The 72,089-nt window shown below is 31.1% G+C and overlaps 5 protein-coding genes and 1 pseudogene across 12 annotated transcripts in view; 2 read left to right on the top strand and 4 right to left on the bottom strand.

Annotated features, from left to right (window-relative positions):
* The first annotated feature begins 19,873 nt into the window (after positions 1 to 19,873).
* On the top strand, positions 19,874 to 22,692 carry LOC111290449 (rust resistance kinase Lr10-like). The gene is made up of 2 exons (XM_022881757.2): positions 19,874 to 20,747; positions 21,372 to 22,692. Exons 1-2 carry the CDS (start codon positions 19,991 to 19,993, stop codon positions 22,511 to 22,513), a joined length of 1,899 nt encoding a protein of 632 aa, XP_022737492.2. The 5' UTR covers positions 19,874 to 19,990; the 3' UTR covers positions 22,514 to 22,692.
* A 200-nt stretch (positions 22,693 to 22,892) lies between these two features.
* LOC111290450 (putative RING-H2 finger protein ATL21B) lies at positions 22,893 to 24,951 on the bottom strand (annotated as a pseudogene). Its single transcript, XR_016346299.1, has 2 exons — positions 24,108 to 24,951; positions 22,893 to 23,447 (listed from the first exon to the last, which is right to left on the bottom strand). The product of XR_016346299.1 is annotated as a putative RING-H2 finger protein ATL21B (transcript).
* Positions 24,952 to 25,762: 811 nt separating this feature from the next.
* On the bottom strand, positions 25,763 to 26,552 carry LOC111290140 (succinate dehydrogenase assembly factor). The gene has a single exon (XM_022881507.2). It carries the CDS (start codon positions 26,235 to 26,237, stop codon positions 25,887 to 25,889), a length of 351 nt encoding a protein of 116 aa, XP_022737242.2. The 5' UTR covers positions 26,238 to 26,552; the 3' UTR covers positions 25,763 to 25,886.
* A 225-nt stretch (positions 26,553 to 26,777) lies between these two features.
* On the top strand, positions 26,778 to 34,070 carry LOC149516031 (uncharacterized). The gene is made up of 3 exons (XM_089767940.1): positions 26,778 to 26,936; positions 33,399 to 33,571; positions 33,778 to 34,070. The coding sequence occupies exons 1-3, from the start codon at positions 26,861 to 26,863 to the stop codon at positions 33,793 to 33,795; spliced, it is 267 nt and encodes an 88-aa protein (XP_089624066.1). The 5' UTR covers positions 26,778 to 26,860; the 3' UTR covers positions 33,796 to 34,070.
* A 70-nt stretch (positions 34,071 to 34,140) lies between these two features.
* On the bottom strand, positions 34,141 to 47,226 carry GLT1 (NADH-dependent glutamate synthase 1). Of its 4 annotated transcripts, XM_022880206.2 has the most exons (22): positions 46,303 to 47,226; positions 46,073 to 46,192; positions 45,653 to 45,766; positions 45,043 to 45,195; positions 44,735 to 44,835; positions 44,541 to 44,637; positions 43,946 to 44,055; positions 43,161 to 43,264; positions 42,848 to 43,027; positions 42,429 to 42,772; positions 42,253 to 42,323; positions 41,692 to 42,161; positions 40,666 to 41,535; positions 40,175 to 40,329; positions 39,722 to 39,883; positions 37,825 to 39,426; positions 37,255 to 37,470; positions 36,890 to 37,158; positions 36,346 to 36,651; positions 35,880 to 36,147; positions 35,349 to 35,606; positions 34,141 to 34,871 (listed from the first exon to the last, which is right to left on the bottom strand). In XM_022880206.2, exons 1-22 carry the CDS (start codon positions 46,696 to 46,698, stop codon positions 34,581 to 34,583), a joined length of 6,657 nt encoding a protein of 2,218 aa, XP_022735941.2. In that variant the 5' UTR covers positions 46,699 to 47,226; the 3' UTR covers positions 34,141 to 34,580. The 4 variants fall into 4 exon arrangements, with proteins under 4 accessions (XP_022735941.2, XP_089624064.1, XP_022735942.2 ...); XM_089767938.1 differs by lacking the exon at positions 43,946 to 44,055; XM_022880207.2 differs by lacking the exons at positions 44,541 to 44,637; positions 44,735 to 44,835; positions 45,043 to 45,195; ... (1 more) ...; positions 46,073 to 46,192; positions 46,303 to 47,226 and adding an exon at positions 44,338 to 44,479.
* Positions 47,227 to 71,380: 24,154 nt separating this feature from the next.
* LOC111289341 (uncharacterized) overlaps positions 71,381 to 72,089 on the bottom strand; it is a 2,072-nt gene continuing 1,363 nt past the window's right edge. For all 4 annotated transcript variants that reach the window (XM_089767944.1, XM_089767943.1, XM_089767942.1 and 1 more), the window contains 2 exons: positions 71,866 to 71,924; positions 71,381 to 71,634 (listed from right to left, as the gene is read on the bottom strand). In XM_089767944.1, the coding sequence (XP_089624070.1) occupies positions 71,556 to 71,634; positions 71,866 to 71,924 (138 nt within the window). In that variant the 3' untranslated portion in view covers positions 71,381 to 71,555. The remainder of the gene's footprint in view (positions 71,635 to 71,865; positions 71,925 to 72,089) is intronic.

A 72,089-nucleotide genomic window follows, 5' to 3' on the forward strand; every position in this document is an offset into this window, starting at 1 on the left:
TCTGGTTAAGGATGGAAAACCCTAACATGATAACAAAAATTTCTAATCTTTTTCATTTTCTTTTGCTATTTTCATCACAGAAATCATGTCGAAACAAACAGAATATAATACTAATAGAGACAAAATCAAAAGTAATCAATGATTTACCAATCATTGTTGGTGGTTTATTACTAAATTATTGATAATTTATTAATGATTTACTTAAAAGTTATTGATGATTAACTAATTTATTACTAAATTATCATATTTACAACTAAGTTATCAATTTACAACTAAATTATCATTTACTATTATATTTTTATATATTTATTATTATGTTATAATTGATTTACTATTTAATTTTTAATCATTTATAACAAAATTATCACTGATTTATTACTAAATTATCTATGATTCACTATCAAGTTATTACTATTTTATATTAAATTATGCATGATTTACTATTAAGTTATAATTGATTTTTTTTTAAGTTTTTAATAAATAACTAGTATCAATTAATTACTATTAAATTGAAATGGATGTACCATTAAATTATCACTAATTTATTATTAAGTTATCATCGATTTATATCACTTATTTTTTTGTTAAGTTATCCTTGATTTAGTATTATGATATTATGCATTTATAATTATATTATAATTAATTTACTATTAAAGTAGTACACATTTTTTATTATTATATTATTACTAATTCTCTAAAAAGTTATCAACTATTGACTAAAAATTATCATTCATTCACCATTAAACTATTACTAATTTATTACTAAATTATCTATGATTACTACTAAGTTATACTAATTACATTTAAGTTTTCAATGATTTATTATTAAGTTATTAATTATCCATTACTATGTTATCATTAATTTATGTATATCCAAAAAGAAAACAATATGTATATCCAAAAAGAAAACAATCACAATGTATGCTAGATGATATAATTTGTAAGATAAAGAAAGAAAGAAGAAAAGTTCAAGTGTAAAAATAACTTGAAAAATATGAAGAAATACTTTTAATTTACTATCAGTTGTTTAACACGTAAAAATAAATTAAAATCAAATTTTTTGTACTAATGTAAGTATTGAAACTAAATTAAATAAATATATGCAATATATATTAAGTCAATATTTCTTAGATATTCTTCAAATTTTTTAGTTCATGATAAAATAGTACATATTAAAATAAGTTTTATTAATAATTTAATTGAATTATTAGTATATATATTTCCATAACTATTAGTGAAGTACAATTGTATATAAAAGACTAAAAATTTTGAAGCATTTTGTTACCAATGATAGTAATAAACTTTACCTTATGTTTCTATCTTTAAGCATATAATTTTTGGTAAAAATTTTGTTATATATGTGATAAAAGTAATGAGAACAAATTTACTAAATAAAATTTATAAAAATTAAAAAAACCACAATTTTAAAAATTTTAAATTCACAATAATTACCTTCGTATTTTCTATAAAAAAATTTTTACTAAACAAAAAAAATTTATTTTTTTAATTATTGCTTTATTGTTATTAATATCGTTGAAAATGACTTTTTTGATATTTTGATACCAATCAACTTCTCCATTTAAAAAGAGTAAAAATTATTGTGAGGGGTTATATCAACTCAAATAATGTTTAACTCCATGATGTCTTCCTAAATAAGTATGAACTATTATATTTCTTTCTAATAAATGCTTAAATTGTTTTCCTTGACCTATATAACAGGAACTTGATCAATAAATGAATGATTATAAATTTGTTGATTTAGATTAATATTTCTACAATACGAATGTCAAAATTCTTAAAAGAAGATTTATCATTTCATCTCTGCAAAACTTAAACATAAAGATTTTCCTCTTGAACTATTATTAGTATCTTCATATTTTTGTACTTAAATTTTTATTATATTCTGTTTTCATTCTAATGTGAAATTTATTATTGGTATCATAAAACTATTGCTAAAATGATATGAATTAATTAACTCAAACTTGAAATAATTCAAAACTCAAATTGAGTATAAATAAAATTTTTACTCATTTTAAATTTTAATTTAATTAAAAATAATATAATACATATAATTATAGAAATAAACTAATTTGATTCAATTTCAATTGATTTTAAAAGTTAACAACTTAGTAGTGATTTAAAACCCAAAATGATTTAACATAACCAAAATACGAATTAAAATAGTAATTTCTTATTTATCTTTCTAACAATTTAAAGGTTCCTTATTCAAGCTTTTTTCCTTAATATTTAATGTTTTATTTTTATTGTCTATGTGGTTGAGTTAGTTAATTAATTTTAAAAGTTTTTCTAAAATGAAATTGTAATTATGAGTAATTGAGTATATTTTTTTTATTTGGATTTAGGATGATTTGAATCCAACTTTTTAAATAAAGAGCAACATACACCAATTATTAAATCAAATTTGCTTAATTAAATAAGTGAATAATTGAGTAAACTATGAATAGAAGTAGATGATAAAATTTAATTCAACCTAATTAGTCGTTGATCCTAAGTTTAAAATCTAACTTAAAATTATGAAAAGTCAAATTTCAAAATGATTGCAATACTAAATATATCATTAAATAAAGATTTATCAAATGAATTTTGCTGATGAATGTCTTTTTATCATTTTCAAGTTTAGTTAAATTATAATTTATAATAATATCTTGATATTAAATGTAATAGTGATAATTAATTCGATGAATTTTAATTTTTTTGAACAAATATTATTTAATATGGCAACCTTAAAATTTTTTATACATCAGTGAATATTATTCAACTGCCATAAAGGAGAAAATGAAGAAGTATACAATATTTTTTTCAAAAAAAAAAAAGATTTCATATTACATTAAATATAAAAATATTATTATAAATTATAATTTAACTAAATTTAAAAGTGAGTTAAAGACATTCATCAGCAATTTTTTTTTATAAATCTTTATTTAATTATGTATTTAGTATTTCAATCATTTATATATTTGTATATCTTTCATTAAACATCATATAACACTAACTTTTTTTGTCATATGTAAAAAATAGAGTTATGCATTACTAATCAATTTTTCATCTCATTTATTTACTTCAGATAATCCTCCATCGATGCTTCCATTAATTAAACGTAATTGTACGTTCTACCAACATAAAGCTTAATTTTTTTATTTAAAAAATTTTTATACATAAATTTTTATTATATAAAAATATTAAAATAAATAATTTAAAAAAATTATTATATAAAAATATTAAAATACATAATTGTTATTCTTGGTACTTGTCATGTTTTATTAAGAAAATTTTAATTCTAAAAATAACAAACTTGTTATGTAATACATATGTAATTTATAATGATTTTATTTTCAACATTAGCAATATAAATTTTTATGAATAAATGTAACTTTGGCAATAAATACATTAAAAGATAGTTCCAATGAATTTTGTCACATCTTAAAAGAATTCACCAAAAACAATTAATTTTACTTCACTTGATAATTTTTCACTTAAAATAATTCACGTTAGGATGTTCAATTGCCTGAATGACGAAAAAAAGAGCAATTTAATATTTTTGAAAAAGATTAAATAATCTTGAGATATAAATTAATAATATATAAGCATATTAAGACAAAAGTTTAGAAAAACTTAAATCAATTATTGTTTGAATCAAGGTGAATAATTCTTATGGCAATTTGACAAGATCCAATCTTAAACTACTAATAGCTGCATCATCTATTAAATTTTCTAATTGTACAGGTAAAAAGTCTAATTAAAATGTTTAATAAATCACATAATGCAGATTGTTGGTAAATGGGGTAGAATATATTTGTATTTGATTTATATTCGTTTTGTTTATAGAAATAACAATTATAAAATTCTAAAGGAAAAACATACAAAATAGAAATTAATTATAAAGGTTATAATAAAGTATAAGAATAATATATTAAAAAATTATTTTAAAGGATTAAAAAGATTTAATTATGTTATCAATAATCAAATGATCAATTCATAAAACATATAAATAATAAAATCATTATCATATATATATATATATATAGTTAATATATTAAAATAAAAAATTGAAAGATAAAAAAATAGGAAAAAAAACAAAAATGCTTAAATAATTTAATTATGATTATTTTTAATGAATTTATTTATCAACATAAACTACATATATAATTGTTTTTATAACAACAAAAGATACAAACTTCATACAATTGTTTTATTTCTATGGACATCAAGCTTTTATATCATTTTATTTTATTTTTATTTGATATGAAAAATTATTCTACTTATAAAAAAGAGTTTAATAATAATAATAAAATCATTTAAATGAAACTTTATATAAAAAAAAAAGTTATTAATGGTATTTTAATCAATCACTTTTAATATTTTTAGAATTAAATTTTTATTAAGGTTTAGTTAGTCACTTTTAGCATTTTTTAAATCTAATTATAAAAAATAGTCTAATAATAAAAAATTTCATTTAAATTAAAATCTATAAAAATTTACTAAAAATATTTTAGCCAATCACTTTTAACATTTTTAAAATTAAAATTTTAAAATTTTAAATAGTTTAATTTCTCATAAACTTTATTTTTAATTCTGGTTGATTTCAATTAAACCTAAATAAATTAATAAAAATTTATATATTTAAAGATAAATTTGTTAATTTAAAAATTTATACAATATTTAATAGACCTGATAATTTCAAACACTATACAGTGACACGACATGAAAAAGATACAAATTAAAAATATAAAGATAACACGGTTTAAAATTTTAGTAAAAATCATAAATAAGTTTAAGAAAACAAAAATATATATATTTTATATTTTCGTGTTGACATGAATTATGACATATAATTTTTATGTAAAACATGATATAAATACATAAATTTTTAATGTTTTATATAATATGAATACACGAATTACTAAATCTAATATTTAAATCGATTCTTATTACCGGTCTTGAAATTCATACTTTTATATATGAATGATATTTGATTTAGAGCTTTTAATTTCTTTAATAATTTAAAATATAATTGTTTAAGCATTTTTATGAAATCCAAGAATTAGCAATTATATCAGAAACAGAGTGATGATTATCATACGTCAATTTATTAATTCCATTGTGAATTATGTGAAGACGAGGATTCCCGGAGCAAGTTAGAAATCCCACCCATATGATATGAAGCTAAAGAAAAAGTGTATATTTAATCTGAGAATGAATTTATACATGTGATGTTTTCAGTGAAAAAGGTAGATGACCAAAATTGATTTTCAATAGTGGTGCAATAAAACAAGTTCAACTGCACTATACTTTCCAAATACCGTGTAACTTCCAGCAAAAGGCAAGATCTGCGCTTGAAAACTTTTTCCACCAACGATACAAGCTGGAGCTGTAATCGGTGGTTTTTTCCAAACAACTTACAAGCTTTTTCAAATCCCGTAATTAATGAATAATGATTGAGGAGTTGCATGGTGTAGTCATAATCAGATTGTGTTTGGGCAATCAACTGCTCAAGTGAGCTTGAGAACACAATTTAAGCTTGGTCCGTTTGATTTTAAAACAGATACTAGTGTCGGGTCCAGTTTCACCCGCTATATTAAATTAACTTTGAGTATTTTATTTTATTAATATTTGATTGAATTAGAATTTAAAATAATTTAATATAATATTGGTATTGTTAAATGTAAAAAGATTTGTTAAAATAATAGATAATAGAAAGTTAATATAAAAATAAATAGAAAATATTAGGTGTGCATTTTAAAGTTACAAAATGCCTAAAGAATATGCGATTTTATTTTTTTTATAATAATCTTTTATTGGATATTTTATATAATTTTATATTTTTTTAGAAAAATATTGTTTTTTATAGAAATAGTTGTTATAATAATTTGGAGATTATTTTTAAGCTTTTATGTTATTTTTGTGTAGTAATAAAATATTTTATTTTATAAATAATTAAAACAATTTGAAAAAAAGTAAAATTTTATTCATTTATTATAGAGTGAATACATTTTTGGTAAAAGAAGTTGCAATTATAATGTCAATAACTGCTAATGAAACAAATAACAAAAAAGAATCTCATAACCAAACCTCAACTCAAATAAAGAATAGACGAAGAAAAAAAGGAAAAGGTGGTAGGAAATTTGATGAAAGAGATGTTTGTATGAGGTTTATTTCTAAGCAAGATTGGATTCAACTTAAAACCATAAATACATGAATTTCCATACCATAGCACTATTTGTAGGCACACTTTCCACAACTATCTTGCCACTAAAGAAACCACAATCGAAATGGCCCAATGGTACTATCCCAATCCCAAGTTCCTTGCATTATTGGAATACATTTAATTAAGCATTTCTCATATCTTGGTTTTAAGAAGTAAAAGATACAATTTCTTAAACAACATATATGAGGTAACATAAGATACCTTACCTTCATTATAATAAAAAATAAAAATATGCCATAAAATATAAAATTCAAATTCCAGGTAATCCTTATTTTTAATTATTCAATATATTATTTTTCATCAAGATAATTGTGGGGTTTTAAGGAAACCTGCAAAAGGGGATTATTTCCTCCTCAATATTGCGAACCCATAAACACCACTACATTTGTATAGCAGTGATGGGATGAACAACATATGCTCTCCTTATAGTTTCAAGGCTAGCTTTAGATAAACCAATGTACTTTATTTTCCTCTTTTCCACTAATTTATTGAGTTCTAATAAACACAAATAGTTTAGTTCTAAGTTCAAGTAGCTACACATTATAGTACCACAATGAGCATTTAAACCAAGAAAAATATAAAATACTTTCCACTACAGCACTTACAGTATCCTCTATTGCTATTATGGTGTCAACCCTCTGCTGATAGTAGATATCAACATATTCAACATTAAGGTGCTTCAAGCTAGCCTTTATAAAGGCATGAACATATTCAGGTATACCATTTATTACTAAACCAATAAAATCCATTTTTGTAATACCAAATTTTATGGCTAACTATACTTTCTCTTGTGCTAACTGCTTTAATACTTGAAAACGTTAGTTTTTTTAATCATGAATTGCTTTAACAAAAAGCTATATGCTTAAACTCATTTAAAAGCAAAACCAAGAAGTTGTCAAAACTTGGAATTCATCCCGAAAGTCTACAATAGAACTTTATATGCAAGTTGTTACCTTTCTATTGGTGCCAAGCTTTGACTTGAGGGTTTTCCTGATAATGTAGAAGAAAAAGATGATTAGAGGCAAAGGCAGGATATGTTCTTTAAGTTTGCACTCTGATGCGTAAGTCAGTAAGAATTAGGTTGAAAAAAAAGTGAGAAAGTAAAAACGAGAGAAAGTTATGAAATTGGATGAACCTGCTTCATGGTGCCTAAGTCTCTATATTTATAAGTAAGTTGAAGAGGACCAAAAGGGGACAATTAGGATAAGGCCACGCTAAGGTGGCACTAAAGATGCCAAATTAACTTGACATGTCAGGTTGACACAAATGACCAAGATAGTCCTAGTTGTTTGCTAAAGGCTGAGAAATGAGAAAAGACCATTATGCCCTTTTAATCATTATATGCCCTTAACACTCTTTTTCTCCCATCAAGCGATCTAAGTATCAGATCACCAAACTTGTTATTGACGTCTCTAGTATGGGGCAAGTGACTGCATATTTCGTCGAAGGTCGATGATGTAGAAGGAGGTTGATTTTGGATGATGACTAGCTTTGAGCCATATTCTGACTTGACAATTATCCGATCTCATGCATTTGTTTTGGGATAAGTGCATAATCGATTTAAAGGTTACCGAAGTAATAATTATTTGGGGCAATCCGAGATTATTGCTAGAGTTCATATGGCTGCGGTGAGAATTGTGTTTTTTTTCAAAAATTTAGACTTGAATCTCAATTTTAAACCCCAAAAGTGAACCGAGCTCTTTTTTACCCTTGATGGCTGTCCATTTAGTTGATTCTATTTGGGGTTCATCTAGTTAAGTCAGTCTGACAGTATTAAATGAAGAGAGAGATAGTTTGAGTGGAAGATTTAAAGTAGAAAGATGAAAAGACATCATCCGTTCATGTTTTGACACATAGTGAGAATCGTGTCATTCATCTGGTTTATAGTGTGTCTATATATACGGGTTAGGAAGGCTTCAACCTTTCACCTTTTGTTTTTTTTGCTCTCAATTCAATCTAAAATTTTTTATTTCAATAACTTTTCAACCTTTCAAGTTTTTTTTACATCTACTTCGGTACATATTTCTAACCATATCTTTTAGTATGAGTTTAGAGAGATTGAGAGTTATAGGGTAAAGCCAATGAGAGGTCAACGAGAGCAGTAGAATGACAATTTGATCCTTTTTATTATTAAAAATCATAATTACGAAAAGATAGCCTATTGGTTTAATTTGATGTCCAAATAAGGGTAATGATACAATAAAGAGAATGCTCAGGCAAGAGAAAAATGAGTTTTGAGCACGAAAAAGCTGTGTGCTCAGATCGACTTCGAATTTCAAAATCCATATGCTTTCTTCATCTCTTAAGTTGGTCCATCTTCGATGGCCAATCTTTCATCCCTTTTACGTATTCCCCCTTTTAGGGTTTAATCTCCTCTACCTTCTGCTACTTCTACTCTCCCCCCTCAATTAGTTTATTTTTGACATTTCGTCATCTGTTGAGAGGTCTTCACCTTGTCTTTTTTTTCTTTAAGATCAAGCTACTTTCATCCATTATTCTACCTAGGGATCCATCTCTCATTTCAGAGTTAGATTCTTCTGACAAGGGGATTTCGATGAAGAACGAAAGGAAGGGAATACCTCAGTCGAAGAAAATAAGAGTGAGAGAGAGAGTCCTGTAAAAAAAGACAAATCACTAAGGTCCTTATATATATATTTTATATGACTTTGGCATGATCTCCAAAAACATGATGAGTGAGCTAAAGGATAGAGCAGATCCTGAAAACTATCCTAACATGTACTCAGCTTATAACATTTGAGCTCTAGAAACTACTTTTTTTCCCAAAGAGGGGAACAATATAATAACATTGAACTCTTTAGATTAGATCATTGATAAACTAGAGCCACATCAGCTCTATAGATATTAGGATTCGTTCATGGTCAGTCTGAGGTTTCCACTTCATTCTTTATTCATTTCAATTTTTAATTCTTACAATTTAACCATTATTCAACTCGCCCTAAATTCTATTCGGTACATAGTCTTTTTTATTCTTCTTTATTAACATTTAAATATTCTTTCTTCTTTCCCTTTATTCAAGGAATTCTTCTCTCTTAAAAAATATCCTAGTGATAATAGGTGATTTTATATCATAGTTTGATCAAATAAAAAAATTATCATCAATTGCCTAAGCTTAATAAAAAATTGAAAGCTAGTCTTCCTATGCATTGAGAAACAGAAGGCTAATAAAGATATTGAGCCCGAGGTTAAGACTTGAAAAATAAAAAGTACACCTGATCCTTTATGAAAGAATTGATGGCCCTTTGCATCTTTGATTTGTCAGATCGGGATAAAATTTTAGATTTTACATGTAAGGAGGAGCTTATTATTGATGTTCACAAATTGACCTCCCCAAAAGTAATAAATAGGATAAAGTATTAAGGTAGGTTTAAGGTAACCTGTCAGGTTTTATTTTGAGTTGATTTTTCATCTAATTGTTAGCTTGATTTTACAAATATGGCTGAAGCTGGGGAAGACTTCAACGTCACCATATATCAACATGCCTCAAGGCCTAAAAGGTGAAAAAAATCCAACTTAAGGCCCTATCACATGGGAGAGATAAAGTAGTCAGCACAACTATAGCCCACACTCTCCTAGGTAAGAAATCAAAGGTTAAGATAGGTCGAGACTTGTCCTTTATGTCAACATCGATACCATCCTTCTAGCCAAAAGACCATGGGTGGAGATGTCATCCGTTGCTTTTGAGAACCTTAAGGTTAGGGTAGTGAAACCTAGCTCAAAAAGAATAATTGTAGGATTAGAGTTTGCTCTAATAGATAACCCTATCTCTAACCTCGATATTGTTAAGAGGTTTTGTAAGGTCACAGTTCATCCTCTTAGTGAGTATCTCCTAATCTCAGCTTGATTTTTTATTATTATTTTTATCTTTATTTTTTAAGTCTAAGGTTTTTCCATGTAATCCAAAAGAAATTTCCCCTTCAATTTATGGAAAATAATAGTCAGGCCTTTCATCTTGCTTATTTAGTCTAGGGCATATGCTAAGAGTTGAGAAAGATATGGCTGCCCTCATTGGAGAGCATAAGAAAAGCTCAAAGGTATGGGGCAACATCAAATCAAGTCTCACTGTATCTTACAAGAAAGAGGCAAAGCTGAGAAGAAAAATAAATAACCTTGTAGCAAAGCTGAAGGTCATCTTTCGCTGTAAGGCCATCTCAATGGACAAAGCCTTAGTTGAATCGATAAAGAAACAAGTTAAGCTGAAACTAAATAATGCTCAGATTGAAATTATGAGGCTAAGGTCTAAGCTGGAGTCTCGAGATAAGAGGAAGAAGAGCTAGAGATGAAGGCCATAAAAAATTATAAAACTTTCAATGAGTGTCTTTAGATAAAGGTAGAATTTTTTAAAAATAATGTTATTGATACATTTCAGCTAGCTAAAAAAGATGTGCAATTTAAATTTTTCTCTCTCAATCTCGACCTCTCTGATATTGATATCAACAATATCATATTGAAGTCTATTCAAAATTAGCTCAAGAAAGATGATAAAAAGGATGAGGATGATACAGATGAAGCCTTGAAGGAAGAGCTGAAGGCTATCATAGGGATAAAAGAGGAAGACATAGAAGTCATTGAAGTTGAAGTCATTCTTCTTGCTACTGTTGATGATAGTACTCCTCCCATTAGTGTTGTTATTGCTAATGAATGAATTTATTGATTTTTATTTTTTATTTTGTAAACTTTTTGACTTTAAGGTCAAGTTTTTGTGAATGATGTACTTTCTTACATTAAAAATAAAAAAAAAATTTTCTAAGTTTCAGCTTGGTTTTACTCTTATTTCTTTCTTATTTGCATTAGTTTGAGAATGGTTTACTGATCTAAAGGTAGATAATTAGATTGAAGACTTGCATAATTACTTTAGATCATATTAACATAATTATGAGTTCTATGTCAGATTTTTTCAAATTACTTCAAATCATTTATACACAAGCTTACTAAAGATAATTTAATTCATATGTTCACACACAAAAATAACATTAAATGTGAGCTTGGTTAGAACTAATCTAGTGATATTTCATATCCTCAGGACAAAATAATACAAATGTGAGCTTGGTTAAAATTAAGCTACTAATAGTAAATCTTTAAATTGTCTACATTTTATATCCTTATAGTGATGTCACCGTTTAGATTTTATAATTTGTAGGTCACATCACGGATAACCTTTTTAACAATGTACAACTCTTCTCACATCAGGGCCAATTTGCCATCTCGGTTATCTACTTCTAAAGCTTCAACTTTTCTAAGTACCAAGCTGCCTTTCCTGATGTACTTATGCCAAACTCTCTTATTATAATAATTGGCTACTTTTTGTTGGTTGGTCGTAATCTGGGTCAGGGCTATGTCTCTTTGTTCTTCAACAAGGTTAAAGTTGATCTAAGTGTTTTTTTATTTATTTTTTTCAATGTTAATTCAATTAATCTCAATCGGCACTACGACTTTTGTTCCAAATGCCAAGTGAAAAGAGGTTTCACTAGTAGGCACCTTTATGGTTATTCACAAGATCCATAAAACTCTCGAAAGTCATTGGCCCACTTTTGTTTTGCTACATTGAGCCTCTTTTTTAAAGTGTCTAATATTATTTTATTCGTAGCTTCAACCTGTCCATTGGATTGAAGGTGGGCAACTAACATGAACTTAAGGTCAATATAAAGATTTAAGCATCATTTCCTGAATCTTAGATTATCGAATTATTTGCTATTGTTTGTTATTATTGATCCAAATAGTTTGAATCTGTAGATTATGTTTTTTCACATAAACTTCTCAACTTGTGCTTCCATGGTGGTGACTAAGGCTTCGACTTCTAACCGTTTTGTGAAGTAATCTACTGTCACTAAGAAGAATCTCTTTTAACCTATGGCCAATGTGAATGGTCTAAGGATATCCATTCCTTATTACATTAATGACCATGAATTGATAATGAAAGTGAGCTCAGTTGAGGAGAGATGTTGCATATAGGTAAATCTTTAACATTTGTCATATTTTTTCACTAGTTCAATCACATCTTTCTTGATGGTGAGCCAATAATAGCCTTGTCTCAGCACTTTATAAGCCAACAATCAAGGTTTGAGATGACTTTCACATATTTTTTTATAGATTTTTTGTATAACGTACTTTACTTCTTTTTTATCAATACATCTTAAGTAGAGTAAGCTAAAGGACCTTCTGTATAATTTTTTCTCAATCATCATGTATTAAGGTACCTTTTTCATTAGTGCCTTAGCCCAAACTCTTTTATTGAATAACACTTCCGTGATCAGGTATGCTTTGATTGGCATCATCTAGGTTTCTTTCTCTATGACCTGTCTCACAAGTTTATCCTTGGTGCTTTTATGTGCTAGTTCTTCTACTAGGACTTGGTTTGGACTTTTTATTATTGCTCTTAAAGTTAACTTAGATAGAAAGTCTACTATTAAATTTTTTAACATTGATATATTCTTTACTTAGCCTCTCTTGAAGCCAGTTACTAAGGCTAGTACTTTATCTAAATACTTTTGAATTCTATCTTTTCAAGCTTCGAACTCTCTATTTGTCTGATCTGAGTAAGAAATGTAGACTAAATTCACTGAGCTTTACTATCCATTTGATTAGCCTTCCTGACATTTCAAGCTTCTATAAGACTTGCCTTAGTGATTGATTGATGAAGATGTGGATCGTGTAAGCTTAGAAGTACAACTTGAGTTTTCTAGCCAATGTGACAATTGCATAGGCCAATTTCTTTATACTATTGTAGTCAACTTCAGGCTCTGTCAATACTTTACTCACGAAATAAATCGATCATTGTTTTTCCTCTTTTTTTCAAACTAAAATTAAGCTAATAGCTTCATCTGTGCTGACTAATCTCCAGTCTTTGATTTAGATAGGATAAGCAATAAGGATAAAAACTCTTTGAGTTTATCAAAATCTTTTTGACATTGAGAAGTCTACCTGAAATCAATGACATTTTTCAAAATTTTGAAAAATGGTGACATCGTTTTGTCGATCTAGCTATGAACCAAATGAGCGATGTTATTCTGCCTATTATTCTCTGTATCTCTTTATCGAGGTTGGCATCTTCATTTCTAAGATCATCTGAACCTTCTCGAGATTCACTTTTATCCATTTTGATTGATCATGTAGTCAAGAAACTTACCCGAGTAACCCCAAAAGTATACTTGCTCAAATTAAGCTTCATATTATATTTTCTTAAAATGTTAAGGTCTTTCAAATGTTTAGTCAAACTTTTACTCTTGACTATCATGTCATTTACATATACCTCTATATTACGATCAATCTAGCCTTTTAACACCTTATTCACCAACCTTTGGTAGGTCGTCCCTATATTTTTTAATTTGAAAGACATGACCTAATAGCAGTAAAGGCTTTTTTCAGTAATAAAGGCTATCTTATCCTCATCTTCTTTCAATATTTTGATATGATTAAAGCTAGAATAAGTATCCATGAAGCTGATGAGGCCATATTTGACACTATCATCTATTAGTCGATCTATGCTAGGTAAGAAAAACTATTTTTCGGACAAACCTTATTCAAATTGGTAAAGTCCACACATATTTTTCATTTTTTTGCTATGCATTTTGATCATGACCACATTAGCTATCCATTCAAGGTAGTAGATCTCTTTGATAAAGTCAACTTGTAATAATTTGTCAACCTCTTCCTTGATGGCATGTTATCTTTCAAGGGCAAAATTCTTTTTCTTTTGTCAAACTGATTTGACTTTAGGATTAGTGTGTAATCTGTGAACCATCGCTTCAATATCAATTTCGGATATATCATACAGTGTCCAAGTAAATAGATCAATATTTTCTTTTATGAAATGAACCAATTGATATTTATGTTAGAGGTTGGCTCTAATCTGCATGTATTTTTAAAGAATGTTGTTTCAAAATGAAATTATCATGAAGCCCTCAATCGACTCAGGCTGATTTACGTTCGAGTTTGATCTTTGATCAATTATCTCTTTTCATTCCATTAAGTCAAAATCTTTTCTTGCGAAAATAGATCCCAATGTGATGATTAGTATATTGAACAACTTGTTGAATGTATTAGTAGAAGTGAAGTATATTCTTTATTTAATATTGTGTTTAAACCGACATGTTAGCTCAATCAATGCAACATCAAAATTTTTTCACCAGTTTAGAAGCTCGATCATTTCTACTATTGCCTCAAAAAATTTTAAAAATAGAACAAAATTAAAGTTTTTCAAAGCTAAGGAGTTCAAAGCGGCTTAAGAGCCCACTTTTGTTAGGTCAGCCTTACATTCTATGTTTTTGTTGGTAATTTTTTGCTTCTTGTCAATTTTTTACATCAATTTTTTTTTGCTTTCCACCTCGATATCAATTGAGTTACCTATCGACTTCTTAATCTTACCCTTCATTGTTATTGCAAAACATTATCATACTGTGGATTGGTGTTTTTTGTACTTTTTTAACCTTTGTAAATGTTAAAAATTTCACTTTCAAGTGGTGAGCTGAGCCTATAAGCTACATAATAGACTGGCTAGGTCGACTTAATATCATGTTGTAGGCAGATGAGACATCTATTACCATGAACTCCATAACCAAGATAATCATCTTCGACTCTATCTCCAAGAAGATCGGAAGCTTAATGGTTCCTCTTACTGACACTTGTTCATTTTTAAGTCACACCAATATTGTAGTAATTGGTTTCAATTAATCTTCATCAATTTTTATTTTCTTGAAATAGCCATAGTACATAATATCGATCGAACTCTCATTGTCTAATAGGATTTTTTTAACCATAAAGTTGTACACCAAGGCTATAATCACTATGCATCATTGTTTGGGTGTTGGATTCTCTTTAAATTTTTTAAGCTAAATGAGATTGGCTTATCTCTCAAGTCTTTTTCTTTCTTAGACAAAGGGCCTATTGCCATTACCATACCTGGGTAATACTTTTTTTCGTCGAAGTGGAGTTACCTTCTGTGATCACATTAATCACCCTAGTGATTGGTCTGCTATTGTCAGCTCATCTTTCTTCTTAATTCGATTCTTCTTTTTGGGCATCTCTTCTTTCTTGATTGGCTCTTTTTTCTCTACCCCGAATAGGCGTTCTATGGTTATACTTGTAGCCCTTTCTAAACTAATCTTGTCTTCTCTGACCCATGAATCTTTTTAATTAACATCGTCTTATCAGAGCTTTAATCTCAATTTTTAGGTTAACACAATCTTCGATGTTATGGTCGATGTCCTTATGGAAAGCACATTTTTTTGTTGAATCTCGCTTTGTATTATGTCTTAGTGGCTTAGGCTATTTGAGGTTGAGATTTTTTTTATTTACATTAGAATCTTCTCACAAAAGGTATTTAGTGTAATATAGCTTCTTTCTCTACTAGGCTTCTAGTATTATATTATCTTTTTCTTGGAAAAAGATCATAGAATTCTTTACCTTTTTTATGATCGAAAAGGGAGGATAAGCCTCTTTGATCTCCACCATCAAAGAAGAAGGATGAGCTTCTCTCACCTCGATTTGTTTTCATTGTAGCTTCAGCGTTGATGTATTTCTCTGCTATTAGCAGGATGTCAACTAGAGTTTTGGGTGATTCTAGTGATAATGTCAACTTTAAATGATATTTTTTATTATTGAGTCCACTAGTCAGTGCAGTAACAGTTGTTGTCTGTTTCAGGTCTTTAACTTGTAAAGCTTCCACGTTAAAATCATAGCTTTTTAAAGTTTCATTTCACCTTTAATGAATTTACATCAGGCTTAGGGTTATTTTCTTAGCTCTTTAACTACTCACAAATTGAGACAAGAATAAGTGGTTGGGCATCTTAAAAGTAATGATCAACTTTGACTCTAAACTATTATACTAAGATCAAGCTATGCCTTTCAAAGTAGTACCCATACCCTTGCATATCAAAGCCTCGTCTGCCCCATGTATTATCATGTTAGTTCTATAAAGTTTTAAATAATAAAAAAAGGTCAGAAGTACCATCATATATCTTTAAGGTCAGCATTTTAAATCTTTTAAGAGGTATAACTCTATCAATCTCTTTGATAAAAGGTGAGGTCTCTAAGAATTTAAGCTCATCCTTAAATGCCACCACTTTTGTTTTTAGTTTTTTTTTCATGGCCTGCATCTGAGCTTCCAAATCTCTATTCAGTTAGGGTTCATGGTTTGTTTGTTTAGACTTTTAGGTTATGGCATGTGTAGAATTGTGGCTAAGGCAATAAGGAGTCAGGTTTATGTGTTTTTCTTTTTTAAAGGCTGAGAAAGCTTTCGTTTCTTCGTAGCTCGATTGCCTGACGATAATTTCTCAGCCTGGTGTGACTAAGTTTGGCATTTTGAAAACTTATGGTAGGTTATGGTTTGCAGCATCTGCTTGAGAGCTTGTATTTTTTCAGTCAAAGCTTGAAATTGCTCCATAGTTGGTCCCTTTTTTGGTTAGGCTGGATGGACAGAATGCTGGTTTAGGTGAGTTTCTATTCCAGCTAAGACAGCTACCTCTCTTTTCTCTTGGGTTCTTTTTCTTAGAGGCATTGTTTTGTGCTTGACTAATGTGAAATCTTTCCCTTCTTAACGCATTAAATGTTGATAACAAGCTCTGATCTGAGGGCATTCCTGAGAATACAAAAAAAAAATGGTTACAGGTAAAAACAGAGAGTGCATTTGCATTCGGACGAACAAGTCAGTAAAAATCAAATCAGAAAGAAAGTGAAAAAGTAAGAAGGAGAAAAAGATATGAAATTAGATGAACCTACTTCATGGTGCCTGAGTTTCTATATTTATAGGTAAGCTGTGAGGGACAAAAAAGAGACAATTAAGGTAGGGCTGAGCTGAGGTGGCACTGGAGATGTCAAATCAACTTGAAATATCAGGTTAGCACAAATGATCAAGATACTCTTGATTGTCTGCTGAAGATTGAAAAAGAGAAAAAACCACTATGCTCTTTTAACCATTATATGCCCTTAACACTTTCTAACCAATATTTCATTAGTTTTGGGTCCATAGATGTCTAATGTATCAAAGAAAGTGATTCCTTTGTCAAATGTATATGCTTGACGATTGATAAGCCAACATCTTCAAAGATAAGACGATTGTACATTCTAGTAGTCTAATACAGCTAAACCCCAACTTGAAAACATATAGAATGATAGAGTTTACAATAGAAATGAGACAAAAAGATACTGTTTTAGACACGAAAATAATGTAAATTTGATTGAAAGTTAAATTCTAATTGAATTAAAAATCTTTTTAAGAAATATGTAATAAAAAAATTAGAAACAGTTACAAAGTTATCAAAATTGAAAGCCTATTAGCTCATAACCATTAAATGCAATCTCCTATTAACTACTTCTAGAAAAACATATTCATAATAACATGCAAACCTAAAAACCACAAAACCCATACCCCAATAGCAAAATCAGCCCAACGAAATCCAAAAAAACAAAACCCACATTCAATTAAATAATAAAAAATAACCACAGATTTTACCCATAAACAACTAAAAAAAAAAAAAAAGGAAAAAACCTAAGAAGCCTCTCTTTCACACCCAAAGCTCCACTCTCTGAAGCAAGAATAAAAATCCAAAACAAAACCTTCCAAATTGCAGTTGAAACACAGGTGTCAAAGATAAAACAACAAAAGAAAACACAAATTATGTACTACAAAACTATGTTTCTATAAACAACAATCTTATTTTCATCCAACATCACAATATGCAAAGAGAAAATTTTTCTAAAAAAAAAAAAACACATCCACAATAACATGCAAAATTATTTAACAATCTAACTCCATTAACAAAATGAAAATGTGTAACAGTAAATTATCCTAAGAAAACTCAAAAAAATAAATAAATAATAAAACCCATATTCAATTAAATAATAAAAAATAATCATAGATTTTACTCAAAATAGTTGAAAAAAATGAAAAAAAAAAAACTTGAGAAAACTTTCTTTCATGCCAAAAGCTTCACTTAATAAAAATTTAAAAAAAAACTTCAAAATTACAATTAAAACACATATGTAAAAGATAAAATAACAAAAAAAAAAAAAAACCTATATCTTTTAAAAGAACTTTTTAACCAATAAAACCCTAACTTAATTATAGTGAAATAACAAAAAACCGTAAAAAAAATTAAAAAAAAATAAACGTGACAGTCTCATATCCTTTAGGGGATACTTTTTAATATAAGAGGGTATTGAAATGCGAGCTATGGGCCAACTTGGGTCATTAAACTTCTATGTCACAAAATAATTTCGTTTATTCCATTTTCGTTCCTGTTGCTCCACAAAAAGAAGGCCAGCCGCTGGGTCAGGATTTCTAGAAAACTGAAATTTCTCGGCGAAATACTAAACCGCACAAGTGGGCTGGCAAGGTTTTTTGAAATGGTCGTTGGTCAACCAGTTGACTTTTTAAGTCTTTGTTGATTGTTCTTACTTTGATTTTTCCTACACAATTTCTTTTCTATCCACTCTTTGAGTGTTTTCTAACTTTTAAATACACGCTAGAAAACCTTGAAGATATTATGATTCAGAAAAGAAAGAGGAATCTTCCATGAATTTGTAGTATAGACTATAATTTCCACTCTGAGTTGTTGAAATGACTGACATGATGTGGAATTCATTACTAGTATCCTAGAAATTAGGAAAAGACTTGTCAAAATTCATGGAAAACAGGTCCTGAGGCAGCGTCCACGAAACTCAATTTAGAGCTTGAAAATCAAAGTGCATATGTAGATTTGTATAAATAAATTATTGAAATTTGGTAATGAGTTTGGAAATGTTAAAATACACTGTATTTGGCTTCATTTTTACATAAAGAAGGCATAAAAAATGTATTATCAATTACATAACTTTGTGTATATCAATTTTAATACTTTGAAAATACATAAGGTTAAAACATAAGTCCTTTTAAGTCCTTCACCTTAAATATTAACCTGTCATTAAGAAACATAAATATAAGTACACATCTAACTAGTCAAGAATTAAGATAGACTCCATATTAGTAATAATATCCCAGCAATATCAAGTATATGAAGTCCATACTTAATAGTTCTTAACAAATAAATACACTTTTTTTTATTTATAACTATGGTGTTCAAAAACAAATAAATAAATAAATAAATAAGGATCAAAATGATGCATGAATTATCTAAAATAATTGTATTATTTATCCACAAATAAAATTTGGATCGAGCTGAGAACTCTATCCGGCTTGCGATTTCAACGCACACTTTATTATATTATTGAATGCGGTGCCTCACCTCGTGGAGTTCAGGCAGGCGGGCAGGTGTTAAAACCTTTAAATGTTACGCAATTTAGTCCTAAATTTGAGTGTCCATCCAAATCAATTATTTATGTGTAGTATTTTCAATCTCTCGATTATTGTTGCCATCTTACTAAAAAAAAAACGACTCCATATGTGAAAAAAAAATAATAATGGTTCAAAAAATACTTAATTCAGTCCGTTTCTTATCTGAAATTATTGAAAAAAAAGTATTTTCATCGGAAAAGGAAAAGAAAAGTCAGTAAGTTGTCCCGGTATGATCACAAATCACAGTAGAATTTGGCAGTCGTTACCCAAAATATATTATAAAAAATTAAAGAAATACTCGTATATTTTTGTCCGACGAAGCTATATTTGTTTAGATTTTTTGGACCTTAAAAAGTGTTTGACTTTAGTATTAAAATTAAGAAATAAACGATTACATATAAAGCTTCCCTTTCCAGAAGAGTAAAAGCAGCACTTCTGTGCAATTTTGAACTCTGAAGAGCAGACCACCGATAGTAATGGGACGATATGGGCCCCAATCCGCTTCAGGCACTGAAAGCTTTGTAATAATGATGGTAATTTACTTATTCTGCTTTGTTTTGGCACTGAATGTTGCGGAAGCTGTATCAATCGAAGACGATTGCAAGGTGAAGTGGTGCAAAGACCATGAGCCACCCGTCCGGTTCCCCTTCCGATTACAAGGCCTCCAGTCACGCCACTGTGGCTATCCTCACCCTGGGTTTCAACTGTCCTGCTCAGAAAACAACCAGACTATGCTGAAGCTGCCACGTTCTATGAAGTTACTGGTGAAGCACATAGATTATGAAGCACAGCGGATTCACTTGTATGATCCTGGTCGTTGCCCCCGGCGGCAGCTTTTAGATCTCAATTTATCTGCTTTTCCATTCATGTACGAACAGCAAAGCTATGGCCACCAACAAGTTCGACCGTACCGGTCATTTAATTCCTACACCTTGTTCAATTGTTCAAGCGAAGATGCGTCTTTGTATAGAAGCTATAGAGTCCCTTGCTTAAGCACCCCCGACTCCCAAATTATAGCTTTTGATTCCGATGGCTATGCTTATGGTAAGAACCTGTTAAATTGCAGCAAAATTGGCAACTTCTCGGCAGCAATTCCTCCGGATCTTATCCGGTTTCAATTATATTGGAACAAACCAAACTGTAGGGAATGTGAAGCGCAAGGCAGGGGATGTAAACTGAAGAGTAATAGCACACAGTATACGGAGTGTTCTGATATCCCCAGGCACCATATAGGTATGTTTAACTATTGGACTGCTCATTTTTTCTAGTTCTGAACTTTTTTTGTTAGACTGCATTTACCCTGAAGAATGTTTTGGGTTTAAGTCCACGGCATGCATCTAAGTGAATATTAATGTTGTTATGAGCCCATATTTGCATTTTCCTACCCTTGGGAGGAAACCTGCTAAATATGAGAAAACGACCAAAACAGAAATGGATGCAAAAGTGGTAATAACTACTAGTAATATATTAATTGGTTTTTTTGTTTAAAAGGGAGAGAAGAAGTGTTACTGATGTTAAATTTTGAATCATAAATTGGTTAGATATCAATTTTTAAAATAAGTATGGACTAACTGAATTAAATTTCAAGTTTAATAAATTATTGATTTTCACTGACTAAGAATCCGCATATGATGAAAATTTCCCTTTTTTTTTTTTTCTGATTGCGTTACTCTGTTTCCAACATTTACCTTTTGTGACCTTATCTTGATTTTTTAAGTGTTGTATGTTTTGGACCTTATGCTTGCATTCCTTTCTCTCAGGCTTGCAAACATTTATCACCCGGGAGAACATGCTTTCAAAATTACAGTCTGATAAAACATAAAACGATCAAGCTGATTAACTTTAAATGTTTCACAGGTGCACAAAAAGGGCTAACGGTTGCAGGTGTAGTGATAGGTTCCTTTATTTTTGCAACGATTGCCGTTGGAGTTGGCTGGGCACTTCACTTGGACCAAAGAAAGAAAGAAAGCCAACTGAAGATTGAAAAGTTTTTGGAAGATTATAGAGCACTTAAACCCTCAAGATACTCCTATGCTGATATTAAAAGGATAACAAATCATTTCAAGGACAAATTGGGACAAGGAGGTTATGGAACTGTCTTCAAAGGCAGACTTTCCAATGATGTTTTAGTTGCTGTTAAGGTCCTCAATAATTTCAAAGGAAATGGTGAAGAGTTCATCAATGAAGTGGGTTCGATGGGTAGAATCCACCATGTCAACGTGACTCGCTTGGTTGGATTTTGTGCTGACGGATATGACCGAGCTCTTGTTTACGAATATCTACCCAATGAGTCATTAGAGAAGTTCATATTTGCAGCCAAGGGCGGAAATCGCTCCCTTAGTTGGGACAAGCTTCATGATATTGCTCTTGGTGTAGCCAAAGGCATCGAATACCTGCATCAAGGTTGCGAGCAACGGATTCTCCATTTTGATATCAAACCTCACAATATTTTGCTAGACCACAACTTCAATCCTAAGATCTCTGACTTTGGTCTAGCTAAATTGTGCTCCAAGGAACAAAGTGCTATTTCTATGACAACAGCCAGAGGAACCATGGGCTATATCGCACCCGAGGTACTGTCTCGAAACTTTGGAAATGTCTCGTATAAGTCAGATGTTTATAGTTTTGGAATGCTATTGCTTGAAATGGTTGGAGGAAGAAAGAATATAGATTTAACAGTGGAGAATACAAGCCAAGTGTACTTCCCAGAATGGGCGTATAATCGTTTGGATAAAGGAGAGGAGCTGGGGATCAGAATTGAAGATGAAGAGCAAACAGAGATGGCAAAGAAGCTCACAATCGTCGGACTTTGGTGCATTCAATGGTATCCCGTTGATCGTCCTCCAATGAAAGTTGTGGTTCAAATGTTAGAAGGAGATGCTAAGGCTCTTACAATACCGCCAAATCCTTTTGCCACTACGGATCAGACGAAGATGGGAGCCACCTTGCCTAGGAAGCCTGTTAATAGAGAGCTTGCCACCATTTCTGAATTAGAATAGAAGCAAAAGATGAAATAATCTATTAGTTGACTACTGCATTACTCATCAAAGTCATCAGTAGTTATGCATTTTTAATCTATTAGTTGAAACACTTTGATTTAACCCAAAAGGTTTGGTGGCTTAGGGACTAGAGATGTGAAATTATATGCCTTTTTAATGAATTTATGGCTTCTATGGTCTCACTCCAATCCAGTAAAGAAGCAGAGGTTCGGAGTTATAATATTATAATTTGGCAGATTAAGTTGAGGATGACCTTTAAAAGCCACTAAAGTTCTTAGGGCCTCATTGATCATTCCCCTTGAAAACGAATTATAGCCAGAGAAGAAAAGAAAGATCCGGCAAAAAAAAATGGGAACAAAGAAAAAGAAAAGCCAATGCATGCAAATGTGGTACAATCAGAACTGCAGACACTAAATTACACGTTGCAAAAAATAAAAAATGTTATCTACAGAGTTTTAGGAAAAGAAATAATAGAAAGATTCTAACAGTAGCAAAATGGAAGCATCATGAATCCTGAACGGTTGAAGATAAACTTTCTGGGGAATTCCCGCAAATGGGGCATGTAGGATTCAATCGGAGCCATTCGTCCCTGCAATCAGCATGGAAACAATGTTGGCATTGGGGTAGACTGTTGAGGGTCTCCTTGGCTCAGTATTCAGACAAAGAATATTGGGCAAGTGTTGTCATCAGGCTTGGGCAAGCGCCTACTCTCACCTAGCACAACTTTTGGATACGATTCAATGGTTGGCCCATCAAGGCCACCCACTATGGTGGGCTGCAGAGCGACCGTTGGACTGAACTCTGGGGTAGGATGATCTCTTACAGCATAGGACTTGACCTTGCCACAAAGGAAAGCATAAAAGGCCTAAGATACATAAGAGGATTGGTATTCCTGCAGCAACTGTGATTGCATAGCGAGCACTCCTTGGAATACCTGATAATGGAGTTTCAGCCTAGAGTTAAATGTTACCCAAGATAATTTTGATGGCAATCTAATTCTACAGTACATTCACAAGGGGAAGAAAAAGGATGAAATAGCTCGGGGCCAAAGGCCTATTTCAGGATGTACTCTAGTGTAACTAGAGCCAATGGCAACTTGCCACATAGAGATTTTTCTGACACGGGACATGACCTTTTTCATAACTACTTCCCCTGCGCATGGTTGTAGGCATCCGAACCTGTCGAATGTTTGATCAAATCAAGCCATTGGCCATTTGGCCTTTTGCTATAATCTCATAAGTCAACGAGATCAAGAGGTAATAATAATTACGGTCAGGAAAGCATTGAGGGCAATTCAAGCAAAAAGAGCACTTCAAACCTTTCATTGGCCGATGTCATTACTATCGTTCCGTCAACGCTTATCATGAAGATTATCCTAAACCGAAAATGTCATTTACATGACATGAACATTGGCCAAACTAGTCAATTCAATTTGCTTTAATTTGTTCTTCAACCAGTCAGCATTATTTCTTTGTTCCAGTACGGTGACATGGAAGTTTATTTAGAAAGATTCTTTGTCGATCAAAAATGATAAGGAACCAGCTATTTTTGTCAAGAATTCAAACTTTCAAAAACAGAGCAGAAACAAAGTTACCTCTTCCAGGAACACTAGAGTAAATAATTTCTTGAATAGAATTGGCCTTTGGCCCACACTTGCCTTCCCTTGATTCACACATCCGGCACTTAGGTTTTTTCCAAGTTAGCCAGAGATTGTTGCTGAGGTCTGATGAGAATATTTGGTCATAAAAAGGCCACTCAACAGGGACTGGAACAGTTGCAACTCGTTGGCAGGATAATGACAAAGAACTAACCACTCTTGTCAACGAAGTAGCAAAAATTGTGTAATTACCACCACTATGGCAAGCAATTGGGTTTAATCCATACTTCAAATAGTCTAAAGAGCAATTGAAGAATGTAAAATCTGGATAATAAACACCAGTAAACGGAGAACCAGAAAGGTTAAGCGAAAGAATTCTTTGAGGAAGGCAGTTGTTGGGATCATTGATCCATATTTCTTGTGCAGCATAATCAATCCCTTGGACGCTGAATTTTCCGGAGTAAGGCAGCTCGAGTAACGTTTGGCTTGAGTTATGATCACAAGATAATTCAAAACCTGGATAGCCACAAGACTTGCGCTGCCGGCCTTCAATCCGAAAGGGGAATCGGATCATAGGCTCGGTTCTGCGACAGACGGCTTTTATGCATGTATCTGTGCTTGTTGTAGTATATAAGAAGGAGCAGAAGAAGAAGAAGATGATGATGAAGAAGGAAGACGAGATGAGTTTGAGAATTTCCATGTCGATGCTTGGAATGAAAAGCTACAATCACATTAATAATATAAGGAGAATATGATTAATGTGTCAGAATTTATGAACACATAATCTATAGTCTTAATCTTTTCTGGGCTGTTAATATGAAAAGCTCAAAATGAAACAGGGCTTCACTCAATGTCATTTGAAAAGAATGTCGTACAGTATTTTATGGGCAATTCAACCGACCCTACTGCTTATTTGAAGCAGGTTAAATCCTTTTATTGGGGAAACGATTGTAATATTTAGAGCCCTTCAAAAGACAAATGTCTGGCATTTCTAATCAGTGATTAACATGTATAATAAAGACAAAAGTTAACAGTAATCTTTATTAAAACCGAAGATGAGGGTCAATGATTGCAGCCCACCCAAAATCTCTAAATTGTAATGAAATCTCTATAAAACTTGGATTTTTAAATTTCAAAGTGAAATAAAAAAAACAAAAGCAAACAGAACATTTGTAGAACATTTTCAGACCAATAAAACAAGCATGAGGAAAACAGTTGAGATCTTGAGATACATTTGCAGACTAATAAAACAATTAAACAAGCATGAGGAACACAATTGAGATCTTGAGACACTGAACTGATCATAGAATAAGGCAGTTGGAGTGGAGGAGGCAATTGGAAATTGAGTATGGATTTTGAGCAAATAGGCAATAGCCGACTTGTTTTTCATGTATTATTTTTACTTTCAGAAACGTGAATTAATACATCAAACTTGGGACCCCAAAAGTTAAAAAGAGTATAAAACTGCTGAAAAACAGTCATTGGAAATTCATCATCAAAGGAAAAAACCATACGAAATATTATATACCAGTCATCCATCAATAATGCGTGCATGAAAATGATCACCTCAGACATCTCAAAATTGACTTTTAAACAATAAAAGAAACATGACCTACCTTTGAAAAAGGCAGAAATAAAATGAAACAATTAAATAGCAAAATTTTTAATTTCATTCTAACAAGATTTTTTTTTTTTTTTGTTCCAAGAAATCACAATCATTAAAACACTTCAGTTTGACATTCTTAATATAAAAATTAAAAGGAAATAAAAAAAGAATTAGAAGTCGTAGCAGCGACCATTGCGTTCCCAATCACCGTAGCGAGTGGGCTCAGGGCCTCTGGGCCCGCCGACCTCCCCCGTCTCTTCATTCAAATGATCCCCATCTTCATCTTCTTCTTCTTCTTTTTTCTCAATTTCAAGATTCTCCTTCACCGCTTCCGGCTTTTCCTCGTTAGGTTTTTCTTCATGGTTCAATTGATGTTGCTGAGCAGAGAAGCACACGAACCGACTGGCCGAATTGGAAGCGGACCGAGCCGACGACTCAGATCTGAAACTAGTAAAAGACGGTTTGGGGATGGAAAGCTCCGAGATTGATGAGAATATACGGCTCAGGTTGGCTCTTGCCATTTTTTGCTGTTCTTTCAGTTTTAGATATCTACCTGGAAAGTGCAGAACAAAGAAAAAACCTTTGGTTTTCGATCATCAAATGGAAGAATGAATCAAGAGAGAAAACGACGGCGTCGTGTTGGTGTTTGATGATGCAACCACGTTTTGATGCTACAAAATTGCCACGTGTAAACAATAAAACGGTCTTCAGGCCCAAATTTCAATTGCAGATGGGCCCAAATTACATTAGGATTTTATAAAAAATTAAATCAATTTCGTAAATAAAAAGGCGTATGCAAATATTTTTAATAAATAAAAATTCTTGAAGTAGCAGCAGAATCGAAGCCAGACTTGTCCTAAGGCGTCTCCGTAACTTTTTGTCTTCCTTGTGTGTGTTTGTTTCCTTTGCCTTGTGTTTTAAAAAAAAAAAAAAAGAAAGTTGTAAATGCCAAAAACTACAACAAAAAAAAAGACAGTAAAAGTTGAAAAACAATCATTTATTTATTTTATTACTAAAAAAAAGTTGGTAAAGAATACTAATAAATAAAAAAGTAGCATTACAAGATAACAATGATTATTCCAACTTCTGGAAAAGCAGAGGCAGAGCAGAGACAAAAAGGGTAAGTGAAGGGTGGAGGTGGAAGATGGGAGCAGAGCAGGCACTCAAGAGAATTCCACGCATTAAGTTTCCTCAAAGACACCCAAAACCCTCGGCTTCAGGTCATTCCTCTTTCTTTTTAATTTTTTTACATTCTACTTTTTGGGTTCATCGTCTCTCGTCTCTGGTTTTTCAATATGTTCTGATGCTTGCCTGTTGAAATTGGGTTTCGTTTTTACCCTGTGTTCCAAAATCAGCAACTTGATTATCATGAGAGAGTTTCTTGAGCATTTAATTGATTTAATGATCTTTAGTTTCATTGTTGCTTTTAATGGAATAAAATAACCTTAAATAATATTCAAATCGAAAATATCATGCAGCAAAAAAATCAAATCATCTCTCTCTTTTATGAATTCAGCAGGAATCAAACAAATAACGCTAACAAATAAATCATCAAACCACAAGCACAAAAATATAAGCAATTTATGTGAAAAACTTTCTCAAAATAATGAGTGAAAATCACGGATAGCATCAAATAATTTCTACTATCAAAATAATAGGAATATAAAGTTCTATATACTAAAATTAGAGGTATACAACCACAATAGCTCAAGATTAAATAATCTTAGTAAAGAAATAATCTTGCAAAAAAAAATTAGAGAAGTTTTAGCAAATTTAGAAATTAACAAATACCCACGAAATCAGTAGGTAGAAACTTAAAATCCGATCTCCACCGTTCAGACTGAAAAACAATGAGTTATAAATACATTAATAAAATTTTAGTTCAATCAGGCAACGGATTAACTTCAATCAAATTGCTTGATCAAAACTGTACATAACCTCTTTTTTTCTCTTTTTTGTTCTCTATTGCCACCACACCTCTCTGTTTCTTTTTTCAAGTTTAAAACCTTATAACCAAGTATGAAAGGACTAAAAAACCCTTAATGGATGGGCTTTGGTTTAGGCTACCTCCACATGGAGGAAACAAAGCCCAACAAATCTCCTTTTTTCTGACTATGGAGGGAATCACCATTCCGACAATCGAACAACAAACTTCGAGCTTCTCTCTTAGTAGTGTCTTTGTTAACATATCAGAACCATTGTGATCAATGTGAATCTTTTCAAGTTCAAACAAGTTATCATTGAGAGCATCTCTTAACCAATGTTACCTCACATCATTGTGCTTTGATCTTGAATGAAAAGTAAAATTCTTACCAAGGTAAATTACGCTTTGATTATCACAAAATATCACATAGCATTGCTATTTGAAACCGAGTTCTTATATGAATTTTTTCATCCACAATAACTCTTTACATGTTTCAATGGTTGCAACATACTTTGCCTTTATTGTAGAAAGTGCAACACATTTCGGTAGTCTCGATTGCCAAGATACAGCCCCACCTAAGAACGTAATCAAATAACTCAAAATAGACTTTCAGGAATTAACATCTCTTGCCATATCTGAATCAATGTGACCAACTAGCACTAGATTCTCACTTCCAAAAGTGAATCTCAAGTCGAAAGTGCCTCATTGATATTTCATAATCCACTTAACTGCATTCCAATGCTCTCTTTTTGGATTTAACAGAAAGCGATTAACAACACCAACTGCATGGGCTATCTCTGGCCTAGTACACACCATTGCATGCATCAAACTTCCTATTGTTGAAGCATACAAAACTCTTCTCATGTCTTCTTTCTCCGTAGCTGTAGAAGGGCTTTGATTAATACTTAGCTTAAAGGATGTAGCAAGAGGAGAGCTAACCACTTTAGCTTGATCCATGTTGAATTTTTCAAGCACCTTTTCAATATAGTGCTTTTGTGACATGTACAATTTCTTGGCTGCTCTATCTTGATAAATTCAAATTCCAAGAATTTGTTGTGCTGGCTTCAAATCCTTCAGAGCAAAAGATCTACCCAATTGCTTCTTCAACTAGTTAATTCTAGAAGCATTCTTACCAACAATCAACATGTCATCAACATAAAGCAAGAATATGATAAAATCATCATCAGAGAATTTCTGCACAAATACACAATGGTCAGAAGTAGTTTATCGGTAGCCTTACTCACCCATAACTGACTCAAACTTTTTATACCACTATTTTGGTGCTTGCTTCAACCCATAAAGACTTTTCTTCAGCTTGCACACAAAGTCCTCTTTTCCTTTTACTATGAAACCCTCTGGCTGCTCCATGTAAATCTCTTTATCCAAGTCACCATGGAGAAAAGCAGTTTTGACATCCATCTGCTCAATCTCCAAATCAAGACTAGTTGCTAAACCAAGAGCCACACAAATAGATGACATCTTAACAACAGGAGAAAAGATTTCATCAAAGTCAATACCTTTCTTCTAACTAAATCCCTTGACAACCAATCTAGCTTTGAAACGTGGTTGTGAAGTGTGTTCTTCTCATTTCACTCTGTATACCCATCTGTTCTTCAAAACTCTTTTTCCTTTAGGCAACTTTACCAACTTGAAAGTATTATTCTCAAACAAAGACTTCATCTCATCTTGCATGGCATCAACCCACTCTTTCTTGTGTTCATCTTCCATGGCCTTTGCATAACGTTCAAGTTATCTCCCCTAAGTTAGTAGCACATACCCATCAACAAAATACCGTGTGAAGGGATGTCGATCTCTAGTAGACCTCTTGAGTGAAACTTCTGGTAAAACCTGTGGTTGAACTTCTAATACAGGTGCTTGTTCATGAGTATCATCACCCACCTCAACCTGTGTAGAATTGGTATCAACATCGCCTGTACTTTGTTGGTTATCCTCAACATCTTCAACCTCTATAGGGACATTTGTTAGGGGAACTAGATCCAAGTCAATCAAACAATCACTATATCGTGGAACTAATGTATCAATCTTCTTAATATCTTATATGGTCTGGTTTTCATCAAAAACATCCCTACTTCTCACAAGTTTCTTCTGCACTGGATCATAAAACTTGTAGCTAAACTCATCGTGGCCATAACCAAGGAACTTACACTGTCTAATCTTGACATCAAGCTTGGATCTTTCATCTTTGGGAATATGTACAAAAGCCTTACATTCAAAGATGCGCAAGTGATCATAGGACACATCCTTCCCTGACCAAACTCTAGGTGAAACCTCATAATCTAGAAGAAGACATGATGAGAGATTCAAAACATGTATAACTGTACTGAAGCCTCACCTAAAAAGATTTTGATAATTGTGCTTGTGAAAGCAAACATCCCACTCTTTCCATTAGTAACCTATTTATTCACTTGGCTAACCCATTCAACTGAGGAGTTTTAGGAGGTAATTTTTTATGTCTAAAACCCTGCTGTCTACAATACTCATCAAAAGATGTATTGTACTCACCCCCGTTATCAGTCTTTTTGCATTTCAATTTCAACTATGTTTGTCTTTCAACTAAAGCATGAAATTGTTTAAACACATCTAACACTTGGTCTTTTTATTTCAAGGTATAAGCCCATATCTTCCTTGAATGATCCTCTATAAAAGTCACAAAGTAGATGGAACTACCAAATGTTTTTATTCTCATAGGACTACAAACATCATAATATACTAAATCAAGTATACCTAGCTTTCTTGATGGAGGGGATATCTTGAATGTAACTCCAGTTTGTTTCCCTACCAAGCAATGAGCACACTTCTTCAAGAATACATTCTTCACTCCAAAAAAAAAGAATTTTTTTTGGCCAAAACCTTCAAACCCTTCTCGATCATGTGACTAAGTCGCTTATACCAAAACTTAGTTGTATCATCATTATCTATTGCATTGATAATAGAATTAGATATCTTTGCCTGGATCAAATATAATGAGGAGTGCTTTGGAGCGCTAGCTACAACCATAGAACTTTTAGTGAGCTTCCACTGACCATCACAAAAGGTGTTGCACAACCCTTCATCATCAAGCTTCCCTGCAGAAATCAAATTCATGCGAATATCAAGAATATGCTTAACATTTTTCAAGAGCAACATAGTGCCATTATTGATCTCCAAGAACACATTTCCTATACCGATGGCTTTAGCTAAGCTATAATTACTCATTCTAACACTCCCAAACTCACCAGGTGTGTAAGAGGCAAAATGGTCCTTCCGAGATGTAGCATGAATCATGGCACCAGTATCAATCACCCAACTAGTTTCATGGTGTGCAAGATTAACATTATCATCATCATATAAAATAAGGAAGTCATTTGTGACAATAGCAACTTTATCAGCATCATTACCATCACCATTCTTCTTTTCCTTAACCTTGTCACTATTGTTGTCTCTTTTCAACTTCCGGTAATATTTTTTTATACGTCCTTTCAAACCACAATAATGACACTTAACATTGGCAAATCTATTGGACTTATTCTTGCTTCTAACTCTGTTCTTCGGCTTTTTGCTTTTACTACTACTCATATTTTCTATGACTAAAACCTCAAACTGTGAAGAGGAACCCTGTCACTTTCTTCTTATTTCTTAATTCAAAACACCACTCTTACCAAAATCTATAGTGATGACACCATTTGGAGCTGAGTTAGATAACGTTATTCTAAACGTTTCCCACAAGTCCAGCAATGTACCAAGAAGCAATAAGCCCTATATCTCATCTTCAAATTTGAGATTCATGCCAACCAACTGATTAATAATACCTTGATATGCATTCAAGTGATCTATTATAAGAGTTTTATCCTAATATTTCAATCTCATCAACTACTTAATTAAAAACAGTTTATTATTCCCAGTTTTTCAAGCATACAACTTTTCAAGCTTGCTCCAAAGAGCGCGTGCATGTGTCTCTCTACTAACATGGTTTAAAACATTATCATCTACCCACTATCTAATATAACCGCACACCTGTCGATGGAACAAATTTCATTCCACATCTGTTTTATTTTCAAGCTTTTCAATAGCAAACATAGGTAAATGATAATCCTTTACATAAAGCAAGAATTAAATATTCCCTTTCCACACATGATAATTTGAACCATTCAAATTAATCATTCTACTTGTATTGGCTTCCATTATTCAACACAAGGCACAGATCAAACAGTCTAAGCTTTGATACCACTTTGATGGGATAAATTAACCTTAAGCAATATTCGAACTGAGTATATCACGCAGCAAAAAAATCAAATTATCCCTCTCTTATGTGAATCTAACAAAAATCAAACAAATAGAGCTAACAAATAAATCACCAAACTACAAGCACAAGAACACAAGCAATTTAAGTGAAAAACCTCCCTAAAACGAGGAGTAAAAATCATGGCAGCAACAAATAATCTTCACTATCAAAATAATGGGAATACAAAGTTCTTTCTAGCTAAAATTAAAGGTATACAACCACAATATCTCAAGATTAAACAATCTTGGTAAAGAAACAATCTTACAAGAGAATATTAGACAAGTCTTAACAAATTTAGGGATTAACAAATACTCATGAAATTAGTAGGTTAAAAACTCAAAACTTGATCTTCAATTTTCAAACTGAAGAACAATGAGTCGTGAACATATTGATAAAATTTTAGCTCAATCGGATAACGGATTAACCTCGATCAAACTACTTGATTGGAACTACACAAAATCCCTTTTTTTCTTTTTTTTTTTTTTCTCTATTGCAGCCTTTCTTTTTTCAGCAATATAAGAGTTTAAAACTCTATAACCAAGCATGAAAATACTAAAAAATCCTTGATGAATGGGCTTTGATTTAGGCCACCTCCACATGAAAGAAACCAAACCTAACAGCCTTTTCTTTTAAATTCCAATCAAGGTACTAGACTCGTTCTTTGTTGCGAAGTACAGATGTGAAGTACAGATGCTGGATGTAGAATTTACTGAGCCAGATTACATCGTTTTTTCCTTTTTTTTTTTTTTCTTTTTCGTTTTTGGAGGTTTCCATTTTTTTGATCTCCTTGAATGAAGCATTTGAGATGAATATTTGCTAAGAGCATCTCCAATGGTGGTAGGCCATAGAGGTCCTAGAGGATGAAACAAGTGGGATGGATTTGTGAATTTAGCTTTTGTTGTCTCACAGTCGTAGGTTATGGGCAAGTACATATTTTCAAGTGTGATTTATGTTTCGGAACAGAATATCAAAAGGCAACCGAGGAAAAAAAAACAATAAATAAAGGCTGTGGAGAAAATTATAATCTCAGAATAGCTCTTATACTGCTTTTCAATTTGAAAGCCAATGTGCCTCTGTCTGTGTTTGGGGAGGGGGTGGGGGGTGGGGTGTGGGGGTTGGTATGTAAGGTGGTTGTTGCCTTTTCAGGAAATTTTGATTTGAGACTTGAGAGTAATCCTTATTTTAACTGATGATGAACCTAGAATTTACAAATATCAGAATCTGAATAGAGGTCTTGAATGAACTGCAAATCTACAATTTACTCCATTTCATGGATTCTATTTGCTAGTCATTAATCCTAACTGCAGAATCAGGTTTCAAACCACATTTGCATGGTTTTCTCTGTTTCTTGGTTGGCTAAACAGGACGAGAATCAGGATTTTAAAACCCTGTCCGCAGTTTATTCTCCAAACCTCTGTCATTTTGTCTTTAAGTTGCCATTTCTATTCCAAATCATTTCGAGCTTATGTTGTATAGGCTCTATGTCTGAAAAGCAAGCAACAAGCAAAGATGGAGACATAATTGATAGCTTCATTTCAAGGTCAAGGTCAGACGTTCCTGCACCGCCCATCAACACTGCTGTGGGAGGAAAAGCGGCTCTTCTGCCAAAACGTACACCTGTCTCAGAGAGAGAAATAGAGGCTATTCTGGTAAAGTATAATGATCTCTTTAAAAGTTTATCTTGGTAAATGCACAGTCTTGGGTCCTGGATAGGGCGGGCTCAAAAAATACTTTAGTTGATGCACCTTCGGAAACAAGATGCTTAGTGAAGGGGGCAAATATTGCTTAATGCTCATAACAAACGTTTAGAGCTGATTCTAATGTCTTATCCTTCCACTCTATCATCACGTTGCAGTTAGGCGGCTGTTTCTGACCTTTCTGCCGACAAGTTTTCATCGAGCATAAGCATGCAGTCAAACTTCTGGTCTTACTATTTTTATTTGTTGCGCTGTGATCCAAACGTTCGGAATAAAAGAACCGTTTTGGAGAGTTTATTCTCAGTTAAGTACCATGTACAAGTTATTTTCTGTTTCACCACGATTTCTTCCTTTTTAATCCATTCACCCCTTTTGGGTGAAGATGAATAACCACTCAATATCCTTTGTTATATTTACTTATCATTACTTTCACCAATTATAGGCTTCTTTCTATGTATAGTCTAATCAAACAGATTGCAGGCGCATGCTGAATTTCGTTTCAGGAAAAAAGAAATGAGATGTCGGAGGACATTAATAATATATAATAAAAAAAACCCCACACTTTTTCTTGTCTCCATCGACGATTAAAAAACAAAACTGTACATTATTCCTTTATGACAACCAGAGAGCTAACCTTCAAACAAGAAGGGTAAAAACTATAAACAAAGATGATACATACCAAAGACATAATATTTATATCCCCAAACCTACAGCAGCCCCATGGAAGATGTTTATTGATTTTGCTCACTTTACCTTACTAAATCTTCCTCAATCATTAAATCTCTACTAAAACATTACAGGTCGTTTGCTGCGGACGAAGCATATCCCTGGGCGGTTATGAAACTTAATTCCTGCAGTGGTCATCAATATGACAACTTCCTTTGGAAACTCTTTCTCTATTCTGTATCAGATTGATCTTCCTTTTCAGCACATTGTCACCGAAAATAACAATCAAGATTACTTATGTCATGACTGTTGTTTGCTGCCTTTGGGAAAGGTCTTGATATCTCCTGACGAGATTTTGGTTCCCACCATCAACACTTGCGTCCTCATCCTCATCTTCCTTAGTCAGGTATTTGTCAACTTGTGCAGCTGCTTGCCTTCCCTCTGAGATTGCCCACACGACTAATGACTGACCTCGTCGACAATCTCCAGCTGCAAAGACTCCTTCCACATTAGTTGCAAAGCGGCCATACTCTGCCTTAAAATTTGAGCGGTTGTCTTGCTCCACGCCTAACTTGTCTGCCACTGTCTGTTAAAATTAAAGAGCACAATAACTCGTAAGCAATGGCCAAACCCCGCAACATAAGTGTCTCTTAAGTGAACTCGAAGAACTGTGTATTCGGTCGTAACAAAAATAAAATCTTCAATTAGTTGCTCTGTGTATTTTATCTTAAGTTTTCGACTATTTTTGTTTCTTATTTAATCATATTGAGATTTATGTTAGACAATTTGTAAGAATTCAGTTGCCCAATTTGGGATTCTTTCATTTTTATTGGGCTATCATTTTGTTGAAGTTTGTACTTAAAACTTTTCATTAATAAAACTTCTTATGCCTTTCAACAAAAAAAAAAAAAAAAAAAAACATATACACCATACAAGTGATTGGACTGCCTAAATCAAAAGCAAACAAACAAAATCATAAACTAGCTTTCAGGTATCACAGGGAAGGTATTAAAAGCTGATTGCCACAAAAGAACTACAAAGGGGGAGTGATTGCAATACTCACCGACTCAGGCCCAAGGAACCCCATGGCTAGCAGTACTAGGTCAGCCTCAATTATTTCCTCAGAGCCTTCAACTTCCTTGAGTTGAAACTTCCCACTGGCATCCCTTTCCCATCGCACCCGTACCACCTCAAGTCCTTTCACAACTCCATTCTCATCTCCAATGAACCTCTTAGTCAAAACCTCATAAGATCTTGGGTCTTTACCAAATTTCGCTGCAGCTTCTTGGTGCCCATAGTCTACACGGAATATGCGAGGCCACTACAATTCCCAAAAAAAAAAAGTGCAAACAGCGCATAAGATTTCTAGAGCATTAAATTTTCCAATTAAACACTCAGATATTCCATCTACTGAATCTTAATGCATTTTGGTTGTCTAAAAGAAAAGCAAAAGAAAAATAAATTGAAAATTAAAATAAATAACTTTTATCAAGATTAATAGTCCAATAAGAGCCTATATTCTATTTCCTTTCACTTCACATAATGGAAGCTACAGCATGAAATTGTCAGGGAACAAAGAATAAAACTGTCAAACCTGTGGCCAGGGATTGGCAGGAGCTCTACTTTGCGGTGGCTGAGGAAGTAACTCGAGATTTACAATGCTACTACATCCATGGCGGATAGATGTCCCTATGCAATCTGTACCAGTGTCACCTCCACCAATGACCACTACTTTCTTGCCCTCAGCAGATATATAGTTACCATCTTGGAGATCACTATCAAGCAAGCTTTTAGTATTTGCATGAAGGAATTCCATTGCAAAATGAACACCCGATAATTTCCGTCCTGGAACAAGAAGGTCCCTGCACCAAGCAGATAAATGCATTCAATTATTCAACCATGTTATAATGAATATTAAGTATTGATTATCTAAATATTGCTAGTATTTTCCTTTATGGCTAAGCCACCATCATCATAAAGAATTAAACATTATTAGCAAAAATACTGAAACATTTCCAAAGATTATCAATAATCAAAACTTTCTCCCCTCTAAGATTTACCTGGGTTTTGTGGCTCCAACTGCCAAAACAATGGCATCATTATCCTCTCGTAGCCGGTCGAGGGAGTAGGAAGGGTCAATACCAACATTTGCATTGACCACAAATTTAACTCCTTCATCAGCCATAAGGTTAACCCGCCGCTGAACCACATCCACCTTGTCAGCCTTCATGTTAGGGACTCCATACATCATAAGCCCTCCAATTCTATCAGCACGCTCGTACACAGTAACTGAGTGACCCATTCTATTTAGTTGATCAGCAGCAGCCAAACCAGCTGGTCCACTTCCAACAATAGCAATGCTTTTGCTGTGGTCATAAACATATATCAAGTTATACTCTTTGGTGAATGCTTAAACTTTTCAAATAAATCAATCTTGCAAAGAAACAGAGGAATCTCAATTGAATCATGCAACGAGCCCTAACCAGGGAACTAATTTTTAAATGTGACGACCATTGATGAAACTAAAATGAAGTAGTTTAAAATGAACAACTTGGAAAATAACATAGCCCTCTGGTTAGATATCACGGGAATAACAAGCCATACCCTGTTCTCTTGAGAGGAGGCCGTGGCACCATCCACCCTTCCTCAAATGCCCTGTCTATGATAGCACATTCAATGCTTTTGATGGACACAGGATTCTCAATAATACCCAGAACGCAAGACCCTTCGCATGGTGCAGGGCACACTCGGCCAGTGAACTCTGGAAAGTTATTTGTCTCTAGAAGACGATCCAGTGCTTCACGCCACCTATTTTGATACACTAGCTCATTGAATTCAGGTATTTTGTTTCCAAGAGGACATCCAGAGTTCTCCTGCATTTATGAATATAAAAGAGATCATAGATTTAAACTGTGTTTTGTGTAATTGACATCCAAAAAGGAACAAGGAGTAAAAACAGTAACCAATACCTGATGGCAGAAAGGAGTACCACAGTCCATGCAGCGAGCCGTCTGCGTCTTCAAAAGTGGGCCAGGTTTTGATTCCTCCATGACCTCCTTCCAGTCATTCATCCGAACATTAGGATCCCTATATTGAACACCTTCACGCTCATAAACAACAAAACCACGATGTTTCACAGCATCCGAAACCTGAGTAGGCCTCTTGGCTGGTTCAGCCTCTACCTTCTACAAATTCCATAAGTCAAATTAGATCTTAAACAAATAGTGCATGACAACAATAAGAAGTACAATGAAGTTAGCGACTAAACATCAGAAAGAAGTGGGGACCATTGCACAAAGGTCTGATGTAAGTTTAAGAAATTGAAGATTTGTGGAGATGAGTTATATACAAAAGTTCAATTACAGAAATCCAAAGAAAAGAGGAAGAAGACAGTTTACCTCAGCAACACAAATTTTAAAGAAAAATCCAGTGACAGATATTTTAATTGGAAAAGGTGGAAAGAGAAGTTTAATCAAGAGGCAAATGCATAGAACCTTGTAAAGAAATATAAGACCTTAATAATAACAAATACTACATACCTGACTTGATTTCTCATTCACAGATGCAGCTGCCAACTGTTTGAGCTCTTCAAAAGCATCTTTTTCCATCAACTCCGCCTCATCTTGCTGCTCGGCCTCTTTTGCAGCACATTCAAATGCCTCCTTAGAGGCTTCCTCCTCTTTCATCTTTCCTAGCACACGCTTGTAATCCCTGGGGAAGACTTTAATGAATTTGGGTAGAAGATTCTCAAAGTCAGCAAGTACTTCTCTGGCTAACTGGCTTTTTGTATGACGCTGATGTTGCTGAATCATCATTTTAAGAGTCAAAACATCTTCTTCTTCTTCAACTTTATCAAGGTCTACCAACTCAGGATTGCATCGAGATTGAAATTTCCCATCCACATCAAAGATATAAGCAATACCACCACTCATACCCGCAGCAAAATTCCTCCCAGTTTTTCCTAGCACAACAACAGTCCCACCTGTCATGTACTCACAACCATGATCACCAACACCTTCTACAACTGCTTTGGCACCCGAATTACGAACACAAAATCTTTCTGCTGCCATACCATTGAAATATGCTTCCCCTGCAGTAGCTCCATAGAGAGCCACATTACCAATTACTATGTTATCCTTAGGATCAAACCAGCTTCCTTTTGGAGGATAAACTACAATTTTGCCACCTGATAATCCTTTGCCCACATAGTCATTGCTATCACCTTCAAGCTCCAGCATTATTCCTGGGCACAGGAAAGCTCCCAGGCTCTGCCCTGCGCTTCCAGATAGTTTGATATGAATTGTACCAGCAGGAAGCCCTGCCAGGTGGTAGCGCCTAGTTACTTCATGGCTAAGCATTGTTCCAACTGCACGGTTCACATTGCATATGGGTGTTTCAATGTATACTGGAAGACCTTTCTCTAGAGCAGCTTTAGATAGCTTAATAAGTTTTTGGTCTAAAGCCATGTCCAAGCCATGATCCTGTTTTTGGACACAATATTGAGCAGCTTCAGGGCGAATGTCAGCAGCAGGTCTGAGAAGCAAGGAGAGGTCAATATTCTGAAGCTTGTCATTATTACGAAGGACTTCCTTATCAACTTCAAGAACATCTGAACGACCAACCATTTCATTGAGTGTTCGGAAACCAAGCTGAGACATTATCTCCCTGACCTCCTCAGCTAGCATAAAGAAAAAGTTAATAACATGTTCAGGTTCTCCAGCAAATTTTTCCCTAAGCACAGGATCTTGAGTAGCAATGCCCACAGGGCACGTGTTCTTGTGGCATTTTCGCATCATGATGCAACCCAGAGTTATGAGAGGGGCAGTGCTGAAGCCAAACTCTTCTGCACCAAGAAGTGCAGCAATGGCCACATCTCTTCCTGTTTTAAGTTGGCCATCAGTCTGGAGAACTGTGCGGCCACGGAGATCATTGGCAACCAGAGTTTGATGGGTCTCAGCCAAACCAAGTTCCCATGGGAGCCCAGCATTTTTTATGCCAGTCCATCGTGAGGCCCCAGTACCGCCATCATGACCAGATATTAGAACATGGTCAGCATGCCCCTTGACAACCCCACTAGCAATTACTCCTACTCCAGCTTCAGATACTAGCTTCACACTGATCCGAGCTGACGGATTGGAATTCTGGAAAACCAAAGAATTGAGTGTCAGAGGGACTAATCATAGAACATTGACATCATAGAATATTGCATATTAAGAAGCAAGAACAATAAGCCAACTCTGAAAAGGAAAGGAGGAAAAAGAAAAGACCATTGGAAGAGCACATATATTCATGATGCATGCAGAAACAAGTAAAAGAGCAGAACATGCCAACAGCCAAGGGTCATGTTGTCGAGTTATACACTCTTGGCTCCAATGAGCAAGATTCAATCCCCAACAGCCTTAAATATCAAAAAGAAAGAGCAGCACATGCTCCTACCTTAAGATCATGAATTAGTTGAGCAAGGTCTTCAATGGAATATATATCATGATGGGGAGGTGGACTAATAAGTCCCACGCCAGCTGTAGAGTTTCTAGTGACTGCAATATCTCCTATTACCTTGTGACCTGGAAGTTCACCTCCTTCACCGGGCTTGGCACCCTGTGTAACAAACAAAGTTTAAGCTAAAAAATATCAATATACAGAGAAAAAATTACTTCAGTTCATATTTTAACCTCACCAAATGCCAAATGTAAGTATCAGTTAAAGATGTAAAATCACTCAGAGGTGCTTTGCAAACACAGCATCATCTGCCATGAACATAAATCCATAAACAAGAGAAACCTCTATTCCAATTGGAATAGAGGCACTCAATACAAATAGACAAGCAATGGCAGAAACCACAAAAAGAAAAAAGGTAAATATATGATAAACAATATGATAGACTAATACCTGAGCCATCTTTATTTGTAGTTCATCAGCATTTGTAAGGTAATAACTTGAAACTCCAAATCTCCCACTAGCAACCTGCTTGATAGCACTTCTCTTTGGATTCATTGAACCATTGGGAAGAGGTTCCATACGAGATGGCTGCTCGCCTCCCTCACCTTTCAGCAAAATTTGAATTAAGAACATCATAATTGGCTTTTCCAACAATGAAATAAAGAAAAGCGACATCATACTGTAAAGCAACAATAAAAGGACATGATTACAGAGAAGCCCCCAAAACTACATGCAAAGGAACTCCCAATAAAGGGAATTAAAAGAATAAATAAGAAAGATAAAGAACAATTATGTGCACTTCAAGAAGGAATATTTCAAAATCGTCCGGAAATGAACTGAAAATTTTCCAACAATAGGTTCATAGCCATTTTTAGGATCAATGTTAGACATAGGGATTTAAAATGACCACATTTATATTAAATACTTTTCTAAGAACATACCTGTGTTTGATTTCCCCCCAATAGCATTCATAGCAATAGCTAGGGTTGTGTGTGCCTCCAATGATATTGACCCATAACTCATGGCCCCAGTACAAAACCGTTTCACAATTTCACTGGCAGGTTCCACCTCATCCAATGGAATTTTCACCTCTGCCTCTTTGAACTTCAACATCCCACGCAAATTACAGATTTTGTTCAATTCATGAATACGTTTGGCATATTCCTTATAAGCAGCAACACTATTACCCCGAGAAGCTTCTTGCAGCTTTGCTATTGCAAGAGGATCATTCAGGTGAACTTCACCACCTTTCCTCCAGTGATAATCCCCAGGATTGGGCAGTGCTACAGCTTCTGCACTTCCTGGAGCGAGAGCCCGAGAAGGGAATGCTAACTCATGCAAATGAAGGGCATCACGAGCTAGCATCTCAAATGTTGCTCCTTCAACTCTGCTTGGAGTTCCTGTAAAGCACTTCTCAATCACTTCTGAAGAAAGGCCCAGCGCTTCAAAGATCTGAGCACCCTTGTAGGAGGCCAAAGTAGATATTCCCATTTTGGCAAGAACCTTCATCATTCCATAGCTGCTAGCCTTGAAATATGTCTTGACCAGCTCATCCTTTGAGTGGAACTCACCACTAGATTTTGGAGGAATCTTCCCATCTACCTGCAATCTCCAAATGGCCTCTATGGCCAAGTATGGGCATATAGCATCTGCACCAAATCCAACCAGTGTGCAGAAATGGTGTACTTCACGTGGTTCTGCAGATTCAACTATTAATCCCACTTGTGTACGCTCAAGTTTATTAACAAGATGGTGATGAACAGCACCAACCGCCAAAAGGGAGCTCACAGCAACACGCTTCGACGAGAAGGCTACACATATAAAGGAGGAGGAAATCAGTACCTTAAAGCATATTCAAGAAAAATAAAACACAGGAGGTGCCATAGAGGGGTACTAGCATGCCACATAAATTTCAATCAAGACAAAACTCAAGTTTTATTTATAAAGTGTTGAGAACAATGCAGTACCTCTGTCAGAAAGCACCAATAATGTGTAACCTTCCTTAATTGCATCTCGTGCTTCAGCACAAATCCTGTTCAAGGTTTCCTCTAATCCCTTCCTCCCACGGTCCTTTGAGTAAGTTATGTCAAGAACTTTACTACGCCAACCTCTGTAATTCATCTTTTTAATTGCTTCTGTCTCTTCAATTGATAAAAGAGGCCCCTTCAGTGAAAGACGATGGCATTGCTCTTCTGTTGTTTCCGTTAGATCTCCTTCTGGACCAATCATGCATTCCATGGATGTCACTATCTTCTCTCGAATAGGGTCAATAGGGGGATTGGTTACTTGAGCAAACATTTGCTTGAAATATTCAAAAGTCAGCTTCTCTTGGTTGGACATAACAGCCAGAGGAGTATCATTTCCCATTGAACCAAGGGCCTCTGTACCATCTTTAGCCATGGGAAGAAGCAGCATCTCCAAAGCCTCAACAGTGTAGCTGCATGAAGATGATAAGTCAAATATTACGGAATGTTCTATTAAGGCATTGCAATTGAGTTAGTAACAGAGCAGGACAGACAGTTACATACCCAAAAGCCTTCAATGGAGCCAATAAACCATGAATTCCCATGTTCTCCATGTTGTCATCATCATAGGAAGCCTTCAAGTCAACAGAAATTTAAACATCAATGAGATTTTATCACAATGAAAACTCTACTAGGGGAAGATGCAAGAAACAATTATAATAAGAAAATGAATCACTTACAGGCATAGTTCCAGCTATTGCTGGAGTGACCCTCTCTGATTCCTGAACTGAATCAACTATGTCATTGAGTTCAATTTTTTGCCTCTCAAGCCATTCACCATAAGGCCTAGCAAGTGAATATTGTTGCTTCAAGGCTTCATCATCAACAACAATATGCTTCTCAAAATCTACCAGAAGCATCATCCCAGGGTTTAGTCTTCCTTTTCTGAGCACATCTTCAGGTGGAATATCCACAACACCAACTTCACTGGCCATGATGACTCGTCCACTATGTGTTACATAAAACCGACCAGGACGGAGTCCATTGCGATCCAATGTAGCTCCGAGGTAGTGACCATCGGTAACTGCAAATAAATTTTTCATCAATTAAAGACACCTAAACATCATGTTAGATCCAATTGAAAAGTAAATGTAATTACATGATATGAGAGCAGGTCCATCCCATGGCTCCATTAGAGCTGAGAAATACTCATACAAGGCCTTCCGATGAGGATCCATATTTTTATCATTTTGCCAGGCTTCTGGGATCATCATCATAACTGCTTCTGGTAGACTTCTACCAGCTCTAACCAGAAGCTCAAGGACACCATCAAAAGCCCCTGCAAGCCAAAGAAAAGAACAAAAAAAAAATCATATCCTAGTCTGTCAAATGGACACTGAGTATCATCTGTTTGGTATCCAAAACTTTGAAATAGGAAGAGGAAAAAAAATGCAAGCATGAGGCAAGAATACCTGAATCAGATGAACTGGCATCCACAATGGGCAGAAGCTTTTTCATCTCATTCTTCGATAGACCAAGCTCCTTGCACTTTAATAATCCCTCGCGTGCCTTCATCCTGATAATATACGAGAAATTCAGCCAACACCCTTCAATTATTAAAGATACAAACAGAAAGGAGAACATATTATATACCATTTCACCAAATCAGCCAATAAAATCATTTGTTTTATTCTTTAGGTTTTGCACACACAAAATGCTTAACTAACAGCGGAAAATTAGCAAAACGAATTTCATTTTAGCACCGAAGTTGTGAATCATCAAGAAAAAACTAAAAAAACTAACTTCTTTCACAAGTAGAGAACCCTTCTCAACACTAACAGAGCAAGTAAAACTTTTCTGGAATTAACAAAAAAACAATTGTCACATCCCGGAATTGTATGGCATTATATACCTGTTAAACAAGACAACAGCTTTTAACCACAGACAGTCAAAACTCAAACCAGCCACATGCCTTTTTGTATTATTTATCAGTTGCTACCACAAAGAGGAGCAAGTATGGCATGCGACCAACAAAAAATCAAATAGAGGGATGTCCAACTTGGACAAGTATAAAACTAAGCTAGAAATAAAATTATTAAGTTTCTTCAGTTATGGTGAAGAAGAGGATCTTCTCTAAGTCTATAACAGTTATAAATTTTAAATATATACTCTCAACTATACCGGGAAAAAGGGGAAAATAGAAAAAATGTAAACAAAGACAATTAATCCAAAATTTGCAAGCTTCTCTTATTCATACCAGTTTACATTGCCTCTTAGTGTATTAATTTCCCCATTATGGCCCAAGACACGCATTGGTTGGGAACGATCCCAGCTAGGAAATGTATTTGTTGAAAATCGAGAGTGTATCTGCATCAAAAAAAGGATCACAATTATCATTGACAAGTTCCTGTACTGTGCTAGGAATGTAGGACCTGGTTTGAAAATGCACACACACAAAACTCTGTTTAGGGCATTTCAACAATGGTATACTGCAGGCCGAGACATAAATTACACAAGCCTAAGCTACCTTGACCACACACAAATTTCCTTTCCACCAGTAAATAGAAGTTTCATCCTCAGACAACCGATCAAAGAGAGCATTGCAGCAAGTTTCTGCATACATGATTTACTTGCAATGAGGTTTCTTACCAACTCACCCAAGGCATCCAATCCAGCATCCAAATTCACATAGTTATCAAGAGAGTGCAAGAACTTAAGAGATCATTCAAACTTCAATGCCTCAGAAGTCATCCCTCAACCTTGCATCTCCTCAGTTACTTGTGGTTCCATGCTGTTTGTTGAAGTATTGAGTTAGTGGAGAAAGAAAGAAAGTGAACAGAGAAAATATTTACCAGGGCCATGTAGCTTGTAAACCTTTCATTGCCAAGATCTGCATAATAGTAATTTTGCAGTTGATCAGGTTTTAACTGCCCCTTATAAACAACAGTCCTGCAGAAGCCAGATAAAGGTGAAAATATTCGTCACATGCAAAAGCGTTGGGGAAATTTTCTTGTTATAACAAAACCCAGTATTCCAAAGCACAAACCTCGAGGAAAGAGAACATATATAAAAGTCCCTAACACCACCATGTTGGAGATTTAACGCAGCCCGAATAGCAACCATTGAAACCCTCCTTAATATGTACATCTGTAAAACAGTTACTGTGTTAGCAATCCAGTCTGACAAATAGAACCAACTTGTAAGGCACCTTACTCTTATTACTTAATTTCCCAGGAAAAACTCCATTTTAAGATTCTTGTACTCTAACCCAAAAATAATCTTGCTTTATACTTTATAGCAAATTGATGATAGTGTGTACTTGTAACATGTAAAAACAAAGAAAGAAAAACCTACCTGTTGTTCAAAATCAGCTTTTGATCTAGGTGTGGGTGTAAGAAACACTTGCTCTATAACAGGCTCAGTCTGCAAAGCCGCATTGCCCAATCCTAAGTTATCTGTTGGTACAGATCGCCACCCAAGCACTCTATGCCCAAGAGATTCAGCAACCTGCAAGATCAACCAAATTTTCATGAACAATGTTGTCAAAAGATCTCTACTGATATTAAATTGTATAAGCATGAATTGCTGATAGATGATGATCATTATGGTTGCTGGATACGATTGTGGCTGAAAAATATGATAAATCGCCGAAATTTGCTTTCAATGTACTGTGAAAGGATACTCAATAGTCTGTTGTATTGAAGCATTTTTAAATTATATATATTAAAAAAAGACAAGGGGCAAGACAATGTTGTCAAAAAAAAGTAAATAGGAGGAAAAAATTATTATTATTTAAGATACAGACAACAATACTAGGACTGCTAATCAAATTCGATACTTGCTAGATAAGCGTAATACTAAAATTTAGTTAGTTGATAAGATTAATTAATAATATATCAAAGAACAACAGTTTGTTTTTTTTTTCTTGCCAATAAAGAACAACTACTTCAGTATAGAAATTTACCTTAGTGAAAACACTTTTGCTTTCTTCCCTTCGGCTCTCAGATGTGGGCAAGAAGAACATGCCCACCGCGTATTGCCCTGGTGGTGGCAACTCAAACCCAACATCCTTTGCAACCTGATCAAAGATAGGCAAAAATGTTCAAAAAGCCAGCATTTGTTCCCTTAAATACACCGTAATCATTTAAAAAAAAAAAAATTCTGGGCGTCAAGGGACACATTCCATTTATTATTCCTTCACATACTCGCGCATATAAAGTGGTTAAAACTTGAATGAAATCTGAAATGGAAAATATTCCATTAAAGAAATTTATTATTCCAGAATTAAATTCCAAACAAGTTCTTTTCGGAAAAAAAAAAAAAAAAAAAAAAACTACTTCAAAAAGAACACAAAAAGGTAAAATAGTAGCTAACAAAAACAAACCTCCTTATAGAAATCATGAGGAAGCGCCACAAGAATCCCAGCTCCATCACCAGTATTTGTCTCACATCCACAAGCTCCTCTATGGGACATCCGTATCAACATCTCCAAAGCATCCGTTACCTAACAAATTCCATCAAAATCAAAACAAGACTCAAGCATCACCAGATACGTACATATATACGTATACAAAGGAAAAATACATTAAACTATACACGTCTCCTAAAACGTACAGTTTTGCGGCTGCTGTCACCGGATAGCTCAGCGACAAACCCGACCCCACACGAGTCCTTATCAAAAGACGGATCATAAAGACCGAGTGGCTTCCCAGGCACCCCGGACAATGCGGACCGCACCACGACCCGGAGTTTTGGGACCTGGCCCGGCCCGTCAGACTGCCATAAGTATAACCTCTCCGATCCAGACCCCCGCAATCGGGTCCCTAAAAATTTCTTCTCCAAAGCCCCCGAGGACTTTCTTGAAACGGAACACCGCGCGATTCTAGTTTTACTGCGATTTGAGGTGGTGACATTCAGTAGAGGAGTAAGGGAGGATTTTTTGAGAGCAGGGAGAGGGCAAGAGCTGTTTCTAAGTTGAAGAGGAGAGCTAGATGTCGTCGCCGACGACATTATTCAAAAACGGTTGTTCTAATCCGAATTTTTTTCTTTGGATTATAATTCACTTAATTAAAGAACTTTTGAGAAGAGATTGTTTTTGGATAAGAGTAGAATATTTCGGAGTGAAAGTCTCCTTTTCAGATTCAGATCTGTCGACTGGATCTAGAGAGATCTAAAAAATCGGACCAACTTCAACAGAAAATTCGAGGGACTTTTCTGATTGATTCTCGGGAAGAAATGAAGTCCTGAAATTTATATGGTTTGAGCTTCAAAATCCAGTTCAACGAAACGAAAATCCTTCAAATAGATAGCAATTTTTTATATATAATTATGAAAAATCTCCTCATCACGGGCGAATTCTCCAAGATCAAGCTTCGAAGCACACGATGAAAGTACCTTACTCACCGTATAACCGCGAAAATTCAACCAGAAATGCGCGAGAATAAAAAGAAGGAAAAAACCAGTGAACCGAAAGGGGAGAAAGTAAAGAAGAGAAGAAGCTGACTCGAGCAGAACAACCTTAGCGACTGCTGTTTAGGCGTTTCTTGAAGAGAACAGCACTGGATTTATATAGAAACAAAGACGAAAGTTTTCCCTTCTTTTTTTTTTTTTTTTTGACTGATTGTGGGGACCACAGGTGGGAAGCTATAAAATTTACCCAGTAACACTCTGAACCTGACAGGATTTTGCCAGAGACGTGACAGCTCAGGGTTTCAGAAACCGCCACGTGTAGGTTTAACCCTATGCGGCACGCGACAGCCGCATGGTGGGTCCCATGACGAGGTGATAAACATCTGGGCGTGGCTGCTTATCTTGTTGACGAGCTTTTGGCAAGGGGACAGGTTCGGCTCCGAGCCTCCGCGGTTTGGCAAACAGTAAAAAAAAAACTATAATAAATGCAAATTTTTTATTTTAATCTGAACACAAACAAAATATTAATCTAGGGGTTAAATTTTAAAATAGTTCGTTTCACTCCTTATTGTCGATTGTTTTAAAAGGCAATTCAAAATAGGATAAGAAAAAATAAAAATTTGGGTTGAGGAAATATCTAAAAATTCACATTCTTAAAGTTTTACCTTTTTTTAAAATTAAGTTTACTTTATCTTTTTTTAGCTTATTTTGGTAAAAAAAAAAAGGAAAAGGATAAGAAAGGAAAAAATTAATAAAATGATACAAAATAACATATTATGTTATGCAAATGAAACTCAATCATTACATTAGAATTTTTTTCTTTACATTTTTTTTATTTCTTTTTTATCAAATGGAGTGAATAAAGTTTCACTATTTTTTCTAACAAAAAAACATAAGTTTTTATGTAACATGTATTTGAGAATAAATAATACATTTATTCAAATAATTAATTAATTTTATTTCTCTTTGTTAATTATATTCTTAATACAAAAATAAAAAGCAAAAAATATATAATTGATGGTTTTTAAATATATTATTTTAATTTAAAAACATATAAAAAATTAAAAAATTTATTTCATATACTATTATGAAACTTTTGGACTCCAAAGTTAGTTGAGTGACATTATATATCATATATATCTATATATGTATTATATTATAAGATACATAGACATTTTTGTCACATGAATACTTATATAAATGATTCTTTTGAATGATACATAAGATAGTTTTTAAAAAGATAACATAGTTTCTTTTAATTACAAATTAGATAATTTTAAATTTATTTAAATATCAAAATCATTCAAACTATAATTAAAAACCAAATCAATCTAGAGATATATTTTTTAAAATTAAAATTCTGAAATATAGATTTTATCTTCTTAATAAATAATTTTAGTTGTTTATTAAAGAACCTTATTTAAGAAATTACTTAATTATTAAAATCTATCAAAAAATTTTAAAAATTACAAAGATTACATTTATCCAAATCTTTCAACATTCTTTTTTTTTACCTTAATTTGAATAAATAAAAATTATCTTTTCAAAAATTTACATAAGATATTAAAAATTCAAATAATTTTACATAAGACATCAAAAGTTCGAATAATTTTTCATATTAAATCTTTAAATAATAAGATAATTAAAAAACTAATATTTATATCAATTCTAGTTATCAAACGTATATTTTAAAATATATACAAAAATCATGATTGCCACTAAAGAATTTATCTACAAATTTAACATTATAAATTTAATATATTATATTATTTTTTCAATTTATAACTTTTTTCAAAGTATATTCTATTAATATTGTAATTTATTTTTTTTCTTATAACTTTTTTTTCAAAATATATTTTATTGCTATTACAATTTTGTTCTTATGAAAAATATTTTTTTAATTTATTTGTTATTTTTTCATATATATTCTAATATTTTTCATATTTTGTATAACAATTCATTCTCGATTACAAAAGTAAAAATATGTTAATTTTTTTATTATTTAATTCATCGTTCAATAATATATATATATATATGTTTTATTTTTTAAAAAAAAAGCATAATTTACTTTTATTTGATTTTGCAAATATGTAAATATCATTATAGACAAATATGATCTAAAGGGAAATATAATTTTCTTCTTGCTATTTTCAAAAAGTTTATTTTTTAATAATAAGTCAGTATATATGAATTTTATAAATGTTATAAATTTTAAAGATTTAAGTACAAATTTGAAAAGAAACTAATTTACATATATATACTCCAATTAAATAAGTAAAATTATTCCTTGCATCACATAGGTAATAATCTAGTATAGGTATAATTTAAAATTTAAAAAACCTAATAAAAAATTAAACATGTGTCAATCTATTAATCTCACTTGTGAAATTAAAAATTTACAGTGACAATATATCAAATATTAATTCAAAATTTAAACATCATCATTATATTAATAAGTTTTAAATTTTATATTAAAACCTTAATTTATGCTATAAAAAAAAAACAACTATTAATGTTTAGTTTGAGAAAAGTATGATAATTACGTCTATTTTTTTATATAAATGAGATTGTAATTTAAGAATAAGAGAAAATATTGCAGATATTTAGATTTGAATATCAAACTTGTTGAATGTCACTTTTTAAAAGTCACTATATAATCAACTAAGTTAAACTCTTGATTCAAACTACCTTTATTTTATGTTTAATACAAGGATAATTTTAAAGTCCATCTTGCATCATAATGGATGTTAAATGTGTTTGTTGAATTTCAATGCAAATATAATAACCAACGAGATAAAAATTTGTGATTAAATTCAATTAAATTCATTCTTACTTTTGTAATTGTATCTAATTTGTATGTCAATCACAATTTTTGCATCAAAATTTTTATTATATTATCAAAATGTTGAATTGGGGTTAAATTTGACAATTACAAGTTTTTGTAATCTATAACTAGTAATAAAAGTTATCCCCCTCTCAATTCTCCAATTTCCTATAAACCTCAATTATGTTTTTAAAAAAATTTAAGGATTAATTTGGGTCATACACCTTAGCTTTGTTTTCTCTGCCTTTGTTCCTTTTTTTTCTTTTTTCTCTTTGTCTTATTCCATTGTGTACTGTTTTTCCTCTTCAAACCCGACCATCAACAACGTCAATATATAGACCATCTTCATTAGGGTCAAAAGTAAGGCTTTTAGGGTCCAATGTTAAGTGGAACTGGATGATTGTAGTATCGTAAAGATGAGTGTTGGAGCCTAGAATCATAGGTAAAGCCAAAATGTTGAAAGATATAATGATGGATAACAATGCTACTAAAGTTGTACTTAACATTAGTTTCAATTCAATGTTCGTGACTTTTTCTTATATCTTGGATTTGCAGCCTTCGCTTTTTAGCTACAGTTTTGTTTTTTAATTGATAACTAAAGTTAATAATTAATCTTTTATGATGTTGTCATTGTTATTTGTGCGCATGTTTATGTTTATTTTATTATTTTTATTTTTCATGTATTATTAATTATTGGGTTTTAATTATTTATGTATAGGTTTATTGAAGAGGAAGAAAGATTTAGTGAAAATAAAACCCAATGCAGAAATTAAAAGAGATAAAAGGTTTGTCCTTTCTTGGAAAGTTTTTCTTTAGGTTTTTTTTTTTTTTAAATTTCAATTAAAGTCTTTTCTTCTTTGGATTTTTGTTGGTTGTCGTAACTTCACCAGAGCTATGTTGTTGTCAGTTTCAACTCAAAACTAAGAGAAAAAAAATAGAAAAAATAGTAAAGAAAATTTTTTTTGTTAGTATAATTGCATGTTGGTTGGTTTTCTTGGGAATACAATTTTTTTTACCTTTTTCTCACAATTTTTTGTCTTAATTTTATTTGCATGCATGTGTTCTTTTGTATTGTAGATATTTATATTTTAAGTTTTATGGTAACACATGTTAATCTCTTTCTTTTTTTTTTTAGATTTAAAAAAATACTTACAGATTTTAATTTAGTATGAATGTAATAATATGATTTTTTTTCATTGATAATTTTTCAGGCCATTTAAAAGTTTAAAGTTAAACCAGTGAGAAAGTGCGTTTGGAATAACCCTAATACAACTTTTAAAATATTACAATTTGAGTTATTGTTCAATATTTCTTTTCAGAAGTCAAGACTTAATCAAAAAATATGTTAGATGTAACCAGTTAGATGGTGATCATTTATTAGGTAGCTATCTGTAAATAGTTACTTTTAACTTACCTTTTTCATTCATTGTGGTAAGGTTAGAATATATAATTATCACACAAAAAAAATCCTCTAGCAATTCTTAAATACCACCATGTTATGGTACAGTGATGATTCTAAGGCCAAAACTCTTACATTTTATTATTTTTCTTTAAACGATCTAATGTGATCTCATTCAATGTAATTATGGTCTTAACAAGTTATAACTGTGTAATTATTACTCATATTGTGTCATGCTATTCTTCAATTACATTAAGTCATTAATGTTGGTGATTTTAAACAGTTAATTAGTTATTCCATGTTATTATAACTATTTGCATTATAGTATAGAAATAAAGCATCTACTCTTGCAGTGCAACTCTATCTCATACTTGACCGATTACAAGCTTATGGCCTTTGCTTCAAAAGACACAAAAGTTACGCTATGAGAACTAGATTATCCTCAAACTTGAAACAAAATTAGAACTAATATTCTTACCCTACTAGTGCCCGATCAAGTTGGCCAATAATTAGGGGTTAGTTCTTGGTTCTGATGGTCATAATGTTTTATATGCCCTCTCAGGAGTTGTATCAGGAAAGTATTTATCATAAAATTGTTAACATTTTATGTAACTTTAATTATATTCAAGTATGTCATTAGTGCTAATTGTGACTATTTTGAGGGTATACAATTCAATGTATAATAATTTGATTAAAATTGACTTATTGTTTGGTTAATGAATATGAGTCTAACTAAGGTTATGCATTTCAAAAATTGTAAAGCTATTGTATAAGACAAGACTTCGTTTTAGAAATAAGCAAAAGAATATGGATTAAAATTTGAAATTAAGAAACAATATGAAAAAGATGATCGTGATGACTCTAAAGCTATGCATTTTTTTAACCTACAAATTGATTATGACAAAACTATTCAAGCCAATTACAATCGGGTAGTTAACTTTTTATAGTTTCATTTTAAAGTTTTCCCATCTAATGCTATAAAGGTGTTTGTTTTAATGCCTTTTTAAAATCTATTATATTGTGGAGTTTGATTTGTTAATGCAATAAGTGACTTGATTGAAAAGTTGCCACTATACATTAATTAGTTTGCTGCATACATGATTTTCATACCTAAAAAAAGTATGTGGTTTTAAGTTTTAGAGGTTAATTATCTTTTGATTGGTCTTTGTTTATGAAATGGTTATACCCAGTTGTTGGAAATATATGTTTAAGCCTCATGATAGTTTATGCTTTCATTTATTAAGCTTGTAACTAATTTTCTTAAGGAAAAATTCTAATTACCTTTTTAAATTTAAATAAATTAATATTGCTTATGCTTATTAGAAGAGCATCAAGGTCAGCTAACAGTCTACGACTTCTAACAATATATTTGTTTATTTTATTTATGTATCTATTTTGCTTACTTTGTAATTGTATGACTATGAGATTTTTTAGATACTCTAATCTAGAAACAATATCTTTTCGTAATCTATCAATGAAGCTTTGGTTAGTTAGTTTAGTTACAAAATTGTGAAACTTCTTATTTCGTAGAGATATATTTCAACCACTTTGCAGCTAATATGTTTTGTAAATGTAACGAAAAAATGAATGCAATGTATGTTTTCTAGTGTAACTCCTTTTTTCATTTTTAGTTCTTGATATTACAATAGTAATTAATTGTGTTATCTTTAGTTTTTTAACTTATTATTGATGTTTCAATCATGAACTTCCTATTGCAAATTTTTAAATGAAAAAAATAATTTTTTATTGTGATCTATGTCTATTGGAAATACAAAAAATAAATGTGTTTTTTTGTTGATGGAATATTTATACGTTGCATAGTATTAGCAAGTAGATAGACTTTTGCATACTAAGCAAAATATCAATATCAGAAGCAATTTACAATGTTATTATTTGTTTTGCCTATTATCTATAATAGATAGTGTTATATAACTAGCCAAATACACCAATTTTAGGATTATTGAGTCGGTGTACAACTCCTTAATCATTTGTTTCTTTATCCAACTTAGTATTCTAATGTGTTTATATTTTTTCTTTCATGGGTATAAATGTTTGTTTGCCTTTACTTCAAATTTTGATAAGTGGGGTTTCAAAGTTAATTAATTTCTATATATATGTCTTTTAAATACATCTGTCTAATTACTTTTTATTGTTTTTTGTACAACATTATTCTTTTAAAGTATTGAGATAATTAGAGGTATATATTTTAATTTACATATACAGTTAGTTTTACACCATTTGTTAATAAAAAATCTTATTTGAAGTTGGTTACCTTAATTTAAGGTATAGTTTCAAGATTGTCATTGATTTTAACTTTTGGTTAGTTTCAAATTTATTTGTATTGAGGATTTTTTTTTAAATATGATTATTTAAAGAGAAACATGAGAAATGCAATCATAATTTTTAACTCCTAGCATTTACTTCTCATTTTTATCATTTTCACAAACTTTTAAAGCTACTTTTTGGAGCAACAAAGTATGGTCTAGCTGTTAATATATAGTCTATTAGTTTCATCTTTGCTGAACTCCTACATGGAAAGTCTATTTTTCTTGGAAAAGATAAAGTTAGTTGCTTCATATTCAATTAAATAATAGAATTGTATAGAAAGATAAGCCATAATTGAAGGTTGTGATGCCTTATGAGTCAAATGGCCCAAGAATATCTAATCCATGTAGTATAATTCGAGTGGTAATTGATAGTTGATATCTTCTTCCTTACTTGCAAAGTTCTTAACAATCATTTTTCAAAGTTAATTGCATTTTCATGAAAACAACAAGAAGCACGTGGAAAGGAAATGTTAAAGAATAAATTTGGGCATTGATATCTTCTATTTTCTCTTATTTATCCACATGTCTGCCTTTGTTATTTTGCTTATTAACATTTCTGATTTTGTTATCTGTATCAATTTTTGTATAACAGAATGCAAACAAAGATTCAAATTTGGTTTTTAATGTTCCATTTACTAGAATATGAAAACATAGTAGTTTCTTTATCCAACACTCTTTAATAGTATAGATAATGTGATAGGTTGTTTTGTTTGTTTTTCATTGTTGAATTTTTTGGTTAGATGTATTTCTTTATGATGAATGCTAAGTTATAAATAGGGTTATTTATTCTTTTATGATCCAATGATAATGACAAATAAACAAATCTTCAATTAATAAGTTTAATATATCATCATCACTGTCTTTAACTAATGTAAATATTTAAAACATAAATAGCTATACAACTTTTTTTTCTCTTATACATTGTTCAATATTTAAATTATTAATATATAATTTTATTTTACTTTTAGAATTAAATTACATGTATATAACTTTATTTTACTCCCGCGATAAAGAAAGGGCTTAAAATCTAATAGAATATAAAATCTTAGGATCATATCTCTATAATTATTACATTATAATTATTTTATCATAATTTAAATTCATAATGATTCAATAAAATATCATCTAGAACCACACATAAGTGAACTTTATATATGATTCTTTACATAAGATTGTACTGTAGATATTGTAATTGAAAATGTTCTCAAAATCTTATACTTTTATTTTCAATATCTATTGTCCACTTAATTTTTAATTATCTTATAAGAGTTTAAAAAAAAAGTTACAAGTAGTTCAAAATTCGTCACATAATATTTAACTATCTTAATAGAGTTGAAATATTAAAGATCTATTTGAATGAACGATGAGATTAATTTTGTTGAAATTGAAAATAATGGTAAAGATAAAATTAAAATAAATAATTAAATATGTGTTTTGATGTAAAAATAGTGGTGAAAGTGAGATAAATTATAATAAGAAGATAAATTAAATATTAAGGACATTAAATTAAAATATATATAATTAAAATTTTAAATTATTTAATATTCATAAAATTTATTTATTACATAAAATTACTAATAAATAATAAAATTTATCAATAAGTAATAAATTTTATTTATGATATTAATTAGCAAAAAATATTTCAAGATTTTTAAATAAAAAATCAAAATAAAAAATAAAAAATAAGGATATTTTTGATATCACAATATAATTAAAGGATAAAATTGAAAAGTAAAAAAATATATATGGCTAGTCATTAACTAGAGAATGAGTGTAATCAATCAAGTTCAGACTGATACAATATTAAGCTTGAGTGAGAGCTCAAGCTCAATCTTGACTCCAAATTTGATACTCGAAACTTGATACGAGCTTGATTGAATTTGATTATTTTAGCTCGAACTTGATTCGAGATAGAAATTAAGTTATTCAAACTTACTCGATTAACATATAAAAATAAATTTGATTTTTATATTAAATAAAATTTAATTATTTATACTTGAGCTTAAGTTCAAGTTTAAGATATTTTATTAATTAAAATATAATAATTAGATTAGACTCACGAGTTATACAAATCAAATATAAAAATATTCAAACTCAATTAGATTAATAAGTCAAAATATTCAAACTTAAGTTCGATTCGTTAATAACTAAATTGAATCTTAATTTTATTTAAATCAAATTCAAATAACTTATAAATGTTAATATATTATTTACATTCTTAAATCAAAATATTAACCCAAAAAATCAATTAATGACTGACGTTTAAACAAACGTACTGATAAATTATTTAGAATAAAATCTCCCATAAGTACATATTTCTGTAGCAATTGCACCCCACCGGTGGATCCAAATAGACCTTTTAAAAAAAAAAAAAAGCAAATTACAAGTAGCCGGTCACGACACACTCCACGTAATCTGAAGTAAATCAAAGGTCTTGACTTTTTTTTGAACATGTAAGAATGTATTTTACGTTATCTTTGTCAGTACTAATTACTTTCTGGATTTTATTAACACAAAAATTAAGAAAAATCCAAAAGAGTTGCAATGCAAAGGGTAGTTTTATCAAAATTTGATTACACAAGGCGGGAAATTGGCCACCAAGTGTGACGCGAGGAATGACGAAAACAGAAAAAAGAAAGAATTAATTAACAATTCCTGGACGCGGCCAATAGTATGCGTGATTAGGCTGCCAACAGTTTTATACGCGGCCAACAGATAAAAAACAACACAGCTATTTAACATTAATTAACTCACCAAATTACAATGTATGTATTTTTTTTTTTAATATTATGAATAATTTTTAAATTATAATAAAATATTTAATATAACATTTAAAATTTAAAAACTTTTAATATAATATTTAAATTATGATATATTAATTAATATAATATATAAAAATTTATTTATTCATCATATAGCATCATTTAAAATTAATTAAATTAAAAATAAATATTATATGAATTAATATATTTATAATTTAAATATCATATAATTTTTTTTAAATTCAAATACCACAAATATTTACTATAATTGAAAGTCATTCATAACATTAATAATTTTTTGTCTATTATTGAAGTCATTACCATAATTTTGTTTTGTTTTCGTCAACTTCAAAATGTTTGTCAAAAAATCCTTTTTTTTAAGAAAACTAATCCTTCAACTCATCTGAAAATTGCTTCATCATAAAACTTTTAATTTCAGCTTCTAATTTCTAAGTTTACTTTTCAATATATACTCTGATCAGCCCATTGGAAGCGAACTGTTAACACGCCCTATGGACTATTCACCTTATATAAAAATTGAAAACTAAGTGCGCCAGTTCTTTAAAGGTACCATAAGTCTTGCTAGGATCCGATTAACAAGCGCTTGGATATGTTTCCTTCATAATTCGAATTGATCCCATTTTTGGATAAGTTTATTTCATTGTAAAAATATTTATGGCTTGGATTAATTTTAAATATGATATCAATCTTATACATGTTTATTTAAATTTATGTGAATTTGTAAATCAAACTGCTTAGATCCACACTTAGATTACTTTAAAGATAAAAAAAAAATTATTTTATTTAATTTTTAATAATTTTATTTTTACTAAATTTTAAAACATGAATAATTTAACATAATTTATAATTTGTAAAATGCAATATTATTTATTTGAAAAACGAGTTGGACCAGACACAAATTTTGAATGCTAGAGTCAAGACTCAATCTAATTTTTAAACGTGCCTTGTATTTTATCCAAATTTTTTTTTTCAGGTTTTATATTTTTGTCGAGCTAAACTCTCTCGAATATCAAACTGATTTTTGAAATTGGTGAGAGATTCAATAAGTCTACTTCATGTGGACTCAATAGTCAAACATAGAATAAATACAAGCACTCTTTGCAATGAAAAGTATATAAGGACGCCGTATTATCAAACGTGACCATACGTACGGAGGGAAAAAGCCTAACTTCTCGCCTTTTTTTAGCCAAACCAACTTCTTATCGTCGTTAACAGAACTGAAGTAGTTTCATTTCATTTCATGTATCTTCAACTTGAAAGTCCACTTCACTCTGAGGGCACTAACCTCACTGCTTATCGTTTGCGATGGAACTGTCACCTCCAATGAGTGACCCGTGGTGATTAGTTTGTGCAGGGCAGCAGCGCAATTACGAGACGGGCATTGGTCGACATGGTTGAGGTGGAGTAACGGTTAAAACTTAAAAATCAACATGGTAAGAACTTGGATAAATAGGCCTTTATGTCGGATTTTTACAGGTTTCCTTCAACAATGCAGAGGTCCTTTCTTGTCAATTCGCCATCACAGGAATGGCATTCTAAGGAATAGACAATTAATGAATTTCCCGACAATCAATGAATTAATCATATTTTTGCTACTTTTTTGCTACCTTTCCCAGCAATTATTATACATCATTTGTCGGTCATGGTCCACGATCTATTCGGATCGAACTACACATTGTTTTAAATACATACAGAGGTGAAATTTTTTTTTCAAAAAAAAAAAATATAAATTATAATATTTTATTTAATTTAAATTATTTTTTACTTAATTTAAATTAAATTTAAATATCAAATATATATTAAGTTTAAATTAAATTTTGACTTGAAATTAAAAAAAAATCAAATCGAATCGAATTATATATATTTATTAATTTTTATATATTTTAAATTTTTATAAAATAAAAATAATAGTTTTGATATATAATTTATTTAAATATATTAAATTTTTTATTAAAATAATAAAAAAATATTTTTTAAATTTTAAAAGTTAATAAATAGAATCGATAAAATTTGATTTAAATTATATCGATTTTAAAATAATATCAATTTAAATTCCAATTAAAATTTAAAATTTTATAATACTATCTATTATCTAAAAAATAAATCAAATTTAATCCGATCAAAATTATTATCACCCTAAATATATAAATTCTTAATAAAATATTATATAAATTGCGATACGAGTAAATTAAGTTGATAAAATTTAAATCTCATTGTTTGTATTTTTTTTAAGCAATATGTAAATTTAATATAAATCATCCCAAAAACTTACAGTATGCCTTGATTTTAGGAAAACTTATTTCACTTTAAAATAGATCCATTAAAGGATATTGTTATCCGATTCGTTTGAAATTTGGAAAGAGTTGAACATAAATTTTGAGTTTGTTAAATGAATCAAAGCTTGAATTTTAGGTCTATTTAAAAATGGACTAAGCTTTTGGCATGACAGCCTAATTTGGTTCAACTTGAATAATTTTTATGTATTTAAAATTATATTATATAAAAATAAATATGTAATTAAATAAAATGTGTTTATATTAATACTATATGTTTATATGTGTTAATCTCATTCAAACATCAAATTAAATTAATAAAATTAATTTTTATATTTTATTTTATTAATTTTTTTCATAATTAATATTTATTATAAAATCATTTACTTTTTTAAAATTGAAACATGGACCGATTTCGATGAACTTAAACAACGCTTTTTAAAAATGAATCGGACCTAAATAATCTTAAAATTTATTAGTATCATACTTAAGCTCGGTCGAATTCGACCCATGGCTAGGTCAAATCTAAACTTTTATGTTAAAAAAATACAAATTAATAATATGTTTGTAGGTTAATTTTAGAGGGACCCAAACCAATGGAAAGATAGAAACAAAACATGTCCTGCTTGATTTTATTAGACGGATTTTTCAAATGTAACAGTAATAAGTACACCCAGGAATGACACCAGCATCCCCTCTATTATTAGGAGTGAGTGGGCTATGAAAAGGATTTGGACGCAGCTGTAGTCCTCTCATTCATTATTCACTCACGGTTGCCTGTTGCTCATTATTCAAGTCTGTTACATCATATATTACTTAGCGTCCAATATGCACGCTTTGTAGTTGGATATTATAGGATTTCTTTTTTCTCTTTTTAATGCAGAACTCAAAAATTTATTCTTAATTAAATGTGCATACTTTTGAACTCGTCATTCCAACGTCAGCGTATAAATAAACTTTGCGTTGGTTAAATACAATAACATTTTGTATTTTTAATTATTTAGGAAAAAATAATTAAGCTCATGAATTAAATTGGATAATATATCACTTTATAAATATTTTTATATTTTTATGAGTAAAAAAATATTATACCTATGAGTTCGTTCAAACTCACAATATCCAATCGTTAAAAAAAATTTATATTAACTGATCTAAATATCAATCAGAATTTTTAGATTTATTTAATGCAAAAAAGTGAAAAAATTAAACTGATTTATGAAAAATATTTAAAAAATTAATTTTCATTAGTGATAAGATAGAGGAGTGGGAGGGAGAAAATGAAATTATTATTTTTTTACATTATTTATAAATAAATTATTTTAAATTGAAAAATTAAAATAAAAATTAAAAAATCTGCAAAATGTGTTTTCATTTTATAAAATTATATATTATTTTAAAGTTTTACTATTTTATTTTAACTTATAAATCTTTTATGTTATTTTCAAAGTTTTCAACTTGCTAAAAAAATTTCAATTTTACCAAACAATAATAAAAAAAATTATTGCCTTTGCCTTTTCATCTTTCTTTATCAAATACATTGGAGAACATTTTTTCTCTTTTATTTTTTTTATTTTTTATTTTTTATTCACCTTATCAAATCCTTTTTTTTTTGTTTGTCTTAAGCAGTATATGGTGAACAGAGAAGGGGACAAGACGCCAAGTGTCAAAATGAAAGCCAAAGTAAGAGGGCCATTACCGTATCAGTCAATCAGATAGACACAAGTTAAAGATGTTGTCAGTGTGTGAGAGAGCGAGGGGCAGACAAAGATTTCAACGATGTCCACTCATCGATCAACCTCCAAAAACCGCTAAACGACATCACACCGATGTGCTACAGGGGCAGCAGCTCTGGTGGTCCAACGTTAAAAATCTGTCCTTTAGTGCACGCCCCGTATTTAATTACCAATGTATGCTTGCCAAACTAGCAATCAGTCTTTTCTTCTTTCTTGGCTTTTTCAAAAGATTCCCCACGAAATTTACATATCCAAAGAATCTAAAATGTGAAGTGACTCCCGAAATTGAAAAACATGTCATCCATTTAATTAATTTTTTTTACTTTGAGGCGGATAGATGATTTACAAAATATTTATAAGAGATAATATTTAATATATATAATATTTATCAATTTTTATATTTTAAATTATGGTTTTTTTTCAATATTAATATTATTACTTATCTTTCATTGCTTTTTTTTTTATTTTTTATATAATATATATCTCTTTATATTAGTGTAATTGTTATATTTTTAAAATTTTTTGGATTAAAATTAAATTTATAACTCCTTTGAATCAAAATAATATTTTAAAATTTAATAATTTTGATCCAATAATAAAAAATAAAAATAAAAATAAAAATTATACTAATAAAAATGGATCTTACTATATATATATATATATATATATAAATGGATAAGTTGTCAATTACAATTGTCATATACATAATATATATATATATATATATATATTATATTACAACATACATGGATACTTGATAAAATATATCACATGGACAACTATGTTGATAACTTATATTTCTAACACATAGGATAATAATTTAAATTTAATTCTATCAAATAATCTTTTTTTATTTATTATTTAATTTTAAAAATATTTAAAATTTTCAAAAATTAAACTAATTGAATCTTTCAACCTTTTTATTTAAATTATTAAATTCATATTTCAAATATATATCTTATGTACAAGGAATTTGATTTCTCTTTTATCGCTTATTATTATTTTTTTAATTCAAATAAAAAATTATCTGTACATTTTAATTGTCATCTAAAAATTATCTTAATACTTTTAAATGTCTAAATAATATATATAAATATTTTATTATTTTTTAGTTCAAAAGTTAATTTCCTGTTCTTCCCCAATTAGCTATTATAGATTAAATTCTAATACAAATTTAAAATTTGAAGAGTTTATCTTAGTTGATTTAAATTTGATTAGCTATGAAAATATATCTTTATTTAAATGTAAAGATCTCAGCACATATGTTTGTACCATCATAATTTAACATAGCAAATTAGTTATGCTAGACGTATTTTAGTAGTTATAAGTGTAAGGATATTTATATTAATACTAGTTGGTGAGCTTTTTTGTAATTTAGGTGATTAATTAATTATTTATGTATAATCTCTTTTGGAATATATATATATATATATATATATATATGATATGTATAATGATTGCATGAACCAAAGATTGATAATGCAGTAATTTGAATTTCATATTGTATTTCATGAATATAAATTTTTTAATCTATTTGGTGTTGTTGGTTTTCCTAGCATAAGTCCTCCCAAGTTTTCCTCATATAGTTAATTATCACAAATTTTTTTAATAATTATCTTGAAATCTAAAACTTTTAGGGATATTGTCTTTTGAAAAAAAAAAAAGTAAAATTGATCTCTTTCACCTTTTTGCCTATTTAATAATTTATAAGGATTTAATCCCTTTCATTGGTTTTTTGCACTTTTTTTTTTATTACATATTTTATATATTCAATTATATATGTTTATCATTTTATATAAATATAAAAATAGAAAGGTGAAAAAGAGTTGGAAAAATAAAATCAATAAATCATTCCATATATTTGGCATCAAAATGAATTAATAATAAAGTATTATCAAGATTATATAGAAATTAATAAATACGGTTTCATTTAATTAATCTTAAGTCAACATAACTATTTATATTTATATTTCGAAAATCTGTAATTTTATTGTTTTTAGGATACATGATAAGAGGTATGCCTTAAGCATAGAATGCTACCTTATATTGAACCTTCATTAAAGAAAAATACCAAGTTTAAAATCCTTTAAATTCTAACCATTACAAAATTTTGCAAAGTAACCAAGAATTTTTTAATTCAATTCTAAGAACAAGATAAAAATAAAAGGTTTAGTACTACATGGTGAAAAAAAATTTGATTCAAAGATAGTTTTAAGTATCTTTGAAATCTTTTAAAATATTTACAAAAGGTACATTCCTTATAATATAAAATTTGGATATAATGTATTAAAACAATTTTATATGTTTTAAAATTTTAATTAATGTATTATTTTAAAAAATTAATTATGTATATATTATATACGTAAAATTATTTCATGCATTATTCGGGTCGGAACCTAATTTATTAAATATATTGACAATAAAATTTTTAAATTTAAAAAATAAGTTAATAGGTTAATACATACTTTTAGGTATATTAAAAAATAAAAAAAAATAAAATACGAGTCAATTTTTGAATCCATTAATAAAATTAAAAAATTTCATTAAAAATATATCAAATAATTTATCTTTTTTAATAAAATTGCAAGAAAAATTATAAATATAATCAAATATTTTATTTATATTTTAATTACACAGTTAATATAAATAAATCATTCAACAAGTTTAAAACATAACATAAAATTTGATCAAATTTATATACAATAAAATTTAAATATAAGATTTTAAAATTTTAAAACTTCTTCCTTCTCCGAAAACAAACGTCTGAGTACTCAATTAAGAGGAACATGTATGGTTAAAACTTAAAGTTAAGTTTAAAGTGATTAATTACAAAAAAACACATGATGTGAGAATAATAGAGGCTTTATATGGTGGAGGCATAGAGACCAAGCATATTCATAGATTCCAATTCTTAACAATAAGTCTAATAATAATTTTAAAAAGGTGAAATAATCAGTGCAATGGACTCCAATAATTAAAGTGGAATAAATTAAAGTAACATCTTGAATAGTCGCTGAAAGAGGTTTTTCGCTGGAATAATAATAAAAAATGGCATTATTCTACAATTATTTAATATTTGACTTTACGTTTTGGATATTCTTTATTCCTTTGTTTGATGGAATATGGGAATTCCAGTTTTATCAGACGTTGTGTTAACAAGCTACTACTTATCAGACGAATAAGAACCCCATACGCATATTAATTTTTCTTTTTCACTGCTGAATAATCTTTTCATTTTCATATAATCAGAGTTTGGAATGTGAACAACGATGTTTCATAATGAACATAAGGAAACCAATATTAAGCATCTTGGAATCAAATGTTAAAAGAATTTATATAGTACGTTGATTTGTATAAAAGAATTTAAAGTTTAATTTAATTTAATTTAATTTATATAATGTTTAAATAAAAAAATTCAAAAATTGAAATTTTAATATTAAATCTCTTTATTTTTAAATTACGATGTCGTTTATAAAAAATATATATAACATCTAAATAATCAGAGAGGATATCACATGCAGTAGTGGACTGGTTAGGTAGTGCAGTGCTAGCTAGCCATTCAATTGGAAAAATGATTCAAATTTGTGCCATAACAGTTATAGTGTTAACCGATGGTGTTCTAAGGTCACATCTTCATCATCAGCATTTGAGACTTGAATTCGGATTTCATGATAAGAGAGTTGGATTTATTGGTGGAAAGAAGACTAATTTCTACTATTAGGCAATATAAGACAACTTTAACTTTGAACCATTTTTTGACTTAATAATGAATCGAACTTTCTAATTGAATAGCCCCATTCATATATATATATATATATATATATATATAAAACAAAAGATAAATCAAAATCATACATCAAATAACTAACAATATCTTGATTGAGAAGAGAAAAGTTTGAAGCAGAAATTAGAAAAAATCACCTTAATTTATTTGTAATTCAATAACAAAATCTCTCTTTTTTTGTTTTTTAAATAAAAAATTGACATCAGTGGCCAAAAAAATAAATAAATAAAATTTTTTTTGTTACATAAAAAAAACAAAGCATTAATACAAATAAAGAGAATGAGAAAACACCTAATTGCAAACCAAATTTTTAATGTCTCCTCAAGTACTTTTAACTATTAAACTAAAAGTTTGGGGACAAATAAAAAGTTGCTATCCAAGCCAACAAGGGAAACATTTGCAATGCTCATACAAAGACATGAACAAAACAGAACAGCAAAGTTTGCAATTTGCAGAAATAAGAAATCCAATATCCATTTAGCATCACAATTGTTTAATGACAACTTTAAATTAAAGAAATATGGGGTTTGTTCCATTCAAATTTTTTTTCACTTGAGGTTATTGAAATTTGATTTTTGATCATTATAATTAAAAATTTTAACATTTTATCAATAAATTATATAAATATTAACTACTTTAATCAACTTTAATATAATGTTACGGCTTGATTCTTAAATTATATATATATATATACATATATATATATATGACGATTTACCAATTTTTGGTGTATAAGGCTTAATTATATTTTCAACCACAAAAAATTTACAAAACAAAGAAAACCATGAATAACAGCACTGCATAAATAAAAACATTGTGGGTAGAATATTCATAGAATAATAAAAGTCAATTCGGTGGTTTTTGGCAAATGGTAAATTTTGATAATTAATTTTGGTTAAAGGGTATAAAAAGCTTTTGAGTTATAATTAAAAAAATCTTTTAATTTTTTAGTTTTTTATTGTAATCAATCAATTTTTTAATATTTATTTATAATTAATTAAGCTCTTATTTAACTGAAAAAGTTAACATTATTAATTTCCAATCAATTAAAATAAAATTTTATTTAAAATTAAAAAAATTAATGAAAGTTTGCCATATGATTTATTTAATATATGTGAAAATAAAATAAAATAAAATATATATTTTATTTTTTATGTTTTTTTCTCTTTTATCTTTTTAAAAATTTAATAACTGTAATTTAAAAATTAATTGATTAAATTTTATTCATTTAAGAATTCGATTGAATCAAAATAAAAAATTAAAGTCTTAATTAATTACAATAAAATGTTAAGTATTTAAATAATTAATAAATTATAATTAAGGATATTTTTAACCCCATCAATTTTTTTTTACTCTGTTCCGAACCTAAAAGACGAGGCATGGAAATGAATCCGAGCCAAAACTTAGGTAATGGCTCCCTTCAGCTGGTTTAAGAAATTCGTTACATTACTTTCATCGACGAATAAACAAAAGGGGAAGACCAAAAGCTTCTCTCAAACCATTTTTTGTGAGCTCCGCCATTGAGCTTTAAATAATCATTTCATCATTTTCAAGGAGCAATCAGAACAAGAACAATAAGTTGTACTAGTATTAAAAAAATGCAATTGACCATAACTTTGTCTAATGGACCACCGTATTTTAAATCATCGAGCTCAAGGAAATATAGTTAAGAAAGAGCCAGTTGGGGCTTAATCCTTAATTAATTTATTAATTAGCACAGTTTTAACAATAAACAATTAGTAGTTTTTTGTATTAAAAAAATATTAATTGTTTGGTGGTCTGCTTCAATATTGATGATAGCAGTTGCGTGGCTTAAGTGACAAATGAAATTGAATTATCTAATACTTCCTGTCCATTAGCTGCGTGTATATTGAGATGGGAACGCAACAATGCGTTGTTTTTATGTTTATAATTAGAGAATTATTTGTCCTTTAGCTTCTTGTGCCTTATGTAAATTTTAATAATTTGAGAGTTAGTTTAATTAGTTTATATAATTCCTATTAAGAGATGGTATTTAAAATTAATTTAGTATTGGTATTGCGATTAGAAAAAATTTGAGTAATTGAAATTTTAAATGTTTGATATTATTGTAAAACCATAAATAATTAAAATATCTACAAAAATATTAAAAAATTTATGAAGATAATATAGTGATTTTCTATACTAAATGCATTTTTTTCATAAAATTAAAACATGAGTTTTTTTGTTTGAGTTCGCAAAGCAAATTTTAAAGCTGAAAAACTATATTTTTTGTTGTCTAGCATTAAAATGGATTAAAAGCAACCTTCGAATGGAGAACTTTCCAAAGCAATAGTAAACTAGACCCGTATTAAATTTGGAGTTTAAATAATAATACTTACAAATTTTTTCTATAATCAAGTTATAACTTTTTTATAATTTTCAATGTGGAATAAACACATGCATAGATTTGTAGACATTTAGTCCCCATATTTGTAAGCTTCCATGTTTTGCTGTATGACGATGATAGGAGACTGGGTCAATGCTGAATAGACATATAGTGAGTAGATATACGATTGGGTTAAGGGACCTAAAAGGTTTGTTTAGTCTCTTTAGCCCATGCCATCCCACTTGCAGAATGGGACTTTTATGTGGAGAAAACACTTCCATGATTGGTGGTCCCTTTGTCATGCATTTTTTCATAAATTAAAATCTTGGGACAAAACATCAAATGGAAAATAACCTTGCAGAAAAATTTTCACGGCGAAGTTTTCAAGAACAAATTATTGTAGTAAATAGAAGTTTGAAAACTTCATGATTATCAAAATCACTTCCTTGATTACTCCATTATAACTTATCTTAGTTAATGAATTATGTATATCTCTATCATATTATGTATTTATCTTGTATTTACATTATCTTATATTTATCTTGTTCATTCTATCAGCTTGAACTTTATATAATAAATATCGTATAATACAATAGATATCTTCGAGGTTTTTTCTCTTAATATTTTTACAAATGTGTACAAGGAAAAAATTATATTAAATTAAGAGATAGGCTTTGTTTCTGGATTCTTGCTTTTTTTTTTTTTTTTTTGTATAGCTTGTTGAAAGTATTATGTTTACCTTGCCATATTAATGTTAACTATTTTGCATGGAATATATGCCGAGATTGATACATGTGTCATGTATGCACCGCCCAAATGTCAACTTTTTTGTTTCAAGGTAACGGTTTAAAATTATGTCCCGTGTTTTGCAGTAATCAAAGTTTCAAAACCATTTGAGACACAAAATGTGGCTTCTCGGGGCAGATTGTGAACTTTTTATTTGGGTATTTTTAAATAAAACAAGTTAGACCCGTACTGGGAAGAGACAATGGAACTGGTTGAAAATGCAGCATGGTTTGTGAGCTAACGTGGTGACGATCCACTCGAGTTGCTGCGTACACCAAACGTCATAGATTGTCGGCAAAATCATAAGGTTTATTTAGATCTTTTAATTTAAAGATGGTCAATGAAATTCATTTGATAATTCTTGAATCACGTTCGCTTCTTATTTTTTTTTACCACTAGTACTATAATTTAAGATAGAGAGAGACGTGACGATGCATGAACGAACCAATTGGTCAAAATTGGAATGGGGTAGAAAAGAAAAAAAAAAGGGAAGCTGGCTGCTCGATTAGTTAAAGAGACCTCCTCAATACTCCTCCGCGGATTCTAAGAGTCAAAACTCAACAGGGTAATGAACCTTTCATGTGCAGTAACGACAACGTTGAAGGGGGCCACTGCCCACTGGTGCGCACGCCCATTTAATCATTGAACCACAGAGTTGTTCTATCGGCTGGTTAAGTTAAACATCTAAAACTCATTAATCCCAAACAAAAAAAAAAAAAAAGAGTTGATCTCTGTTAGGTTGGCTACATATGGCATAAAATATCTGTATAACTTTCAAGATCTCTGCTGTGAACAACATGCATCCACAGCTTGTGATATGTTATACAGTATAAATTTTGTAAATACTTCACATTAATCATGATATTAGTATAATTTATTAATTTTAATGAGCACGTTTTTAGCTACGATTACAACAATTCTTACCGTGGTGAAGTGCCGTCACCCAATTTTTACAACAGCCATTTAACCACTGGTTTGCAGCTTGCAGGTTGGGTTACGCGCTGGAGTAATGGTGGTGGGCATCGCCGAACATCGGAACATGTGTCTTAAAAAAAAAGAAAAGAAAAATCTGAGAAGTGGGGCTGCGCTTGGATTGCATTTTGAGTTTAGAGGTACAGAGAGCACGTGGGTCATTTCTATATAATAGCAAAAAAAATTCATTTTCGAAAACCTTTTTGCTGTTAACAAAGACTTACACATGAAGATGCTTTTCCTTTATGTTTATTTATTTATTTTTAATTGCAGAGAAAGAATCCAAATTGGACTGCAAGTAACATTCATTTAGTGTATTTTATTAACGACAAGGGTCAATCCATGATATTCTGTTTTGCCCTGTTTTTCATTTTTGATGGTTGGTGGAGGTATGTGTTATGAAGAGAGATTTTCTTTTTCAATAAAGCTCCTAACGATGAAATTCTTCACAATACACTTGATTTCATGGCAAATGCGCCACGTTTTTTATTTTTATATTTAAAAATATTTTAAAGTTTTTTAATATGCCCCTAAATCCACGTTTACTTATTAATTATATTGTTAGTCGGATTTGATTCTTTATGTTGCATCTTTAAAACTCTAATAAGATTAAGAAAAACACTATTCGATTCAATTATAATACTTCATTTATGAATTAATTAATTAATTAATTTATTCATAAACTGATAGTTAATACATTTTGAATTTATTCAATAATTATATGTATGTCGGGGACATGGAGTAAAATAAATTTGGATAAAAGGGACAAAGCAAAAACATTGTGATTATTCATCAAAATTGGTATATTTTGTCCATCAAGAAGATGAAAAAAGAGAACAAAATTATGTACAGTTGGATTGCATGCCCAGAGATCTGACCACTCAGACTATTTAAATATGCCTGTGGGAAACAAATAATACTAATTAATCAACAAATTCTGTGAACAAATTAATCAACAAATTGCCAAGAGAATATACCGTTTTCTTGACCATAAATCTCAGAGAATCACTGGTGAAGGGAATCTTAAGCTTCAAAAATGTTTTGGGCTTGAAATGAACTTAACTAGAAGATAACAATGAAGTGTTTAATTAGAGGGTGATGTGCTTGGGGTGTTGTTGTTGGTGGCTTTGGTTAGGATGGATGGTAGTAGGTACTAGGTTGAGTGTTGCAAAGTAAGTAGGCTGGCGAACCATTTGTCACTGGTGAGTGGTGGGTAGTTGGGCAATATTGAAAAGGACAAGCAGTGAAAGCTCGATTCATTTCCCAGTTTCTTTTGATTAAAAAAATGGTTGACGAAGAAAGAAAGAAATAAAGGAAAAGTCTCTGGACCTCCTTGTCCTAGTCATTATCAGATGAAGCCATCGCTGGTATTCCACCAACCCAATTATATGCCCCCAACTTTCCTATAAATGATTCCCATGTGTTTTGTCAAACCCCAACTTTCCTTCTAATAATTCCGATGTTGTTTTGCACTTAAAATGAAATTTAGTAAAAGCAAGGATTTTGGAGTTTTGGGAATGACACACGTATCATTAATGATGATGTTTATCTAAGACTAAGATCATGGCATTAGATTTTCCGAGCACTAATTTTGTTTTGATGTGGGATTTCATTGATTTATTAGCTCTTAATTAAAATTATTATGGTTTGTGGAACTTGACCTTCATATCAAATTCAAGGCTTTCTTGTTGGACTTTTTCAGAATGCTGTTGCGGGGTTGTTTGCTGGTGATTAATGGCCAAATGCCACACCTTTGCTAGATAAATCACAGTTCACTTTCTTCAGATTCTGGTGCAACTACTTTCATTCACCTTTGTTTCCACTTTGGTCCTTCCTTCCAGTAAGATCTTCACTCCAAGTGGCTTTTGAAGTAATTTCTTCTCTTGTTTGCGGGGACCTGTGACAATTTTTTGACGTGGTCAAAAATCGAAACAGATAAAGATTTTGCTCCACTGCTGTCAAATTCTTGGAATATAAACACTCCAAAATAATAATTGTGAGACCCTGGTCCACGCTCAGAACGTGATTGCAGCCGAGGACGGCCTTGAGTAAGATACTGTGATGCTGATATATTGGAGAAATTGGCTTCATAGGTTTTGGTGGGTGAGACGCATTTTTTGGATGTGGTAGGTATGCTTAAAGCTTTTTTATTATGGTAGTTGTTCGTGAATATCACGTTCTTTTGGTGTGAAGTTGATGTTGTCTGCAGATCAGTTTTTGTATTTGGGTTGTCGCAATGGAGGAGAAAAAGATGTCTTATCATTTTCGGAATTTACTCAGCAAGCAAAAGACAAACGACCGAGCAAGTTGGATTAAGCTCCTTTTCAGCTTTCAGTGGCCCTTATTGAGACACCTTTGGTTCTTCCGGCTAGTGGATTATTTGGGCGACTTTGAACTTTTGAAGTCTCTTCTGCTAGCATTGGGCTGTAAATACAAAGTGGGTTCTGAAAGCCTAAGACTTTCTTTAGAAAAATCCCATGATATTGGCCCAATTGGCTCTGATCTATTTGGATTCGGCTTTTCTATCCAATTCAGAAAGTCTCAGTGTCAATGGGCTATTTTCAGCAGACCCATTTTGACCCCTGGGCTTAGTTCTTAATTGCCTTTTGCAGACGACCTATCTTTGAAAAGAACAGTCATCCCTCGAGCAACCAGAAGAAGATAAAGGGTTCGTTTCTTGAATCTTAAAAACGTCGATGACAGTTTGTTAGAAGCTTGCCTTTTGCGAAGACATAGAGTACGTAAATTAATCAAAAAGGAAACCCCTGATGCCTTCGTGCGAACTAGGTTAGCACAATCTTCCTAGCCTAATGTTTTGAAAGTCCTTAAAGATGTCCATGGCAGGCAAGACAAAACCAACTATATTTATCTACTGGCGCAAGCTGCCGCTTTGATCAAGATTACCAATCCTAAAAACACAGATTCTAGATTAAATGCATCCAAAAACAGTCAAGGGGCTAGGCTTTGAACTTTGAAGAAATTAGACGGTTAGCATTTACAGTTAGTCTTTGCCATCATATCAGGTATGGGTCAATAGTACCTAAGATGTTAAAGGTGATAGCAACCAAGAGATATCAATTTGAAATATATGAGAATAAAATCCAAGGCATGAACAATATTTAATGCCTCATAACAATGTAACTCTTTAAAGAGCAACCTGACAAACAATATTTGTGCCAATTAAGATCAGCAAACACTAGAGCAAAGCAAAAATTAATACACTCCATCATCTATAGCTCTGTGTCACAAAATCGGATCATTAGGTCAGAAACAATTCTCCTAGCGAATGGAATATAGCTCAGACAGTACCTGAAACAGCTCAAATAGAATGATATAAATAGCCTAGACAAAACATTTAGAATGCAAATTAAAACTTCGACAAAGTAAAATAGAAAAGCTTCTCTTGGGATCTAAATATAAGGATAGAGTCTTGAACACTATAAAGTTTTAAGTTATAAATTATGCCTTGACGGAAACCAAGGCAAAACACCAAGAAGTTTCCACCAAATTGAAAAGGATCAATGTCAGAGGCCAACTTACCAAATAAGGGAACAAATCTCACATATGATTGCAAGTAATGTCAAAATCTTGCTTTGAATCTGCCAGATGAAAAGTTAAAGAAAAAGACAAGTGATTCCATGATAATCAAATCATATCTTGAATATGGTTCTCATACTGTAAAAAACTGGAAGCAACAAAAAACAGAACTACATTCATGTTCTAATGCAGTTTGGAAATGTTACTTTCCGGTGCCAGAGAATTCT

Source organism: Durio zibethinus, chromosome 11, assembly GCF_047325235.1.
Source record: "Durio zibethinus cultivar Kanyao isolate XHJ-2024 chromosome 11, ASM4732523v1, whole genome shotgun sequence".
Taxonomy (NCBI): domain Eukaryota; kingdom Viridiplantae; phylum Streptophyta; class Magnoliopsida; order Malvales; family Malvaceae; genus Durio; species Durio zibethinus.

Excerpts from the sequence above, each read along its gene's own strand:
- LOC149516031 (XM_089767940.1), top strand. The coding sequence starts at position 26,861 with ATGGGAGCAGAGCAGGCACTCAAGAGAATTCCACGCATTAAGTTTCCT. Across the intron at positions 26,937-33,398 it reads CCCAAAACCCTCGGCTTCAG|GCTCTATGTCTGAAAAGCAA; the intron begins GTCATTCCTCTT and ends TATGTTGTATAG.
- LOC111290140 (XM_022881507.2), bottom strand. The coding sequence starts at position 26,237 with ATGGCAAGAGCCAACCTGAGCCGTATATTCTCATCAATCTCGGAGCTT.
- LOC111290449 (XM_022881757.2), top strand. The coding sequence starts at position 19,991 with ATGGGACGATATGGGCCCCAATCCGCTTCAGGCACTGAAAGCTTTGTA. Across the intron at positions 20,748-21,371 it reads TATCCCCAGGCACCATATAG|GTGCACAAAAAGGGCTAACG; the intron begins GTATGTTTAACT and ends AATGTTTCACAG.
- GLT1 (XM_022880206.2), bottom strand. The coding sequence starts at position 46,698 with ATGTCGTCGGCGACGACATCTAGCTCTCCTCTTCAACTTAGAAACAGC. Across the intron at positions 45,767-46,072 it reads CTCATGATTTCTATAAGGAG|GTTGCAAAGGATGTTGGGTT; the intron begins GTTTGTTTTTGT and ends ATCTTTGATCAG. Across the intron at positions 35,607-35,879 it reads CTGCCAATCCCTGGCCACAG|TGGCCTCGCATATTCCGTGT; the intron begins GTTTGACAGTTT and ends TGGGAATTGTAG.